Source organism: Epargyreus clarus, unplaced genomic scaffold, assembly GCF_041222505.1.
Source record: "Epargyreus clarus isolate Ecla_fem2 unplaced genomic scaffold, WU_Ecla_fem_2.2 ptg000002l, whole genome shotgun sequence".
NCBI lineage: Eukaryota > Metazoa > Arthropoda > Insecta > Lepidoptera > Hesperiidae > Epargyreus > Epargyreus clarus.
This window is the reverse complement of record NW_027332210.1, coordinates 2,433,217-2,494,164: the sequence shown is the minus strand read 5'-3', so window position 1 is coordinate 2,494,164 and position 60,948 is coordinate 2,433,217. Positions and strand designations below refer to the sequence as shown.

At 35.6% G+C, this 60,948-nt stretch overlaps 2 protein-coding genes and 1 pseudogene across 3 annotated transcripts; 1 reads left to right on the top strand and 2 right to left on the bottom strand.

Moving 5' to 3' along the window:
• Positions 1–9,959: 9,959 nt before the first annotated feature.
• On the bottom strand, positions 9,960–19,576 carry LOC140745916 (tetraspanin-33). Its single transcript, XM_073077879.1, has 7 exons — positions 19,301–19,576; positions 16,632–16,706; positions 15,141–15,269; positions 14,283–14,456; positions 13,603–13,782; positions 11,900–12,075; positions 9,960–10,092 (listed from the first exon to the last, which is right to left on the bottom strand). Exons 1-7 carry the CDS (start codon positions 19,385–19,387, stop codon positions 10,056–10,058), a joined length of 858 nt encoding a protein of 285 aa, XP_072933980.1. The 5' UTR covers positions 19,388–19,576; the 3' UTR covers positions 9,960–10,055.
• A 736-nt stretch (positions 19,577–20,312) lies between these two features.
• On the bottom strand, positions 20,313–31,922 carry LOC140744479 (lactase/phlorizin hydrolase-like; annotated as a pseudogene).
• Positions 31,923–34,441: 2,519 nt separating this feature from the next.
• Positions 34,442–44,290, top strand: LOC140745902 (myrosinase 1). Of its 2 annotated transcripts, none has more exons than XM_073077867.1 (10): positions 34,442–34,659; positions 35,724–35,836; positions 36,699–36,881; positions 38,779–39,168; positions 39,455–39,549; positions 39,906–40,053; positions 41,002–41,153; positions 41,598–41,697; positions 42,160–42,298; positions 43,176–44,290. In XM_073077867.1, the coding sequence occupies exons 3-10, from the start codon at positions 36,815–36,817 to the stop codon at positions 43,348–43,350; spliced, it is 1,266 nt and encodes a 421-aa protein (XP_072933968.1). In that variant the 5' UTR covers positions 34,442–34,659; positions 35,724–35,836; positions 36,699–36,814; the 3' UTR covers positions 43,351–44,290. The 2 variants fall into 2 exon arrangements, with proteins under 2 accessions (XP_072933968.1, XP_072933960.1); XM_073077859.1 differs by having other exon boundaries at positions 34,442–34,966.
• Positions 44,291–60,948: the final 16,658 nt, after the last annotated feature.

The following is a 60,948-nucleotide window of genomic DNA, read 5'->3' as shown; positions in this document are numbered from 1 at the left end:
CTTAAGTTCTGACAGCACCATAAGACAAAACAGAGATCATTACCAGCGCTTTAAATATGGCGTAATATTATAATTAAAATATATGAATTATATACAACTTATTCTAAATAATTAAACCAGATTGACTTTAGTGTTATTTGGTTAAAATTGAGTCCATGCATCATATATACAAAAAAGCTTGGGTATAAAATTAAAACGAAAAGTCTGAGGAAAATATATCCGAATGCGTTAAATATGAGTCGCTTAATAACTCTATCGTTGGTAGAATTAATTGTGTTGGTAGAAGTAATTGTAAGGTAGAATCAATAATCTATCTACCTAGCAAACATGTGGCGTTCTTTGGTAAGCAAAGAATGAATAGATTGATTCATAATAACGAACCTAAATACGTCATAATTTCAAAATCTTAGTAAAATTTATGACTGTAACCCCATTTCGATGCAATTAGTTTTTTTTTTTTTACAAAATTTCATTTTTGCACTTTTCCGTTATTTTTTGTATTATTTTAACAGATTAAATATAAATAACCTTATTAATATTTGGTCGAATTCTCCAGTAAATAACAACTGATCTACCATTGTAACACTTTTTCGTCGAGTTATTCGTCATCTCGCACGAAAAAATCTCGCCCGATCGGGCGACTTGGCACCTTTCGAATTTACCTAATATTTCTGTCGTCAACTCGCACGCTCGAACAAAGTACAGCCAGGTAAAAAAATTTAAACTAAATTTAAATAAAAAATGACTTCAAATAAAACGACATTATATTAAAGCTTAAAATAAAGCTACTGACTAACTATTGTTGTTTCATAGATATATATATATATATATATGTACACATAAAAATAAAATAAAAATATTTCGGCCGTCAAAAGAACAGCGCTCTTCTACACTGCAGAGCTAAACAATTTTATGCTCACAAAAGAATAGCGCTATCTCTTTCTTTTTATCTAAACCTTTATCTCCATCGAAATCGCGGCGCATCGTGACGTCAGTCAGTCTTCCCTTAAGCGTACTTTACTGCGCCCGCGCATGTTAAGCTGCGATAAGAATTATTTTTTTTATTAAAATGTGGGTGTTTTTAGTGTTTTTTATGTATGTTGGAGGTAAGTGTATTTAATTTATTTACAGAGTGTTATTATGTCTTAATGAAATCAAAAATGAGTGCCTAATTTTTCTCATCTGCCCATTTTTCATATTGATTAGTCAAAGTAAAGTAAATAATTATCATTTTATGAAGTACCTTTACATTTTATTACTACTAGTTTTATCTTAATACTGTCCTAACAGAGCATGGATAATATTTTTAAAAATATGGCTTTTGTGGCCACCATCTTGTTTTGTCATATATTGACTGGCATTGAAATAAACTATGAGACATAAATTAAATAATATATGTTATATATAACAATAAGTTATATGCGAAATTTATAAAAAAAAATGCTTTGCTTTGCCTACATTTATTCACGATTTGTTTCAAAAAACCGGTTTCAATAATAACAATTTTTTTAGGAGTTGAATCACAATCTGGTCCATCTAATTCTGAAACTGATGTGAAAACAATTATTTCACAAAGAGGAAAGCCAGTACTTCTTCGCGCGGGCCATAAATATAATTTACATAGGAAAAATAACGGATCCTGTGTTTGGAGATGCTCCAAACGAAGTATATGCAAAGCAAACCTTATTATAAATAATATAGATAACTCTATCAAGCGGGAGGATAGACACAACTGTGAGCCGGATTTTGCGTCAAATGAGTTGGAAGTAGAATTCAACGAGTGCATGGAAAAAGTGAAGACGGATTATACTGTACCCATACCAAGTGTTTTTCGACAGAGTGTTGCTGAGCTAAAAGACAAAGGAACCAACCTTATCCAAAAAATTCCTCAATTTAAAAATGTTAAAAATAAGTTTTACCGAAATAGAAATAAGTCACTGGGTGTAAAAAAACTATGTTCTAACACTTTAAAGCAAGTTGTCGTGCCCGAAAAATTCGAAAGTTTTTTATTAGCTGACTACTACAGCTCGAAGAATAGAATTTTGGTTTTCGCTAGTAATAATTGTAAAACAATATTAGCAAATTGTAATTTGACAGTTTTATGTGACGGAACGTTTAAATTTTGTCTGAAACCCTTCCAGCAATTGTACACCTTACATGTTGATTTAGGAAGCAGTGAAACACATTCTAACATCATACCTGTGATTTATGCATTATTGCCAAACAAAAGTAAAATAACTTACAAAGTGTTGTTTTCCCTGATCAAGAGCCAAATTCCTCAATTCTATCCAAAAAATATTATACTCGACTTCGAGCAGGCAGCAATGTCAGCGATCAAAGATTTATTCCCAGATACTTGCATTTGTGGGTGTTTCTTTCATTTTTGTAGAAGTTTGTGGCGAAAGGCTGATGAAGTAGGCATTACTAAATCTGCACTGGCTCGAAAACATGTAAAAAGATGTACTGTTTTGGCACATTTACCTAAAGAATTTATTGACAGCGGTTGGTTGTACATTATGTCTCAATGCCCCAACGATGAAACAATTGTCCAATTTAATAATTATTTTGTAGAAACATGGTTAAGTGAATCTTCATTTTTTGCTGACAAATGGTCGTGCAGTAACAATCATCACCGTACTACAAATATGGTTGAGAGCTGGCATGCTACTATAAACAAAAAAGTAAACAGTAAACCGAAAAGCATTGCTCATTTTTTGACTATCTTACAACGAGAAGATAATTATTATCAAACTTTAAACTTAAAAGGATCAAATATTACGACAAAACAGAAAGAAACTTGTGCTATTGATAAACATATTGCTACCACAATTACCGAACTCAGACTCGGAAACATAAATATTGAATTATGTATCGAAATTCTTATATTATAATTTTTCGAATATTTTGATTTGACAATTAATAAGAACAAAAATCGTGATCTGTGATGTGTACTGACAATTATTGTATGTAGTAAGAAGTAGTTATAACAAGCCAAATGCTCTTGTGATATTATTGATTTTTATACTTAGAATGCTTTAGTGATATTGTTGATTATATTTGATATTTTTTATTACATTTTTAAACTTAGATAATAACAAGCCAAATGCTTTTGTGATATTGTTGATTATATTTTATATTTTTGATTACATTTTTAAACTTAGATAATAACAAGCCAAATGCTTTTGTGATATTGTTGATTATATTTTATATTTTTGATTACATTTTTATACTTAGATAATAACAAGCCAAATGCTTTTGTGATATTGTTGATTATATTTTATATTTTTGATTACATTTTTATACTTAGATAATAACAAGCCAAATGCTTTTGTGATATTGTTGATTATATTTTATATTTTTGATTACATTTTTAAACTTAGATAATAACAAGCCAAATGCTTTTGTGATATTGTTGATTATATTTTATATTTTTGATTACATTTTTAAACTTAGATAATAACAAGCCAAATGCTTTTGTGATATTGTTGATTATATTTTATATTTTTGATTACATTTTTAAACTTAGATAATAACAAGCCAAATGGTTTTGTGATATTGTTGATTATATTTTATATTTTTGATTACATTTTTATACTTAGATAATAACAAGTCAAAATGCTTTTGTGATATTGTTGATTCTATTTTTTAATGTTGATCATATTTTTATACTTAGCTAATGAACAAGCCAAGTGCTTTTGAGAATATATATTGTTTTACTTTGATTATTATTTGGTGTAACATGTTTTTATATTTTTGAGATGTTGATTTGTGAAATATATCTAAATTATGATATAATAACATTTTGTTTAATTTTAAAGTCCAACCATAAAATATTAAACGTTTTTAAAAAGGATTTTTGTAGTTGACTGTACTAAGTTACCTCACATTTTTATGGTCGTGCGAGTTGACGACAGAAATATTAGGTAAATTCGAAAGGTGCCAAGTCGCCCGATCGGGCGAGATTTGTCGTGCGAGATGACGAATAACCCTTTTCGTCTTGTAGCACTTTTCATTCGGAGATCTTTGACAGAAGACCTAAACTTTATTAATTGCATAGATTAGTAAAGATTACTCACTCCTAACAAGAAAATGTACCCAGTTTTGAGAATTGAAATAGTTGTGTAAAAAAGTTTTGCCACGTCTCCGTGCTAAAATGTCCCTAAAATATTTGAAATAATTATTTATTTATTATGTAAATTACGCACGTATTACTTATTTATTCGTAAATTTTCTCTAAAAATGTTTTTATTTGTCACGAATTCAAAAAAAGAACTTACTAAAATAAGCCGTTTGTGGCTTCATTCAATTTCAAGGCGGCGAAGTATCTTTACTAATCTATGATTAATTGATACTTTAATGCTTTGTTTTAAACCGTCAAGTATATAAACTTAATAATCCGTTACAATTAATCTAAATAAAAGTTAATTGCGCAGTTTGAAGATACTTTTTTAAATTAATAAAAATAAAGAATTAAAAGAAATAAAATACTAAATCATATTATTTATTCACGATATAATATTACGGTTAAATATCAGCATTAATATAAATTCACCTTAATATTTAAATGAAATGTAAATGAAAATTAAAAATTAATGGAATGAATTACAATTGCAATTTAAATTAAAAATTGTTAGTTATATTTTCAGATTGATAGAATTATTTTTGAAGGTACTTAAAATACAAAATATTTGAGTAATTGTAAATAAATATTAATTGGTTAAAAATTGAGAAAATTTTGAGCAAAATTTAGTATCACAATAATTTTGAGAACGAATAGATGAATTTTGTTAATTAAAAAATTAAATCACATCATGTGTGTAATCAAAACAAAATACATTATTTTCAAGGACCTTTTTCTTCCTAATGAATAAGGGTTCCGATTTTTTTATTTTTCTTAAGGAACCCTAAAAACGACCGAGCTCACTTTATATTTGCATTCATGTCCCATCAAACTAATTAATAATTTTGACTACAAAAACATTAAAAAGTCGAAAAAAAATTGGTTAGATTTTGTAATGCCGAATTTATAACGAACTCCAAATATCAAGAACTGTTTATTTCTAGTAAAAAGGAGAAAGTGACTAGCTATTATAAATATTGTAATAATGAGATTTGTTTTTAAAAATAAATAAGTCTGGTTTAAGAATAAAATACCTTAGTTAATTACAAATAGGAGAATTATGCTTTGAAAGTTCCATTGTTGGCAGTGAAATATAGTTACTAAGTAATAAATAAAGTTAGTTATAACTAACAGAAATCTGCTAACGATATCCTTTCATATATACATATGGAGAGACACACGTTCATATGTACATACAGAGACACATATGTATGTTTATGTACATAATATAAGAGTATATGCGTGTAAGCTTTATTATATAATATAGGAGTAGCCGACGAGCATGCCGTTCACCTGATGGTAAGTGGCTACTGCCACCCATGAACATCTGTTTTCAACCCCAGATAGGATTAGGTATTCCTACCTGAGGTCAGCCACAGATGCACCGATACTCTTAAGGACTGAGTTGGAACGCCTCGGAAAAGTATGTCTCTTATCATATTCTTCAAACCAGAACTCAGCAGCGCTTAACACTGTTGTTATAAGCAGAAGCTAGAATTTAATAATACAACATTATTTTCCATGTCCAAATACCTATGAAAACTGATTTTCATATCAATCCTTTGAAAAAAGTTTTATTGGCTACAGCGCCATCTATGAGCAGGTTATAACAAAATAAGGTTATTTTCCATGAAAAACGACTCAGAAATGTCAAATTGGAGTTTAACAATCGAATATACTAACATTAATTTATATATAGATAAACACAAACAATTAATTTACAATAATTATTATAATCATGTTTAGTCTATTCAAATTATTTTTAAATCGCTATTAAAAATGGAATATTATAAAATAAATATGTACAAATTTATGTGAAGTCTTATAATATATTCTATTCGATACTAAATTGAAATGCATGAAATACTCAATATTTACATTAGTTAAGAATTATTTATTATGAGTAGCTGATTAAATACTTTTCATTTGAGAGTTTGCAGTCTATGGTACGGCCATAGACATATGTAATGTCATATGTACATATTTATATATATATGAGAATGTATGTATGTACATAATATAGGAGTAGCAGGCGAGCAGTCCACCTGATGGTAAGTGGCTACTGCCGCCCATGGACATCTATAATCAACCCCAGATAGGATTAGATATTCCTACCTGAGGTCGACCACAGACGCGCCGCTACCCCTGAGGACTAAGTTTAAATGCTTTGAGAAGCAAATGTGAATTTGCTTTTAGCCGGCTTTATTTGTTCTAGCAGGTTTTAATAAACTGAGTACACTTATGCATGTTATTATTAATAATAATTAATATATCCAATGTTTGCCGACCAAAGACCAAAAATTCACAATTTGTAATTGGCAGAAATTGTTTTTATCCGATTTTCGATAGGCACAAAATTGTATGTAAAATGGTAGATCCCTTTTTCGTTTCTTATATTTTGACAATAATTGTAAGAAAAATATTTGTAACTTAGGTTTTAATAGATGTTTAAAACAGGATGTTCAGTTTTATAAAAAAAAAAATCTATAAATAATTTTGGCATTTCTTCTACTGGCCAATGAGTCCGTAAGTATTATAAAATGTTCATGAGCAATTGGCAAAATTTGCTGAGTTATTATAAAATGTAAAGTTTTTATTTATTTTAGTATAAATAATTATTTCTATAGGCTGTAGTTTTTATTGGTCTACAATCAAATTTGGCACAAAATAACATATCGTAAATGGCTCAAATGTTTGATGATTTTGCAAAAGCAATTCTCTCAATTTCAACAATAATCCGATGAAAAACAATCTCCAATTATCATAATTTAAAAATATTTGAGATCCTGAATAATAAAACCAATCAATATGCATTTTATAATAAATTGAATATTTCTTTTATTAGCTGCAATTATCACATCTAAAGTAATCGTTTTATATATTATACATTTATTTTAAATTTTTCATTTTAAAATCATAAAATTTTGAACTTGAAAGTTAATTAGTCAGTCTTGAAAACAAATAGAAATGCGTTTTAAAATACAGTATAATTCGGTCCAATAAGAATTGTAGCCCACAATGATATTGTTTCTATTTACCTCTCCCTCCTTCAATATCATGTGTAAGCGAGAACGACATTAGATCTTTTTACATTACATATTGAACCAAGTTGAAAATAAGAGATAATGTAAAAATAAAATGAGAAATGGCACTTTATATAGGTAGAATATTAGACCAATAAGCCGTATTAAGTCAATCATTATTAATACATTAAATAAAAATTAAGAGAAACAAAGAAAATAAATAGAAATTCGTCAAAGAAAAATAACCAATAACCCATTAAAGTTTGTTGATCGTATTATTAAAATGTAGGACAAGATACCATACTATTATTTAAAATATTAAATTGTCATTAATAAAAACTAAAACATAATTTTACCAATTCGGACACTATTTTGATATTAAATACGTGGTTTCCGCAACGCGTCAACAGATGGCGCCACAAGTTTCTGAATCACGCTATCGAAGTTTTCTCAACATCTTGCATATATACAAGCTCCGAACTGAGACTGTTGGAGCACTATTCCTTATAGGGAGATCTCCCTTTACCAAAAATATTAATAATATGTTAATTCTTAACTTGATAATTTTAATATTAAAAATGGTATGAATGAATGAATGAATATGAAGTATGAATTTGGTATTTAAATATATTACATAATCGCATTTATTAAGCCAATTCTTTGTATACCCCTTCCCTAATTTAGTCAAATAGCGTTACTAATTAGTTATATTGTTACATAGCTGCGTTATATATACATAAATATATTATCAGTCATAATTATGTATTATTTGGTAAGCTACCATGAGTTTCATATTATATAACTTAATATTATGTATAAGTTATTATACTTATAATCGTATATCTCAAAAAACTGCTTAGCACAATAAATAGGGTTATAGACTTTCCTTTAAGCCCTATCAATGTTAAATAGGAGAAAATACAGGAATAAATTGCTAAAACAAATATCATTTTTCCAAATAGCAATTTTTGTTAAAATAATAATTATTTTATATTTTTATTACATTTTTATTGCTAAAATAATTGCTTTAATGAGAATAATTTTGGCAATTCTGCTAAAATAACAATTATTTTAGCAGAATAAGCCATTTTTACAATATAACAAAAAATACAATTATTCTTCGTCTAAGCTTGAAATAACTATAGCACTATTAATTGCGCGAAGCAGTTATCTTAGTATAGGATAAAATGCACAATCATAATATTATATACCTAAAACCAATTGATACATTCAACTTCAAAGTAAAGTGACAAAAAGAGCACATAGTTATTTCACCTTATACAATTATGCATAATCCAATACTACTTTGTAATTACAAAGCATAAAAGTCAAAAACAGATGCATTCACCTTAATCTATACATATAATGCCGCGTTCGCATACTTGACAAACCTTCACGATAGAACGCGTGTGGATAGAACATTTGACTTGGTTTGCCTATGTTTGTGAGTGCTTGTAGCATAGCTTTTGATCAAACCAAACATTTGAGATTTCCTTCTACCACCTTCAATTTACGGTAAACGCCAAGCGTGCAAACACGGTATATTAAACCCTTCTTTCAAATGCAGTAGTATTTTACTGGCAACCTTCAGTCTTTTTAATCAACCTATTTGGCTTCTGTCAATACATATTTCTTCAACATTCCCCATCCCATATTTAAATAGTGACCGTCCGAAACTAATTTTTCGACTCAAACCAAAATTCTAACAGAATGTCGGAAACCGGATTTCGGCCGAAACAATAATTTCGGTCGCTCACTATTTATAATACACTCAAAGTTCTGCATAGCTCTACAATATACTGTTTATAAGTCTTCCAGCAACTTTATATGCCTTATTCATAGCTATTAACGGATGTATTAAAATAGCTAATTGTCAACTCATATTTCATAATTGCATAACAATGCATGGCTCTGCAATATACATATTGCATGACTTTACAATAAGAACATTGCAGTGCCATGCAATGTATTATAAATTTGGCTGTCATTTTGTAGTTTAATGACACTAAAATATTTACACTTCAATACAGTACATTAAACGCTTTTTTAAACATCTTGGATAACTCTTTCAAGCTGTGATAATTCCAAAATATTATGTTTGGTTCTCATATGTCACAGTCCCATTGCTGCCTATGCATAAGTCATAACATTATTTACACTATTTCGTTCTAACGCTGCACAGAGAAAATCTACTACAATCCACATCACTTTCCTATCACAAATCCAATGCATGCATGGTTCATAGCTATGCATGGTTGCGCAATATCATTATCAATTTCCACTACACTTCACTGCACTTTAGTACTTTCCACATATTGTCAATTATGTCCATGTTGCCCCACCAGCTTCTCTAGACGATACCATGCTAGATTCTAGATAGTACCATTAGATAGTGTCATGTTAGTATAGCGTATCCTAGGTAGCGTTGTGCTAGATAGTGCTATGCTAGGTGTACCATGTTATGTAGCGCTACACTAGATGACGCTATTCTAGACAGCGCTATGCCAGACAGCGCTACCCTAGACGGCACCATGCTAGACAGCACCGTGCTAGACGGCACCATGCTAGACAGCACCATGCTAGACGACGCTATGCCAGATAGCGCTACCCTAGACGGCACCATGCTGGATAGCGCTACGCTAGACAGCACCATACTAGATAGCGCTATCCTAGACAGCACCGTGCTAGACAACGCCATGCTAGACGACGCTATACTAGACAGCGCCATGCTAGACGCTATGCTAGACACCTAGATGGCACCATACTAGACAGCGCCATGCTAGACGACGCTATGCTATAAAGCGCTATGCTAGACACCATGCTAGATATGCACATGTGCGCTGGGCGGGGCGGCGGCGGGCGGCTACAGCAGCGCGCGACGGCACTCGTCGCGGTAAGCGCCCGCCGACCCCCTATTTCATGTTTGCCATCTGGAAGAATATAAGCAATCTATATACGCAATGTGATAGTCTGGTCACGTACGAGGTCCTTATTTCTACCAGTGTACACAATGACGTAAGCACACATGCAGACAAACAAAAAATATAAACAAAAACGGGTTGAACGGAGTGCCGGCAGAAGTGAAAACTTGAATATTAATGTTGTGCATTTTTGATATTTATAATCGTCACATATCTTCTAAAAATGAATAATTTTTAAATTACACTTTATGTCCTTTCCTCCTATTTATTAAATCTTTAGACGATTTAGAAAAATATTAAATAAATATTCTGCTTACAAAATATTAAGTAATCTATAAAATACGAAGTGTTTTTTTCGTTATGTCGTAAAAATCGATTTCTTTTGGTTATCGATTTGTATGTCACATGCTTAGTGTCTAGCGATGGCATGTGTCAAAATGGGCCTATTAAATTGTGACGACTATAGTTAGGGAATAATTTTGCACGAATTAATTTAATTATCAATATAAAAGTACTATCACTTATGTGTATGTTACGGTAAAATACAATTCATTTATTGCGCTATCGTACACAAAAATTACAATCCCGCCCGTCTTACGAATTTTCGATCAGATCACGTGTCCTGACGCGAGTTTAACATATTGTACCCATCACAAAAGTGCACAACGCCGCTAAAGAAGTTTTCACTTCAAAAATATATTATTTAAAAGGAATATCAAATAGAACCACTTTATGCAACTGGTTGCAGATGTCCATAATCGGTGACAGTTTCCACTTATGCCCGCTCGACATTCACGCGAGAACGCGAGTAAAATACGATTCGAATCGGCTCCACATTCAGGTTTCTCGTATTTTTCTCGCGTGAATGTGGAGCGCGTATTGAACTCTAACGACGATGTATTGAAAATATGTTTTTGATAAGTTTGAAGTAACACACGAGCTTCCGTCCACCTGATAGTAAGTGGTCACTGCCGCCCGTAGACATGAATTAAATGAAATATATTTTATTTTGTATAGGCCAACGGCAGCACTTACAAATTGTCATTTACAATATTTTTCTTAAACTACTACCGAATCGGAACGCGACCTCTACTGAGAAGATCCGGTAAGAAACTCAGTGGGTTTGTCTTTTTTTAATAATAATAAAACATGTGTAACCAACTCCATATAGAACAAAAGTTAAACCTGAATTCAATCACACATTTATACACACAGTTTTTTTTATTATATAAAGAATAATAAAAATTATAAGTTGTAATAGAAAAAGTATAGATTGTATTTGTTACCAAGTATATATAAAACAGATTAAACTTGAAGCTACAACACATTGATACACACAGTTTTTTATACTATTAAAAAAGAAGAAGAAATTTAACTTGTCGTAGAAGTATAGCTTGTAGTAAAGTATGTGTGTACATAAGTACACACATGCTTTTTTCAAGTATTTTATACATACCTGACTTGTTGCAACTCTATCTGCCCCTCGAGGGTTTTAGTGAGTTATATGACGAAGAGCTGCGAGAGATCCACTCCGGGTGTGAGACACTACTTTTTTTTTTTTAATTACTTAGCACAAGGAAGTAAAATTTATTACATGTCGTGTACATAAGTACACACATGCATTTTTCAAGTATTTTGTACATACCTAGCTCTTTGCAACTCAATCTGCCCCTCGACGGTCTTAGCGAGGTAGATAACGAGGAGCTGTGAGAGATCCACTTCGAGTGTGAGACACTACTTCTTTTATTTTTTTTAATTACATTGCACAAGGAAGTAAAATTTATTACATGTGTACATAAGTACACACATGCTTTTTTCAAGTATTTTGTACATACCTGGCTCTTTGCAACTCAATCTGCCCCTCGAGGGTCTTAGCGAGGTAGATAACGAAGAGCTGCGAGAGAGCCACGCCGAGCGCGACCGAAGCTATCGTATACAGGTTGCGTTCGGCCCACGATCGCACTATCTCTATGCAACCGCTCGTCCAGATACGCTTGCTGGCTTCGGCTACCTGGAATTATATGAAATTTTGATTATTTTCTAGTCAAACCAAGTCTGGTATTTTTATTCTAAATTAAGAGCCTAAACACTCACAGGTGTAATGACGTTCGCTGGTGACGTCACGTCTCAACAGTGCTATAACTAGAGTTTGAAGGGTGTGGTAAGGGAGACATACTTTTCCGAGGCGTTCCAGCTTAGTCCTCAGGAGTAGCGGCGCATCTTTGGCCGACCTCAGGTAGGAATATCTAATCCTATTTGGGGTTGTTTACAGACTTACCAGGTGGACTGCATGCTCATCTGCTACTCCTAAATTTTAAATAAATAAATGCATAGAAAAGTACAAACGTAACGCTTACGTAACGCATATTAAAAGCATCTAGAAATTACCCTGAATATTATGTTAACGAAGTGTTGAAAGGATTTACAGACATTAGAGATATATAATGAGGACCGTTTTTCTCTTTAAACTCAAAAACAAAAACGATTAACAGAATAACATATAATATATAATTTATGATTCTTCAGTAATTCTAGGAAAGTCTGGGTCACTAAATTTGACTCATCGTGTCAATTTAGAAAACTGACATAAACATAAACAGGGAAAGCCTAGTGGTTAAGAAACTTCGCCTCTCGATCGAGGGGTCCGAGGTTCAAATCCCAGGCACGCACCTTTGATTTTTCAAAATTATGTGCGTATTAGAAACTAATTATCACTTGCTAAACGGTGAAGGAAAACATCGTGAGGAAACCTACATACCTGAGAGATTTATAAAAAAAAAATCTCAAAGGTATGTGAAGTCTACCAATACGCACTTGGCCAGCGAGGTGGACTATGGCCTAATCCTTCTCATTCTGAGAGGAGACCCGTGCCCAGCAGTGGGATAATAATGGGTTGTTGATGATGATGATGATGAACAGCAGTGTTAGGCGCTGTTGTGTTCCGGTTTAAAGGGTTAAGGGAGACAGACTTTTCGGAGGCGTTCCAGCTTAGTCCTCAGGGGTAGCGGCGCATCTGTGGCCGACCTCAGGTAGGAATATCTAATCCTATCTGGGGTTGATTACAGATGTCCATGGGCGGCAGTAGCCACTTACCATCAGGTGGACTGCATGCTCGTCTGCTACTCCTATATTATAAAAAAAAATACTCACGGGACAATGCTGTTGACCGTAGCTACACAAAATAACGCTGCAATCATAGTTCTAGCAATAAATAGAAGGTATTCGACACACACAGTGATAGGCTAGTGGTTAAGAAACTCGACCTCTTGATCGAGGGATCCGAAGATCAATTTCCAGGCACGCACCTCTGATATTTCAAAGTTATGTGCGTATTAGAAATTAATTATCTCTTGCTTAAATGAAAACATCGTGAGGAAACCTGCATACCTAATAAATTTAAAAAAAAAGGTATGTGAAGACTACCAATTGGCACTTGGCCAGCGCGGTGGACTATGGCCTAATCTTCATTCTGAGAGGAACCCATGGTCAGTGAGACAGTAATAGCTTGATGATGTTGTTGATGATGATGATGACTCACGGGGTAGTTCTGCACGCCGTAACCACACATGATGTTGACGAGCCCGGAGCTGATATCAGTGGCATTAATGCAGCAGGAGAACGGTACACCACATCGCTCCACTGATGGTGATGAGCAGTTGAAGTATTCGTTCTTAGACCAGTCCATGTAGCCGTCTGAGGTCAAGCCGCAGCAGTGGAACTGCAATCACGAGTTTATTTTCTGGCAACGATTCTTATATTTCGTAAGAATCAAAAAGTAAAGTTGTTTTTTTTATTGCACTTTTGGGTAATCTGTTATCCTATTTGCTAAGGTTGAAAGTTTTGAGATACAATTATTTTTAGTGAAATAGGTTCTTTTGTAAAAAATTAAGTTATTTCGTACAAATATTATTACAAATATTTTTAGGTTCTTGTGGAAGGCATAAGAAGCCTCATTTTCAACAGTACTTCGAGTTCTGGTCATATTTGTTACATAATATGTCAAGACAACACTTATTAGTCTAATATTTTAGACCCTATTACAATAATATAATGTTTTTAGACCTTATTTAGCTCATAAGCTCTTGATATTTAGACTACCTAAATTTAACAGTAAACAAAACTTTTGAAACAAGATATAAATGCTGCTACATTCCATTGCTAACTCTAAATATCCTTACATTTACAATCGCAAACCGAATTCCTTCTCCAGCTACTCACATCACTCTGAGCGAAGTCAATAAAGTTCTGCAGATCAGGATCATCCCTATACGCGTGGACAACCCGCTCCGTGAAGCTCTGCTCCAATAAGCCGTGTAGAGAACGTGGGAACACGAAGCCACAGACAGCACCACCCATTTCCACCAGGAAGAGTATTAGCAGGCAGAGAGAGTACTGGAATGAGCAGAAGTAAGAGGTGTTATGATAGTTCTACATTTAAAAAGTAGGAAAAGTTTACAAAGGCTACTAATCCACACTTGGCCACCCCAACGACTATGGCACAAATCTTTCATACTCTAAGATAGGCCCGTGCAAAAGTATTAATCAATCTATCCATTGTCTTGTTTACTAAAGGTCGATATTTGAAAACATACTAGACCTCGTCAAATTTCGATCTTTAGTAGGTGAAAATTATATAGATTGATTAATAATACGGCCGTTTGAAATATCTTAAAAGAATATATTCTCACAATTTCACAGACATTTAAGTTTATTCACATTTTTCAAAACCAAATAATTCAATAATCAACCATCATACAAAACGCATAATAAATTTAAATGTTTCAGATAAAACGCTAATCGCTTTCTACTCTCACAGTCCCACACTAGGATTCCCTGTATCGGTGCCATGGACACATGTAAAGAAGAATACACAAACACCCAGACCCAGAACAGACATTTAAATTCATCATTCAGATATCTGTCTGGCCGGGGATCGAACCCGGGACCCTCTGCGCGTCAGATCGGTATGGTAACCACTCCACCACGCAGGTCGTCAAACGTCGTCAGCAGATAGAACAGGAAACGCTTGATTTGATACCCCGTCGCAGCCAAATGACTGTAACACTCTTCACTCACAAATTTCAGTAGACAAGTGTTCTCTCTCAACGCGCCGACACAACCAGCGAAGCTGACGATGAAGACCACGCCTCCCAGCAAGGCGATCAGCAGACTGATGTTGAGCATCAGGTCGTAGACTGTGTCCAACTGGAAGTAACAACACTAACGCTACGATAACACTTTCTACACTCACAGCCCCACACTAGGATTCCCTGTATCGTGGGTGCCGTTAACACACACAGAGACAAATACACAAACACCCAGACCCAGAAACAGAAACCTAAATTCATCATTTAGATTTTTGTCTGTCGGATCGAACCCGGGATCCTCTGCGCGTCAGACCGGTATAGTGATGGCTCCGCCACGCGGGTCGAGGCGTATGAAGCATGTGTGTACTAATATACGTAAAGAAGTTACGCTTCGTTGGCGTATTTAATAAAAATAATAAAGAAGAGTGCGTGTACTAATGTGTACAAGAGTACACAAGGAAGAACAAACAACATTTTCAATTAATATATTATTATATACAAATTATCATAATTATATAATTTTCATCACTGAAGTAAAATTTCTTTAGGTGCACCATAAGGCAAAAAGTATTGGTATAACGATTTTTGTAACGGAGATGGTGTACATACTTTACATACTACATACTTTTTGTATGTACCACCTACTGTATTTTTAAAATTATTAATTTTCCATGTGTTTTTATTCTATTTATGGGTAAAATAAAATATAATTTTTAAAAGTCTCGACTGTATATTATTATTGTTATTACTTTTTTTTAATTCATGTGTGTGTGTGCACATGATACACAACCTTTTTATTATTATAAGAAATCTTAAATGCATTAACAATTAAGTTGGTAAGGTATTCATACAAATTTTACATGCTGATATACATTTTATTTCAACATTGTTTCATATTAAAACAATAAGTTTGTAAGCATAATAAAAATGTTATTGTTCTCGTTCAAACCATGAAACATGATAGTTTTTTGTTGAAGCTGAAATTTTTCACACTTATTGCTCAATTATAATTTTTGTTTTTACAAATAGGCCAAGATTATGTGAACATATAACCATGTATGCTGCATGTATGTCTATTTGCTGTAAAATATATACATGTCAAAATGGATGATGAGGCTTATGAGCAAAGCCTTCCAGAGGCTGATGAATGGATGATCTTTAAACAGAATTTTATGTTGTAGTCCACGCCAAACTGCTAGTCCGCTCTGAAGTTGTTGCCAGCAGGTGTAGTCATACAATTTGCTATGGCGACACGAATCATTTCTATATTCAGAACGGTCTATCAGTTGTACGTGGACTATACTAACACTACAAATTTTTCCTTTTTTTGTGGTTTTGTTGAAATAGAAACATAATTGAAAAGAAAAAGAATCTGGCCTTTAATATAATTAGTTAGCATTTATTTTATTATACTTATTTGCAGTAACTTTGTATATAACATAGTACTTATGATATTCAATATTTAATGCTAATATCTTACCTTTATAAGTCCTGTGGCCTGCCATTTATCTATGAATGCGTACAGACCCACACCGATGAGGAGACCACCCATCAACTGTAAATAGATATAAGAATAACATTAATATTTTGTAGTATTTGCGGCATGTGTGAATCAGCCGTCCGAGCAGCCCAGACGCAGGGGGCAAACTGAAAATCAGAGCCACGACGCAGTTTACCTGCACGTGGCACATGCTGAGTTTGTCCCTTTCGTGGTTGTTGCAACACATATTATTGTAATAATTGATTGTACGTTTTATTGTCCTTTTGTTGTTGTTTTATTTTTTTCTTTTGTTTTATGTTATTTTTATTTTTTTTTTGTCTTTCTACATTATTTCATTTACGTTGCAATTATCCGAATAAATGTTTCTTTCTTTCTTTCTTTCTATTTAGTCTAAGTATAGTAGTTATATGTCACTCTAAGTAGTTTTAAAGTTGGAACTCTCTGTGGTTCGACTCAGGTGGCACCACTGCCACACCTATTTCTGCCTAATAACAGCAGTGTTAAGCGCTCTGTGTTCTAGTTTAAAGGGTGTGATAAGGGAGACATACTCTTCCGAGGCGTTCCAACTTCGTTCTCAGGTAGAAATCTAACCTTACCTGGGGTTGATTGCAGATGTCCATGGGCGGCAGTAGTCACCTACCATCTGGTGGACTGCTTGCTCGTCTGCTACTCTTATAAACTGTACAGTACATAAAAGGTTTCGTGGTTTTTTCCCTGTATCCTGTTTCTCATCAAGAGATGGCGCCACACATATTCTGAATCATACTATCGAAGTTTTCTCAACATCTTGCATATATACAAGCTCCAAACTGAGTCTGTTGGAGCACGACTGCTACAGGCACCCCTGGCATGATCACCTAGCTACAGGGAGATCTCCCTTTGTCAAAACCTTATCAAAACTTCATTATTGTACCACCTAAAGAGATGAAATTTCATATGTAAATTCATAAAGAAAAAATACTAATAATCTCTAAGTGATAAATAATGTTATATTTTAAAATACCTACTGTGTATGCGTATGAAGTTATCTTTGTGAGCGGTTGTGGTAGATTGTTGTGGTTTGCTCCAGTTACTTACTGATAGCAACAAACTCACATATTTTTAACATTTTATTTCAAATGAACCATTCATTCAAGTATTATGAAGCAAAGGGGGTGGGGAGTAATTGATTCTTATTTTACCATGCTTTTATTAGCTTGAGCTGTATGTATGTATTTACCGGAATCTTTGAACTTTGTTTTTACCTACTTTAAACGGTCAGATTAATTCAAAATTTTGAACACTTATCAAGAATCAATGACAATACAAGATTTTAATAATTTTGTCCCATCCTCCTCATAAGGATACTAATGGGGGGTGGATGATAGTAATAAGGTCTGTGGGATCAAAAGCAGTAATTTATAAAAACTCCTTTTTTACATCAACTTCTACCTACAAAACCTCCATACATATGCATTGTTTACATTTTTAAGTAATAAAAATAAAAAAGAAATGCAAAAATACCATATGTAAAACTAAATAATTATTTGTGGATGTTATAATAAGATATATTATAGGGTCAATTTTGGTCTTAAAATACCTAAATAACTTATACAAAGATGTTCATATTTTGAAGGGTGGTAGAATCAGAGTAGTTTGACCAGAGAGATACCATCACCACACCAATTATAGCACTATGCAGCTCTTTCATTTTGGTGGAAGTGTGAATACCGGCTGAATTATATATGAAGTGACCACTTTAGTCATCAGGACTGGCAATGCTGTAATCACCATTGCTGCCTTTCCGCTCTTTCCGCCTAATAACAGCAGTGTTAAGAGCTGCTGTGTTCTGGTTTGACGCTTGTGGTAAAAGAGACATACTTTTCTCGGTATTCCAGCTTTTTCCTCAGGGGTAGCGATGCAGCTGTGACTGACCTCAGGTAGGAATATCTAATCCTATCTGGGGTTGATTACAGATGTACATGGACGGCAGTAGCTACTTAACATCAGGTGTACTGCATGCTCGTCTGCTACTCCTATATTATATAAAAAAAAGTCTTCCAGTAGAACACCTGTTTGATATGGAGTTAGTCAAAGTCCATTGATGGCAGTGACCACCTTCATTTGCACTGCATGACTCTCATAAAAAATAAAGTGCATAAAGTCTACCAAGAAAACACCCAATGTGCTGAATTATTGTATCAAGTCATTCTTATAGTGAAACCTATTACTCAGCATTGCTTTTAATAATTGTATTTAATAATTGTAGTACAAAGGTTTCTACCACTAAGCATTATAGACATATCCATTTTTTCCAAGGAATGCACTTAACTTTAAATTAGTGTTAGATATAAAAAAAAATCAAACATTTTAAAAATAGAACAAAATCGATATGGAACTTTTTCACACACGATATTTTCGGAACATTGACACGGACATTAGTTTTTTGCATAACAAGTGTCCTTTGTTTAATGATGATGTTCCGCGGACGGAAACTGCTAACAAGCGCGAAAGCCATATAAAAAGATACATATACATTCCCACAGAAACAATGATTCATCCGATGCTATCACAATGGTTCTTTTACCTCTACTAGGTTTCACTTTGAATTAAAAAACTAAACGCATTCCAAATTTAAATATAGAGTTCTTTTATAAATTACCACTTACCCAGAATATAAAATTCAAAACAAAAATCATGTATTTCACACAGCCACTAACGTACGTGAAGTTCGGTCCTCGCCGCGGCCTATGCATCGTGATTTATTTTCCGTAACGGAATAATGATGAAAAGGATATAAATATCCTATTATTAATACAATATGTTTAACTTAACTAATAAAAACACTAAACACAACATAATCCAGTGATGAGTAATTTCAAGATGCGCTCTCGCTCTCGACACGACCCGAGTTATCTCGGGTCTCAACGAGTCAGCGCTTTCAGCGCCATCCACAAAACTAATTTAGAACAGGGGTGTAGCTCAAAGCGCTTTATTTAATTACTATACTGCAAAACACGTTTAATTAAATAGTTTATGTAAAAGCGCTGTAATCGCTACATAGAACAAATAACTAACAGCTGTCAGGGCGATGACAGCTATATGACAGACCAATCAATTAAATTATGGCTGCGTTCAATTTTTATGCTAAAATAAAAAATAATACTATTAATTTAATATTTTGAATAGAAGAGGAAATAATTATGTCTAATTTATATATGTATAGTTTTCAATATAATAATGATTAAGTATTATTAAATAAAGATCACTTTAATCTTTTTAATAATGTGCAGCATTGCTTACTTTAGTTATATAAAAGTTATTTTTAAGGTGGTAGAACCCTTTGTGGTTCGACTCCGGCGGCACAACCGCCACACCTATTTCTACCTAATTACAGCAGTGTTAGGCGCTGCTGTGTTCCGGTTTGAAGGGTGTGGTAAGGGAGACAGACTCTTCCGAGGCGTTCCAGCTTAGTCCTCAGGGGTAGCAGCGCATCTGTGGTCGACCTCAGGTAGGAATGTCTAATCCTATCTGGGGTTGATTACAGATGTCCATGGGCGGCAGTAGCCACTTACCATCAGGTGGCCTGCATGCTCGTCTGCTACTCTTATATTATAAAAAAATAAATAAAAAATAAATATAAAACCAGTGTTAGGAAAATATACAAGTAAGAGATTAATATTACAATATTTTAATAAATATTTTATTTTAACTATTTCCGATAATAAATAACCAGTATAGTTACTTTTTTCTTGTTTCAGTGACCCTCATCAATCCACATAGTCATGGTTTCAGGTTCATAGTCGTGGTCAATCATTTTGTTTTTGATTATATGTTTGTAGACGAAAGCCGATTTCCTCGGCGTACGAGTTCTTGCAGGATCTTGAAAATTTACCTCATATAGACCAAAACGTTCTCTGTAAGAAAGATTACAAGATGCCATATTTTATTTATTATCATAGTAGAAAAAGATTAACCAAATTTAAAAGTTAAGCGTAGTAGTGAAGAGTACAGGGGCAAAACGCCCCAGGCGGCAAAATATAACGTGACGCCATTTTTTTTTAAATATACAATTCCAAAAATCTAAATTCAATATGAGCATATTATGATGATTTTATCAAAAAGAAATGGTGAAAATATTCTTCGTAGCGATTCGTAACCATGTTTAGATGTCTACCACAAACGTCAATTTTGCCTATATAGTAATTCTACGTTACTTACGTGTACCCTTCCATCCACTCAAAATTGTCCATCAGACTCCAAGCCATATACCCTTTCAGTTGGACCCCTGCATCAATAGCATCTAATGCACTCTCCAGCGCTGCCCGATGGTACCTGATCCTCGCGTCATCTACCAGTCCAGTTGAAGGCATCTGCGACCAACCGTTCTCTGTGATGTAGATGACCGGATTGTCATACTTCGCTGATATGTGGGTTAGAGCGTTGTAGATGCTGTTGGGCGCTTGCTGTCCATGGTTTAACAAAAGGATGCATGTAAATGTATGAATTTACAAAAACAAAACGTATGTTTAGCTTTTAAATTAAAGATAAAATGCAAAATGAAATAGAATAGAAAATAAATAGGTTATATTAAACATACGATAGGGAAATATAGTTTTGCAATGGATAGTAAAGTATGCTTGCAGCCAAAAATAACGCTGAAATACGCGAATCTTGATCTAAAGTATGGTTTGACTTTAGCAATATTATCTAATAAATTTATTTAAGAAGAGGTTGATAAGACAGTAGCTACATTTGTTCAGCAGTATTAGAAAGATAGTAAAAAGCTACTTAAGAGTGAACTTACTCTCAACCAAAAAGATGCAGATGGGGGCCATCCTTCCCCCAAATAGATCCCGAAGCCAACGTCATCAAACAACGATGGAACCGGGTACTGTCGTAAATGCTCTGTAGCTGATATCAAGTAAGAGGTGTAATGATTCACGCCGAAGAAATCTGAGGAACCTCTGATAAAAGATATTTCTTCTTCAGTGAACTCTGGTAGTCTAGACTTGGCGTATCCTTGCTCTGCGCTTTTCCGGGTGATGATGTCTGAGATCTCCTTAGGGAAACCTCCGTTTCTGGAGAATATTGGCTCAGCATAAAGACCCCACTGGAAGAACCAAAAAAATGTACATTTAGTTACAAAATATTTAAAAATATCTACACTAATATTATAATAAAGAGGAAAACTTTGTTTGTTTGTTTGGTTATACTGAATAGGCTCAAAAACTACTGGAGCGATTTTAAAAATTCTTTCACCATTCGAAAGCTACGTTATCCACGAGTAACAAAGGCCATATAATTTATATGAAATATATTTGATAAATAGATTTTCAGGTGGTGAAAAGTTTGCCGGGTCAGCTAGTAATTTTCAATTAAAGTTAGAACTTTAGCTTTTGTGGAACATTATCAACTAGTTCATTAGTTAGTACGTCAGAATTTTCAAAATAATACATCAGATCTGTTATTTATTTCAAGCAATTTCGAGTTTCGTCGTGACCATGACCCACATAACTGGCTGGAAACATCGGCAAAAAAGAAATATAAAAATACTATCATGAGTACCCGAATCAACCAAAGTTTCACTTGTATAGTGTGTGTTTTTACTAGTCTACCCAAGAAAGATGTAAGTTACCTCAGCCTGTCGTCTTATTTCTGCCGCATGATGATCTTCCTCAGAATCAGTTCCAGGTGCAACCCAGTTCACGCTGATCGTAATACCACAAACACCACCTTGGTCTTCCTTGAAATCGTGGAAATAAGCGTAGTATGCCCTAGCGTGGGCAAGAAGTAAGTGCCTGGCGCAGAGGTAGGTACCAATATCTGTGGCATTCATCATCGGAGCCTTTGTGGTCGATCCGTATCCTTGGAAACATATTTCATTTGGTTCATTAAAGGTTATCCAGTGCTTGACTCTGTCGCCAAAGTGCTCGAAAGCCATTCGAGCGTAATCTTCGAACCATTCAGGAAAGAGAGCGTTTTGGAAACCTCCTAAATCTTGGAGTTTCTGTGGTAAATCCCAGTGGTATAGCGTCACTACTGGCCTGATGCCGTGCTTCAGCAATTCGTTAATTAAGTTGTTATAGAATTTTAGACCAGCTTTGCTAACTTTATTCGTCAAGCCGTTGGGAAGAAGTCTAGCCCATGACAACGAGAAGCGGTAGAAGTCTAAGCCGAGTTCTCTGATCATTTCGACGTCACGTTTATAGTTGTGGAAGGAGTCGGCTGCGATGTCACCGTTGCTGTAATCCTTGATGTCGTGGGGTTTTGTGTGGGTCATGTGGTCCCAAATGCTTTCACCCTTGTCTGAAAAGCAAAATGTACATAGATTGATTGGGTAATCAAGGTCTTTGCGTAGCGAAGTTGAACACTACAAAACAGCAAGCTCTTCTATATAAAACGTATGAAAAAATTAAAAAGAGCTAAGTTTCTTATCAATGTTTTATACAGACAAGATTTCGGTTTCCCCTACAACTAACTATAGATTAATCTAACCACTGCTCATCTGCCATCTTGCTATCAACTTACCATCAGCGTTCCATCCACCTTCAACCTGGTATGCTGCAGTAGCGGCGCCGAAGAGGAAATCATCTGGAAATTTTCTAGCCTTTTCCGAAGCATTACAGCTCAAGATTGTAAGGCTGAAAATGTAAGGACTGTTGTTGTGTATTCCTGGCTGCAATTGTATAAGTTTATATTGGGTAACGTAACAAGGAAGCCAAAGAGGAGAGGAGCAGAGAAGGGGTAATATCCCACCCAAATACGAAAGTAAATAAGGTGTTTTCGAAAGAGCTTTGTCTTATTTAAAATAATCAAGCTGTAATCAAGACTACACCTGCTCGCAACAACTAGCTCAGAGCGGACTAGGAGTTTGGCGCGAACTATACCTAAATAAATAAATAAATAAAACTAGAGTTAGATTTGAGATGCTATTCTGAATTATGAATATTAATACGCTATCGACACTATGATATATATTATTTAAATATTTTATGTCTTTGGCTATCGATAAATAGCGGAAGAATCTTCCAACAAGTTTTACAACTCTGTTTATATAAATTACAATAAATAATAATAGGCAGAGGTCAAGTTTATCTTATAAATATCTTTGCTAATATGTAATCTTAACCATAATTATTGTTATTTTATATTTCGATCATTGTGGATTTTAAAAATACGTTATGCAAATAGGCTGTTATATTTTGACCTTGACCCCAAGCTTTGTATAGGCCGAAATGGTAACTGTACCCTTACCATGAGTCTTTACGTTTCGACAAATATGACTGTTTTGGTATTTGTTTACGTATTTGCCCATATCATTTTCAATCAGCGCCCCTAGCGGATTGTGTCAGAACTTGGAAATTGTATGGGCCAATACGTAAACAAATAACAAAACAGTCATATTTGTCGAAACGTAAAAACTTCTGGCAAGGGTACTGATGCTCATAATATTGAGTTCTTTCGCGTATAAAATCAAAGTGATTAAATATTTATATTATATAACAATGATTATAAAAAACATGTTTGTTTCATACAACGTGCATGCATTTTAATGAATTGTCTGAAATGATCACTAGTACGTCGATTAAAGTAAATGAAGATTTCTAAAGTAGGTATCATGTAGGTATAGTCCGCGTAAAACTGCTAGTCCGCTCTGAATATAGAAATGAAACGCGTCGCCATAGCAAATTGTATAACTACACCTGCTCGCAACTTCAGAGCGGACTAGCAGTTTGGCGCTGACTATATAGGTACATTACCTGACAAAAATGAAGGCTTTCATCTCTAGATCGTTTTTTAAATATAAGTATCACTTTTAAGCGACGGTTATCGAGTGTTATCAAATAAAAACGCGCTGTGACTGTCTTGTAAGCAATATTTAAAATATAATTATAGGTATAACTTATGTATGTATGCGAACAAGTTTTAAACCGGTTTGACTTTGGCCAAATTACATATGAATGATATTTGTTGATGCAACACGATTACAGACAGCTTGTAATATAATTTTATTGTTCTTTACAACAAGGGTTGCCCCGCGGTTTAACCCGTGTTGTATTTGAAACATTTGTGGGCTTTAATTTTTTTGCGCGGCACTCTATTTCTCTTCAATTAAAGTTATAAAAAAATAAATAAAGAAACGCTTTCTACGCTCACAGCCCCACACTACGATTCCCTGTGTCGTGGGTGCCATGGACACAAACATAGACAAATACAAAAACACCCAGACCCAGAAACAGAAATCTAAATTCATTATTTAGATATCGGTCTGGCCGGGGATCGAACGCGGGACCCTTTGCGCGTCAGACCGGTATGGTGGCCGCTCCGCCACGCGGGTCGTCAGTTACTCCTTATACTTCAGCTTCAGACTACCTTATAATATCAGCTAACTACCAGTGAAAGTTTGTGAAAATCGGGAATTGTTTTGGAAATTAGCCGGTACAAACGGACAGACATGATGTTTAATTTTTACAGGGAGACATCTTTATTTTTTTATAAGTCATCATCAACCCATTATTGTCCCACTGCTGGGCGCGGGCCTCCTCTCAGAATGAGAATGATAAGGCCATAGTCCACCGTGCTTGACATACCTTTGAAAACTTTTTTTAAGATCTTATAAGCATGCAACTTCATGCAAGTGATAATTAATTTCTAATACGCGCATAACTTTGAAAAATCAGAGGCTGGGATTTGAACCTCGTACCCCCCGATCGAGGCGGAGTTTCTTAACCACTAGGCTATCACTGCAAGCACATTAGTAGATATCTAGTTATAAATATTTCCAGGATAAGAATATACGTACAAACCCAACTATTTCTCCCTAATATTTGCAAGAAAGTTATAACAATATTAATTCAGCTGGTTTCCAGGTTAGATTATAACCTTTGGTATTGTCCTTATCAACTTACATTATATTGCATGCAAGTCTATATGAAATGGATTTAGGTATATGCGAATAAATATGATATGTTAAAACTAGGAACAATAATAATTTTATTATAGAGTTGCTATATACCATCCAGGATCATCATCAGTGTCAGTGTGTTCCAGGACCAGAATAGGGCTACGGTATCCCCTGCCTGTCGTAAGAGGCGACTAAAAGGGGCTTTCATGGGTTGCGGTCGGCAAGAGTGGGAGCTCAAACCGCCCGGCTAGCGACCCCGGGAAGGACGGCGGTATGTGTGGTCGCATTCCGTCGAATACACCAGACGGTGTGGTGATACAAACTCACCTGGGCGGAGCCCGACGGGGCTGTGCGCTGAGAGGACTCCGGTCGCGTTCCTTTGTTGATCCCGGAGTCCTCTACGCAGCGCCGAGGACGGCCACCGAGGTGGTTTTAGCGGGTAAAAGTCCCATATAACCCCGTGTCGCTCCCACGGCACCGGGTACCTTTTGAAGGTTCCCCCCGAGAAAGAAAAGGCACGCCTGATTTTTCAAAGTGCGTACTACAAATTATTTAATACTTTCTTTAAGGGCGAAGGAGCACATCTTGAGGAAACCTGCATACCTGATTTAAAAAAAAAAATCAAAGTTATGTGAAGTCTACCAACACGCACTTGGCCAGCGCGGTGGATATGGCCTAATCCTTCTCATTCTGTGAGTGCTCGTGCCCAGCAGTGGGACAGCAATGGGTTTTCGATGATGAGTTGGTAAATATTGGCTTATGATATTGGCTTATGATAGATATTTTATTACTATTATTAAGCGTGTAAGTAAATCAGAAAGGAAACAAAATCAGGAAGGAAAAAAAAGGAAACAAAGTTACAATTTTTCAAGTAATTTACTATATACAATAATAAATAAAGCCACGTCATTCAGAGCTCAGTGGCCCTCATCGATCCACATGGTCATGGTGTCAGGTTCGTAGTCATGGTCAATGACCCTGGTCTTGATTATCTGCTTGTAGACGAAGGCGCATTTCCTAGGAGTCCGGGTCCTTGCAGGGTCTTCGAAGTCCACTTCGTATAGCCCAAAACGCTCTCTGAAAAATTATTTTTGGATGTATTAAGAGTTATGTATGGTATATTGAAGTGTGTTAGTCATGTTTAAAAAATAGTTTTTAATGTAGACCCCAAAAAGTTTTTGTCAAATCATTTGTGATAAAATGGACAGTTATATTAAATCTAATTAAACATCTATTTTTTGAGATAACTAGAAAATGTTATGATAACATTTAGTTAGTATGATAGAGCACGTATGTATTACATACATACTGCACATACATACTGCTTACTGCAGAAGTATCCTTACAGAAATTCTCTTATGACACATGCGTAAAATAAAAAATAAGGTAAATATAAAAATTTTTTTTTGTACATTAAAGGTAAAAAAAACGTACTTCCTTTTTTCTGTCCATTTGATTAATTTACCAACAACTTAAGAATATACTATAAGGAAAAAATAAAAATTGTCATGAAAACTTTACGTCAACACGACAGGAGTGGCTGAATGGCTTTTGGCATTTGATTTACTTTTGCTTGAGACATTGCTTAGGACGGTTAGGCGCATCACATATATTCATGAAAAGTGGTATCGTACCTTGTTTTCTCTAGAACCAGAAATTAATAGAAGTTTTATTGTTAAAATCCTAATTTGATTACATTATTTTTAATAAAGTTTGTGTTTTGCTTATAATACCTAAAATAGCTTTACACTTTTCATAGTACAAGTCTAGGCCTACACGAATTGATTGTCATTGGTTAACAGACTGACATACTCCGTTAGGAGTATAGGTGTTCTGTGCTGACATATCACCAACAAACTTCAACATAATACCATAGATTAATAAAGATACTTCGCCGCCTTGAAATTGAATGAAGCCAACATAGATTAGTAAAGATTACTCACTCCTAACAAGAAAATGTACCCAGTTTTGAGAATTGAAATAGTTGCATAAAAAAGTTTTGCCACGTCTCCGTGCTAAAATGTCCCTAAAATATTTGAAATAATTATTTATTCATTACGTAAATTACGTAATTTTTACCTACATTTGTTATTTATTCGTAAATTATCTCTAAAAATGTTTTTATTTGTCAAGGATTCAAAAAAAGAACTTACTATAATAAGCCGTTTGTGGCTTCATTCAATTTCAAGGCGGCGAAGTATCTTTACTAATCTATGGAAGCCACAAACTATATTTGAATTCTTGACAAATAAAAACATTTTTAGAGAAAATTTACGAATAAATAACTAACACTGCGTAATTTACATACTAAATAAATCATTATTTCAAATATTTTAGGGACATTTTAGCACGGAGACGTGGCAAAACTTTTTTACGCAACTATTTCAATTCTCAAAACTGGGTACACTTTCTTGTTAGGAGTGAGTAATCTTTACTAATCTATGCATAATACAAAACATTTCAGACTTACGTGTAACCCTCCATCCACTCGAAGTTGTCCATCAGACTCCAGGCCATATACCCTTTGAGCTGCACACCAGCATCAATCGCATCCAGGGCACTCTCCAGCGCCGCGCGGTAGTACCTGATCCTGGCATCATCTATCAACCCGTCAGTCGGGGACTGGGACCACCCATTCTCAGTGATGTAGATGATTGGGTCATCATACTTCTCTTTCAGATGGGTTAAGGCGTTGAAGATGCTGTTTGGTGCGAGCTGTGAAGAAAAAAAACCAACTTGTTAACAACAAAGCAATATAACATTGCCTAAAAATAGGACAAAGTTTTTGAAACTCGGCCTCCTGATCGAGGGGTCTAAGTTTCAAACGCAGATGTGCACCTCTGATCTTTCAACGTTATGCGAGTATTAGAAATTATTCATCACTTCTTGCTATAATGCTAAAGAAAAACATTGCGAGGAAACCTGCGTACCTACGTCTTAAATGTGTGTGAAGTCTACCAATACGCACTTGGTCAGCTCGGTGTACTATGCCCTAATCTATCTTATACTGAGAGTAGACCCGTACCCAGCAGTGTCTGTAATTGGTTTATAACGACTACAGTACTTATTTTTTTTTTAATATAATATAAGAGTAGCAGACGAGCATGCAGTTCACCTGATGGTAAGTGGCTACTGCCGCCCATGGACATCTGTAATCAACCCCAGATAGGATTAGATATTCCTACCTGAGGTCGGCCACAGATGCGCCGCTACCCCTGAGGACTAAGCTGGAACGCCTTGGAAAAGTCTGTCTCCCTTACCACACCCTTCAAACCGGAACACAGCAGTGCTTAACACTGCTGTTATTAGGTAGAAATAGGTGTGGCGGTGGTGCCGCCGGAGTCGAACCACAAAGGGTTCTACCATCTACAAAATTGCTAATTCAGTATTGCTAAGGATTAAACTAAACAATTCTGCCTTACTTACTCGCAACCAACTCGATGCGGATTGAGGCCATTCTTCAGGCACAAACTGCCCGACTCCAGCATCATCATACAACGACGGCACAGCATACTGTGTCTTGTAGTCATTGGCTGATATCAACCAAGATGAGTAGTGGTTCACCCCAAAGAAGTCTGCAGAACCTCGCACGAAGGCAATCTCCTCCTCAGTGAACTCTGGAAGCCTGGATCGGGGATAACCCTGTTCTGCGCTCTTCTTGGCGACGATTTCAGAGAACTCCTTCGGGAAGCCACCGTCTTTGGAGAAGATTGGCTCAGCGTAGATGCCCCACTGGAAATTTTGTATTTTTAATATAATTATTAAACAGAAATTAATTAAGTTCTCCTTAAAACTATTTGAGTTTTATACGATGCTAAATATTCGAATATTCTTACAAACAGCTATTAGGTATAAGTAGAAAATCGTAGAAAGACCAGTAATTTTGCAAACATAATGTAAAATATTTTTGTTATCGTTTGCTATCAGCTAAGTCTGAATCTTCAATGAAGCTCTACTCAAGTCATACGATATCAGTAACCTGCCCAGATAACTTTTTAAAATATTTATATTAATATGAATACCTCGGCTTGACGCTTGATTTCAGCGGCAAAGTGATCTTCCTCCGAGTCGGTGAGAGGTCCAAACCAGTTGACACTGATGGTGATACCACAAACTCCACCCTGGCTTTCCTTGAAGTCGTTATTATAAGCGTGGTATGCTCTAGCGTGACCAAGAACCAAGTGCTTAGCACAGAGGTAGGTGCCCACGTCAGTGGCATTCAAAATCGGAGCTTTAGTATTTGATCCATAACCTTCGTAACAGATTTCTCTGGGCTCGTTGAAGGTAATCCAGTGCTTAACGCGATCACCAAAACTATCGAAAACAACACGCGCGTAATCTTCAAACCATTCAGGGAAGAGGGGGCTCTCAAAACCTCCCAAGTCCTGGAGTTTCTGCGGCAAGTCCCAGTGGTACAGCGTCACCATCGGCGTGATGCCGTACATCAGCATTTCATTGATGAAGTTGTTGTAGAACTGTACCCCGGCTTCGCTGACGTGGTTAGCGAGGCCGTTGGGTAGGATCCTAGACCAGGATAACGAGAAGCGGTACGCGTCTAAGCCAAGTTCCCTCATCATCTCCACGTCGCGTTTGTAGTTGTTGTACGTGTCGGCGGCGATGTCGCCATTTGAAAGGTCCTTGATGACATGTGGTTGAGTGTGGGTCATGCGATCCCAGATGCTTTCGCCTTTGTCTGGAATATAATGTATAGGTATAAAGAGATACAAAATTATTTAGATAAATATATCTACTTTTTCTAGACAAGTAAACAGTAAATAACCAAACAACCCTATATAAGTAGTATAAGTAATTAAAAATTATGTTGAATAAATCAATGTTTCGAAAGGACATCGACAATTTCTACCAAAAACGCATTAAAAATGATGTTAAACGTTAAAAATAAGTTGTGAACAACAGTGGCAAATACATTATTATGTAATCAGTTGTCGATTTTAATAAATAATAAACCTTGAAAAGTGGCGGGAACTTAGCTGCCCAACTATTGCAATCCCACGGGATGCCGAAATTACTTAAGTAATATTTAATGGACTGTTTGCAACTTCCAGCATTAAAGTCGTACCATCAGCGTTCCATCCGCCCTCAATCTGGTAAGAAGCAGTGGCGGTGCCAAAGAGGAAGTCATCAGGGAACCTCCTCTCCTGCTTCGGAGTCCCGGCACTACAGCCTAGGATAGCTAGGCTGAAAATAAAGAAGATTTTTATAATAACAATCAACAGACTAACACACAAACCACATCAATATATAAATAAATCGAGAAAAGGCCGAGGAAATCTATTTTTTGTATGGGGACTCCTTATGAGGGACTGCTTTATTTTTTTTATATTTTTAGGTATTTTGTGTTATAGAGCCCGTAGTAACACATTTTATAAAATATAATCATGTGTAGGTATAGAGATAGAGCCAAAAAGTATAGTAACCTATATTCGAGTAGGATAGAGGATGACAGACGGAGAGAGGAATCTCTATTTTACACTTTGGGTACGTAATCCAAATACATAGAGAAATAATCACGAGTTCATTGGGTTAGTTTCTAATTGGAATCGATTATTTTTACGCATAGGCAGTGTGGTTGGGTACGTGCTTTCAAATAACTATAATTTGTAGATTACGTGAGAAAACGCGGTTAAGTAAAATGAATCAGATTTTATTTGATTTACTTAAGAGTAAATAGAAGAGATTACAGGTACCTTTAAGCTGGACCAAACACATTTCAAAAATCAGATAAGGCGCTGAAGATTCGCGTAACTATTTATATGAACACAGAAATACGTGATTATCTGTAACTATATAAATATATCCAAATTTGGGGACGCACTTCTTACTTTTTGATTACGATTACTTAATACATTATTTATATAAAGTACTTTTTGCCTAACCATCAGGCCGCAGAAAGTTCACTATAAAAATTCCAAATTAAAGAAATATTGACGATTTTTATTGATAATAATAAAAATAATTGATACCATCTAAACAAAACAAAACCAATTGAAAAACGAAAGAGGAAAATACTCTTAAGTGTTTGATTTTCCTATTTACTTATATAATAATGATGATGATATAAATAATATTATATAAATCACCCATTCAAAATGCATACCTATTTACTACAAACAGCATAAAAATATAAAACTTTAAGGGCCATACAAATATGATCTATTTACTTTTATTCTCATTGCAATAGTAAAATTAATAGTTACAAAGTAGGTACATACCACACAACCGCAAAGATTTTCATATTTCTAAGTCTCCTATATTATTATCCGAGATATTGTTTATATACCATCTAAGTCGTTATCTCACTGATATCGGTGGCCAAGTGTGAGCCGTTTTAGCGGTTATAAACAGTTTAATGAAGTGGTCTATTAACGTAGGTGGGATGGTAATGGGTTGATGTTATGGAGGTATATTAGATAAGTGTACTTGTAAAATGACCTCTGTCTTGTCGTTTTGTAAGTATGTATGACCTTTTAGGGATCCGTAGAGAGAACGACTCTATAACAAAGCCTTCTATTTCGTTGGTATATCTGTCTGACAGGGCCTTTGAATAGTCGCATCTTTTAAATCGAAAACAAAAGAATCGGTTGTAATTTTTCGTCATGTTTTGTGTTACAGTGTAGAGCAATAGATACCATATCAAATAGACTGCACGTTCGTCTACTGTGTTTATTTCATATATAAATAAACTAATTTAATTATAGACATTTGGATAAGACGTGGTGGTCATTACTTCGGTTTCTTATGCTGGGAGTCCAGAAGTATGACTTTAGATTCCAATTTTCTAATCTTATATGACTAATTGACTTATTAGCTTGAACTCTGAGGAACACATCGTGAGGAAACATATATAACATATAAGAATTCAAGACCGTGTTTAGTCATAAACATCCCATTTATATAGCAGCAGTGATAGCCTAGTGGTTAAGAAACGCGGCCTCTCGATCGAGGGGTCCGTGGTTCAAATCCCAGGCACGCACCTCTGATTTTCAAATTTATGTGCGTATTAGAAATTAATTATCACTTGCTTAAACGGTGAAGGAAAACATCGTGAGGAAACCTGCATACCTGAGAGATTTATAAAAATCTTAAAGGTATGTGAAGTCTACCAATACGCAGTTGGCCAGCGCGGTGGACTATGGACTAATCCTTATCATTCTGACAGGAGACCTGTGCCCAGCAGTGGGACAGTAATGGGTTGATGATGATGATGATGATCCCATTTTGTTACAAGATTTGTGCTCATCAGTGGGACAATAATGATATTATGAAGATGTTTGTATTCACGTAACAACAAGTGTAAACAAGTATGTATTAAAGTACTTATTACATAAGGACATGTCACTGTTTTTGATTAACTTGAGTGTTTATTTATGGAAAACTTTTAATCTTATCTTCTCAGAGATACTACTATAGCGCATTGCTATGTGAAAGTATTTTTTCATTCTCCTCTTTATAAGGTTGAAGTAGCAAACGAGCATTCAGTCCACCTGATGGTAAGTGCTCACTGCCGCTCATGGATATCGGTAACCAATTGCATATACAATAGGGTTTCTATAAATTTCCCTGGAGTTTCGGGAGTAGAAGAGGACTACGGTATCTCCTGTCTGTCGTAAGAGGCAACTAAAAGGGGGCTTCCGGAGTTGCGGGTGGCAAGAGTGGGAGCTCGAACCATCCGTCAGCGACCCCGGGAAGGACGGCTGTATGTAGGTGTAGCGCTGACGGGATGTTTCAGCGCTACACCTACATACTTCTAGCGTCAAACAAGTCTTGCACTTCGGTAGAATTTTCTGGATGCCGGCTGATCCACATATCAGGAGACCATCCTAGACTTCTGATTGGCAACGCATCTGTGGTCGGCTGCTACAGGTCATTTATTCTATATGAAATTAGTTGTTAGGTTAGTTTTGGTTATAATAACTCCCCCCCCCCCCCCTCAAGTTGGAGTGCGCCTTGTCGTGGTGGGGCGGGGGGAGGGAGGGGGTGGCTCAGTAGCCCGTTGCAATCCAGCAGCGAGTGAAGCTAAAGCGCTCCAGTGGCGGTTGGGATACGCTGCGTCTGTCCCGTATCGGGCGGCAGCGCTATCTTTTTAGGTACTTGTGGTTCTTTCCATAATGGAGGCATTGGCGTAGGACACGGAGGTGTCCTACGTCAAAAACACCATTAAGCCTCGAGGTGGCGCGCGCGGTGCCGCTAGTGCCGCAAGTCCCGCAGCTGAGAGGAACCCATGAAGGGTTTCCCCACGAAAAAAATATATTTATTGTTTCCGATATTTTATGAAATTTTACATAGAAAATAAAATTATTTGGGTTATTATTTTATTTGCAAATTTATTTATCAATGTCATCCACTTATCCTCGATATTGTGGGGTCGAGATAAATGAGATAAAATGATAAAGTTCCAAGTTGCTAGTTAAGATATTAGACCTATTAGATATCTTATGCAACAGCTGATAATATTCTGTCACAATTTATCACGTTATCTGATAAGGTAATCCGAAGCACGTTGTTTAAACTTTGACCTCGAATACAATGTATTAATTCTTTTCTATCCTCTTCAACCCATTATTGTTCCACTGCTGGGCACAGATTTGCTCTCATAATGAAAGAGATAGGCCTTAGTTCGTTATATTGCCTTCTAAGCTAAGCTTGTCCTGTGTGTGTCTCAAGACTTTCACGTATCAATGTTTTCTTTTATAATTATTTTCCCTAATGCACGTTTTTAAAGATTGCAATCCTTGTTCGTAGATTCTATTACAGAGTTTACTTGTTTACAACGCCATCTATTAAAGCATTGATGATCTCTATATGTAGTCTGTAGTCAGACCTGTCAATATTTGTTACCTGTTATTGCCATTGTGACATTTCTGTGTCACTGTCAAAGTCATGTCAATCGTAATTTGTAAATAAAACAATATGAAACAGGTGTTTTTATCAGTAAAAGTAAATACCTACTCGATAAATGCTAAATATACGGCTGTTCAAAACTGGTTACCTGTGCCAGCGAAGTCGCGATATACCTGATAATTATGTACAGATAATAATGTCAATAAACGCATATTGAAAATAGCAGTTTGTTCATTTGTTTGTTTTCCTTATATTTTTGTAAGTACGTGAATAAACACGCAGTAAATTTGTGTAAATGTGATTTATGTTAAAAAATTGTATTTTACGGCGCGAAAAGTGGATTTTTTACGTCGAAATCTGTAGCTTTTTGTAGTTAAGTAAACTGATATATTTTTATTTTTCGCGACAGAATCCGCCGGCATGATATAGTTTTAAATATTAATTAATAGTGTCCTATCGTTAAATGTAACACGTAACCTTAGCTTAGCTTAGTAGTAAGATAACATTCGTGCCTCGAACTTCCTGTGATAATGGAGTTAATATTTTTATTTCCTCTTTTTATAAGGTAAATACTGTTATTATTTAATTTTGTTAACATAATATCGATTAATTAACTGATGCAGTAAACTTTGAATTTGGAATCGATATTTTTTGTGTTTATTTAAAAATAATTCTTATGCCGGTGCTAGATGGATTAGCTTATAAACACATGAGGCAAGTGCTTGGGAGTGAGTGGCAATGGAACCTGTTCTAAATGGACTTGGATACAGACGTGGTGTTAGTGCTCATATTAACATACACTGTAAAAAGTTCAATTGAATGATAATAATAAATAAACTTTTCTACACTCACAGCCCCACACTAGGATTTTCATGTATCGTGGGTGCCATGGACACACACTAAGATGGATACACAAACACCCAGACCCAGAGCAGATATCTAAATGAATCATTCAGATATCTGTCTGATCAGGGATTAAACCCGGAACCCTTTGCATATCAGATTGTATGGTAACTCAGCCATGCGGGTTGTAAAGTATCTACCTACATTGGTTCAAGAGAAAAGGGAGCCCTGTGAGAGACGGACAGACTGACGAACAGTGTGGGCTTAGTAATAGGGACCTGTTTTTATCCTTGGGAACCTTAAAAAAGACAAATTTGTAACTATATAAATAAAAGTATTGTTACTTTAATTAATTTACTCTTTGACTAAGTTCGAACTAAGATGTTAGTTTAAGTTATTTTTCTACACTTCATTGTTAAATAATCATTATTAATCAAAGATTCATAACAGATTTTAATTAATAATTTATATTTTTTTAGTTTAGCAGTGGTATCGGGCTGGTCTGACAACAAAGTACGGACATTTAAGAAGGATTTCCTGTTTGGTGCTGCGTCGTCTGCTTACCAGGTGGAAGGGGCTTGGGATGCTGATGGTAAGACATGATATGATTAGTTTCCTACTTGATGTTGACTATAAATACATCACTGAGGACTAAGCTGGCACACTTTGGTTATCCAAAAGGCACAAGGGTGTGATATAGTCCACGCGAAACTGCTAACACCTAAAGAAAACCTGCATACCTGAGATATCTTATAAAAAATAAGTTTTCAAAGATGTGGGAAGTCTATCAATAGCCACTTGAGAGACAGGAAAGATACATTACTTCCCATTTCAGGTAGTGATAGTTCCCCAAGGCAGTGATAGCCTAGTGGTTAAGAAACTCGGACTATCGATCGAGGGGTCCGAGGTTCAAATCCCAGGCACGCTCTGATTTTTCAAAGTTTTGTGCGTATTAGAAATTAATTATCACTTGCTAAACGGTGAAGGAAAACATCGTGAGGAAACCTGCATACCTGAGAGATTTATAAAAAATCTCAAAGGTATGTGAAGTCTACTTGGCCAGCGCGGTGGACTATGGCCTAATCCTTCTCATTATGAGAGGAGACCCGTGCCCAGCAGTGGGACATTAATGGGTTGATGATGATGATTCCCATTTCAGGTGATAATTTTAAAGCAGGTGTAATGTTTTTTAGTAATTACTGCTTTCATTTTAATTCTTTTTTACATTTTTAAATCCATTAAATAAATCTGGTATATTAAATAGTAGAATCTTTTCTGGTACAACTGTCACAACTATTTCTGTCTCCCAGTGTTAAGTGTTGCTAGCTCTGAATATAGAAATGAATCGCGTCGCCATAGCAAATTGTATGACTACACCAGCTCGCAACAACTTCAGAGTGGACTAGCAGTTTGGCGATAACTATAAGGTTAACATGTTTTTTTATTATTTACAGGTAAAGGCGAGAGCATATGGGACAGGTACTTCCATTCTAATCCAGAGTTGGTAGCAGACAACAGCGATGTGGATACAGCTGCGGACTCCTACCACAACTATGAAAGAGATGTGGAGATGCTCCGAGAGCTCGGTGTTGATTACTACAGGTTTTCTATCGCTTGGACCAGGATATTGCCCACTGGTGACTATATATGAGTTTGTTTTTTGGTGTATGTGCATTGCAGAAAAAAATTACTAAAAAAATAATTTTAAAATGATTAATTCATTGGAATAAAATTAGTTTAAACTAAAGTAAAGTATTTTGAAGGTGGTAGCACTTTTTGTGGTTTAACTTTTCTTTTGATATAGGAGTAGCAGACGATCATGCAGTCCCCCATGATGGTGAATGGCTACTGCCACCCGCGGATAGTCAAGCCTAGTTAGGATCAAATATTCCTACTAGAGGTCGGCCACAGATGCGCCTTGGAAAAGTATGTCTCCCTTACCACACCCTTCAAACCAGAACACAGCAGCGCTTAACACTGCTGTTATTAGGTAGAAAATAGGTGTGACGGTGGTGCCGTTGGAATCGAACCACAAAAGGTTCTTTTTCTAATCTTGAGTTGATTACAGATAATCATGGGTTATAGTGATCACTTACCATCAGGAGCTTTGCATGTTCATATGCTACTCCATTCCATAAAATATATATCCTTACTAATATTATAAATCCGAAAGTAACTCTGTCAGTCTGTCTGTTTCTCTTCTTCACGCTTAAACCACTGAACCGATTTTAATGAAATTTTGTACAAAGATAGTCTGAGACCCGAGAAAGGACATAGGATAGTTTATATCCCGGAACTCCCACGGGAACTAGGGATGGCGATCTAAGGTCGATTAATCGGATAATCGATCTTTTGGACCTAAAACATCGATTATTTTAATCAATATTAGTAAGGATTGAATCGTAAACTATGCATTTGATCAATTGATGATCTTTAGCAAAGTTGGGGGTACGAATTTACAGTTTTATGTATATTTACAGTTTTATTTACAGTAATTTGTTACATTATTTTCTTTTAAACGCGGGCGAAGCCGCGGGCAAAAACTAGTAAATTATAATAATATATACAGGGCGAATTTTTCAAACGGGCCTTCAGGGCCATATCCGAAACTATAAGGATTAGCTTTTATCAAAATGCAGTTTTAGTTTTTATCAAAATCTGCCTCGTAACTCCTTTCAGCATTTTTCGCTAATCCTTATAGTTTCGGATTTGGCCCTGAAGGCCCGTTTGAAAAATTCACCCTGTATATTATGGAATGTAATTTATGCATAACAATACTATTGAAAGGAATGTCATACCTATTACACAGCATATGTTCAAATATTATGCTTGACTCATCCAAATAAGTCATTTGGAATAATATTAATGAATAATACAATATTGTACTCACTTCACCTTATTTCATACTTATTTATAAAATACTAGCTGACCCGGCAAAAGTTGTGTTGCCATAGAAATAAAAATATGTTAAGGGTGAACAACCCTTATCACTTAGGGTTATGAAAAATAGATAGTAGGTGATTCTCAGACCTACTGAATATGCATATAAAATTTGGTGAAAATCGGTGAAGACGTTTCGGAGGAGTACGATAACTAACATTGTGACACGAGAATTTTATACATAAGATTTATGCAATGCTTTTGTGACCTTGTAACTTTTTTTTGAATACGCAGTGATAGCCTAATGGTTAAGAAAGTCGGCCTCTTGACCGAGGGGTCTGAGGTTCAAATCCCAGGCACGCACCTCTGATTTATTAAAGTTATGTGCGTATTAGAGATTAATTATTACTTGCTTAAACGGTAAAGGAAAACCTGCATACCTGGCAAAAGCATCGTGAGGAAACCTGCAAACCTGACAAATCTTAAAAAAAAGTTTTCAAAGATATGTGAAGTCTACCAATTCGCTCTTGGCCAGCGCGGTAGATTATGGTTTAAAACCTTGTCACTCTTCTAGGAGATTCGTGCCGAGCATGGGGGCAGTAATGACGACATAAATTTTACACGAGTCCTGAAGGCTTTTAATGTTTTTTTCAGGTCGTTCCCACAACATAAACGAAAAAGGCGTGCAATATTACAACAACCTCATAGATGAATTACTGAAGTACAACATACAACCTATGGTCACGTTATACCACTTCGATTTACCCCAAAAGCTACAGGATTTAGGGGGTTGGACCAACCCCCTAATCGTCGGCTGGTTCGAGGACTACGCAAGGGTGGTTTTTGAGAAATTTGCAGACAGGGTGAAGTACTGGGTGACGGTTAATCAACCCTCGAGTTGTGTTATGGCGTATGGAGAGGGTGTAATCGCTCCGGGGGTAGTTTTCAACGGAGTGGGGGAGTATTTGTGTATCAAGAACATGTTGTTAGCGCATGCCGCGGCATATAGATTGTATGAGAAGGAGTATAAGAAGAAATATAAGGGTGAGTTTTACTTTTTTTGGCGTGATTGAGAAAAATATGTGAATGTTTACAATACCGATATCTGAAATCGACGCTATAAATCTGTACTCAACGCCATCTGTTATGGAAGCGTTTAATTAATGAGTTATGTCACATGAGGGTCACGTGATGAACTTAGAAGTTTAATATTGCCAATGTAGATGGCGTTGCTAGTAGGAATTATTTATTTGCTTTTATAGTTTTTCTTGGATGATTTTTATGAAGAATTTTCATTGAAATTGAAATTACTATGGGTGTTTTCTTTTAGGGTCTGTTGGAATTGCCCTGGAATTAAACTGGTCGGACCCTATCAATAATAAAACAGCGAATGTTGAGGCCACGGATCGTTATAAGCAATTTACTGTGAGTATTATTATTATTTTTGAAGTTGGTAGAACCCTTTGTGGTTCGACTCGGGCGGCATCACCGCCACACCTATTTCTACCTCACAACAGCAGTGTTAGGCGCTGCTGTGTTCTGGTATGAAGGGTGTGGTAAGGGGGACAGACTTTTCCGAGACGTTCCAGCTTAGTCCTCAGGGGTAGCGGCGCATCTGTGGCCGACCTCAGGTAGGAATATCTAACCCTATCTGAGGTTGATTACAGATGTACATGGGTGGCAGTAGCCACTTACCATCAGGTGGACTGCATGCTCGTCTGCTACTACTATATTATAAAAAAATCTTGTTGAAATAATTATCATGTTTTGTTTGTTGGCAGTTAGATCTATACCTACACCCGATATGGTCGAAGCAGGGCGACTTTCCTAGTCTTGTGAAAGAAGTAATAGCAAAGAAAAGTAGAGAACAGGGCTTCAAAAGATCTAGGCTACCTGTTTTGAGTAGTGAAGAAAAACAAATGCTTAAAGGTAAGATATTTTTATTTTTTATTATCATCATTTATTTATTTATTTAATACATACATAGGCTTCAAATCTAATATTACAGGTATAATTATACATTAATGATTAAAAATACGAGCAGATAATGTTAATTAATTGAATTACAGTAATGCATTAATTTACTTTAAATGTCATCCACAAACGTCAGTAAGTTATATAATGCGTCGGGATGCAGCAGCCAGGATACAGAAAGACCGAATTACTTATATATACGTATGTAATCAAAACAAAATATTACATGTTTTGGATTAAATCTAACCTAAATTAAAACTAACTATCCTAAGTGACTTGCTGGGGCAATGTTAGCGCCCAGAGTGAATTCCCACGTTCGGGACTATACAGTGGAAACGGAGCGGTGGTGCGGAGTCAGCGTTCCCACGGCACGGCGGCGGTGCAGGGTCGGATGTCTTTCTAGTAATTTTGTTTAAGGCGAATATCTAACTATGGTGATTAAGGCCAATATATAACAAGTACAGCAATAATAATAATAATAATGTTATGCAAATATCATCAATGGATTATAAAATTATACAATTAATTCAATCATCAACCCATTATTGTCCCACTGCTGGGCACTGGTCTCCTCTCAGAATAAGAAGGATTAGGCCATAGTCCACCGCGCTGGCCAAGTGCGTATTGGTAGACTTCACATACCTTTGATATATATATTTTTTATTAATCCCCCAATTATGCAGGTTTAACGGAATCTTTGAACTCGATACCCACTTTGAACGGTCCAATTAATTTAAAATTTTGAACACTTATCAAGAACCGATAACAATACATATTTTAATAATTTTATCCCATTCACCTCATCAGGATCGTCCGGAATCAGGATTAAGGATTTTCCTTGTGCGATTTTAGCGTGGTTTTTAGTTTTTAACTATATTTTTTATTTTATTGTTTATATTACAGGTTCAGCAGATTTTATCGGCATCAACCACTATACCACGAATCTAGTGAAACCTTCGAAGGCCCAGTACATAGTACCTTCGTTCAATGATGACGTGGGTGTGGAACTGTCCTATAGGAAGGACTGGATGCAAGCTAAGTCGCCCTGGTTGAGGGTAAGCCCTTTATAGTTTTATGGCACCGCCGTCACATTTATATTTACTATTATTTTTAGATTTTTTTACAGTGTTTGAGCAAAAGAGCAGTCTATGATGGTAAGTGACTACCGCCGCCCATGGACATCTCTAATCAACCCCAGATAAGATTAGATTGCTATTTGAAGTCGGCCACAGATGCGTTCGTACCCCTGAGGACTAAGCTGGAACGCCTCGGAAAGTATGTCTCCCTTACCACACCCGTCAAACCAGAACACAGCAGCGCCTAACACTGCTGTTAGAAGTCAGAAATAGATGTAGCGGTGCCACCGGAGTCGAACCACAAAGAGTTTTACCATCTACAAAATTAGTGATAGATTAGTGAAACAAACTTCTGCCTCCATTCTGAGGGTATGGGGTTCGAATGTTAAGGTTAAGGTACTAATAACGTGATGTCTTCCACAGAGCGCTCCATACGGCCTCTACAAGTTGTGTTTGTACATCAACAAGCATTATGACTACCCCAAAGTGTTTATAACTGAACATGGATGGTCCACTTCACAAGGTAACTATGACTATAAAATTAAATTAATTATAATAAAAATCTGACTACTCAAAAATAGTTATAGGGGTATATATTATAAAGTAGACATTAAATATAGACATTTGAGTAGGCTTCATCATCAGGATTAACGATTTTCGAGACGTTGTACGAGCGCCTTAGAGAAAATTGATGGCAAATTTACTAGATTGCAACAATGATTGCTTTTTAGTTTGATTAACAATAAAAATGTAGGTTTTACATACTTGGACCATTTTTTTAAAATAATTATAGGTAGTAATATATACGTGGCGACTTTCCGCTGCTCGTCAAAAGATGGCGCCACGAGTATTCTGAATCACGCTATCGAAGTTTTCTCAACATCTTGACATATACAAGTTCCGAATTGAGACTATTGGAGCACGGCCACTCCCCGGGCATGATCGCCTAGCCTTAAAAATAACTGCATTTATTGTATTTTTTCAGCTCTATGGGACAACAGCAGAGTGGAAAACCTACGAGGGTACCTCAAAGCATTGTTGTTCGCTATAGAGGACGGTACTGAGGTTATCGGATATACTGCCTGGAGTCTCATGGACAATGTTGAGTGGAATGCTGGTGTTAGGTAAATATATGGAAATAGTCACCGTTCTTTGAAAATAGCGAAAATAGCGAAGTAAATGAGTCTGCGCTTAGTTAAAAAAGAACTAGTTTTAGTTTTTTTTACTTATCTAGTGGTTAGTTAAAAAAAACTAATATTAGTTTTATATAATTCTATGTGGTGGTTAGTTAAAAAATACTAAATTATTTTTTAGTACTAACTTAGTGGTAAGTTAAAAAAACTAAATTTAATTTTGTATACTTACATAGTACTTACATAAAACTTAGTTTAAAAATACTAAATTTAGTTTTTACTAACTCAGTAGTAAGTTAAAAAACTTTACCTGTTTTTTTTTTATATTATGTAAGAATAGCAAATGGGTATACAGTACACCTGATGGTAAGTATATTACAGTCGCCCATGAACATCCGTAATAAACCCCAGATAAGATTAGTGTCCTACTTGAGATCGGCCACAGATGCGCCGCTACTCCTGGGGACTAAGATGGAACGCCTCGGAAAGCCTGTCTCCCTTACCACACCTCTCAAACCGGAACAGAAATAAGTGTAGCGGTGCTGCCGCCGGAGTCGAACCACACAGGGTTCTACCACCTATATCTTATATATAACATTCTCGTGTCACAATGTTAGTTACCGTACTCCTCCGAAATGGCTTTACCGATTTTCACCAAATTTTATATGCATATTCAGTAGGTCTGAGAATCGGCTACTATCTATTTTTCATACCCCTAAATGATAAGGGTTGTTCACCCTTAACATTTTTATTTATATGGCAACACAACGTTTGCCGGGTCAGCTAGTGTTTTAATAAATACATCTATGCCTTTCTTTTCAAGAGTTACGCTACCTTCACCTTTATAAAATGCAGTTTTTTCTTTCAGTGAACGTTTTGGTTTATACGAAGTTGATTTTGATTCCAAAGAAAAGACAAGGACAGCAAGATTGTCAGCTCTCGTCTACAAAAGAATTATAGAAAAAAGAATAGTTGAAAGTGATTGGACGCCGACCAATCTTGATATTAATATATCTAATAAAGAGGGTAGAGTAGAATTGTGATAGTGATGTTCCGGATTAGTAGTGCGGGGGAAAATTGATATTTTTTATTTATTTTATTTTATGAAATAGAATTTATTTATTGCAACAATGTTACAAGAAAAGTTTGTGTATATAGTCCGCGCCAAACTACTAGTCCGCTCTAAATTTTTTGCGAGCAAGTGACAATCAGTTTTTTTTTTATATTATTTATTTTAATTCAAAATAGGTTCTTTACAGAACACTTTTTGAATATCAATAAACTACCACCACTTCACAAGGTGTTTCGTTATGGAGAAGAAGCGGCGAAAGAAACTCCATATAACACATCTTTAAAAAAACACTTTTACAATGTCAAATTTAACCTAATGGTACATGTGGAGCTGGAACTTCAGACCACACCGTTTTGTCAGTCAAATAATCACTTAGTTTATAGTACGCTTCTTTACATAGCGTTTGTTTAACGACATGTTTGAACTTTTTTTCTGTGAGATTAAAAATGTGGTCGGGTATTTTATTGTAGTAGCGAATACAGTTACCCATTAAAGATCTAGCCACCTTCATACAATTTGCATACATTTGTGTAGTCATACTATTTGCTATGGCGACTCGATTCATTTCTATATTCAGACCGGACTAGCAGTTTTACGCGGACTATACCTACCTTAACAATGTCAAATTGTAAAATGTAGAAATATCTAATAACATCAAAATGTAATATTTTATGATTACGTGTGATTCTTACCGAATTGTCCACAGAAAGAAAATATTAAATATTAAAATAAAGAATCGTAACCGTCCATATTTGAAAATTATACAGGGAACAATAATAATAGTCGTCGGGAAGTTGTTTTTTTTGTCAAAGTCAAATAAAAGCAAAGATAATATTATTATTCGAATACTATATTGTAAATATTCATTGATGCCATAAAATTTTAATACAGATTTTGTTTATAAATACCAATACGTTTGTTTTATTTAAATATGTAATCAATAAGTATTTGTGCAATAAAAAAAATAGATAAATTAAAATAGCAATTTTTTTTTCATATAAAAATTTTACTTTTATAACATAATAACGCCATCTATTCGTACCTTTACAAATTAATTTCTGTATCGTCTAAGTTCATTCTTTGTCCAATAGATGGTTTTCATATATCAGCGCCATCTATGGTGATTTTTGGATATATTAAGTTTCACTTTGGCAGCGCTAGATGTCGCTAACCATTTAGTTGTGTGGGGTGGCCAATAGATAGAGTTACTATACCGAAAATTATGCTGTCCGTTTTTTAAACGTTTCTTGGGTAGATGGAGAGTGAATATAATAAAAATGTAAGTGTTATAAATTATGGCTAAAAACAGTTTAACGTACACACATAAAGGTATTTTTTTTGTTTTTATTTACGTATAAATAATTTACAATTTTACATATTCCAAATTATATGACCATATTCGTCCTTATGCGTAGCAAAGTATAATAATGTGATCGGTTACCAGTAGAACCTGATCTATATGGAGTTGGTTACAGATGTCCATGGGCAGTGATCACTTACCATCAAGTGGACAGTCATGTAAATATTCAATCTTATAAAAAACGTTTTTTGATGGTGTAGGATGACATGAAGAAACTTATGTTCAAGAGTTCTTTATAAAGTTTTATAAGGTGTATTTTATCAATTCGCGGTGTCATTTTAACGGCCATTATTTTATCTAATCAGTTCAATATGACAAGTTATGCCTTGAGTGATTTTTTATATAATATAGGAATAGCAGACGAGCATGCAGTCCACCTGATGGCAAGTGGCTACTGCCGCCCATGGACATAGCACCTAGCACCGCTATTGTTAGGTAGAAATAGGTGTAGCGGTGGTGCCGCCGGAGTCGAACCACAAAGGGTTCTACCACCTTCAATTGAAGTCTATCAGTCCAGCTATTTCTAAGTGATCGTAGACAAGTAGATTAGGAGGTAGAACCGTCTGTGGTTCGATTCCGGCGGCACCACTGCACACCTATTTCTGCCTTATGACAGCAGTGTTAAGCGCTGCTGTGTTCTGGTTTGAAGGGTGTGGTAAGGGAGACATACATATCCGAGGCATTCCAGCTTAGTCCTCAGAGGTAGCGGCGCATTTGTGGGCGACTTCAGGTAGAAGTTTAATCTTATCTGAGGTTGATTACAGATAGGTACCTATGGGTGGCAGTAGCCACTTATCATCAGGTGGACTGCATGCTCGTCTGCTACTCCTATATTGTAAAAAAAAAATGCTCGACCCCGACAAAAAATTGTTATTTTTTCTTTTCGTAGATATTTTCTAACTACCGTGAACATTTAAAATTGAAATGATAATAGTTCACCAAATCTATTGTCTTTTTTAATTATATTGTAACTAAAATCTACTTACAGAGTTTATTTTGGGCTGATTTCGATTTGATTTTAGGCTAATTTCTTTTTGATTGACTTTTTAATTTCTAAATAACTTACTGCGTTTTTTCTTTTTCTTTACTCGGCTACTTTAGTTCCGTTTAAATAAAGACACATTTTAGTAAGATAAATTTGTCAAACACCCTTATTATGTACCCTTAAAGCCTTACACGTCTATTTGTTGATAGTCTACACACGATACAAGAGTACAAAGCTGAATGCAGCAGTCTAAAGCAACTAAAATCGTGTAGATCAGAATGTGAGAAGGCGATCCGTCTCCAGTGTGCGGTGTGCTTTATATTTGTCACACTGTCGACTATACGCGAGAAGCGAGTGTTATCAATTAGTAATTATTATTACGTTTTTTCCAGAAGCATAAAGAGGGATGTTAAAACAGCATCCTGAAGATGATAAGCAATAGAGTAGACTGTAGATTTATTTCTCATTGCAGTTTTCTACATATAAAATTGTAATGTAACTAAAAATTTTAATTGTAATTAAAAATAAGTCTTTGTTACTTAAAATAAACAATTAAATTATTATTATTATTATTAAAACAACTTTATACGTTAAATAACATGTTTATTGTGTTTGTCGGCGGCATTGTAGCTCATAAACGGACGAACCGATTTTGATTAGATCTTGGGTGAAATGACAAGCGAACCCCTAATTTTTTAAATAATATCCTCTAATTTTTAAATATTAGATATGAATTATCACTTGGTTTAACGGTGAAGGTATATGGGAGGAAGCCTACACGCCTAAGGGACGTTTGAGGACTTGTATATATCTAAACTATTTCTGGGATAAGTAACAATTTGCACTTGTCAAACTCTATACATTATAGGAGGGAACTTAGTCCAAGCATTGACATAGTAATGAATTGAAGTTTTTTTAAACATATTTAAATACTAGTTGTCACAATCAACCATAACCATTATTGATTTTTTTCGAAACAATTATATTTTCTTGTCGGGTACAATAAAAACAAAACAAAACAAAAAACAATTAAATAAAATCGCGATAAAAGCAATCTTGACGTTTTTGTGTAAACATTTTTTATAGGTGCCGATTTATATATAGGTACCGATTTTTATAGATATGCACCGACATTGTTTTTAACTCGCTATTCGTTCACCGCTGACACTAAAACACACGTCCAACCCGAGGTAGCTAACACGTCTCATTAAGTTTCAAAGCCTTTTGTTGTCGCTCCACTCTGAAACTAGACTTTACTACAATCAAATACGGTTTACTTTACAAAAACAGCTCGAGAATCAATGTTTACTTCATACTCCACCACCTACTGTTTGTTGTTGATACGTTTTGTTCATCTTTGTTGCAATGCCTATTGTAAATAACCTAAATACCGTAATGAGTAGAAAAATTGGATAATCTATTGTTACTATTCGAGGGTCAATGTGAATGGGGAGTGTAAAAATTGTAAAAAAGTGCAGTAGGTAAAAAAGGAGATTCGTGTGTGAATGTCTTCGCTAAATACGGAGTTCGTTTTGGGAAATTAATAAATTTAAATCTTAGGCAAATAACTGCCTTTTTTTTTCTTTCTTTTTTTTTATTTTTTTCTCGAGGGGAAACCTTCAAAAGGTACCCGACGACGTGGGAGCGACGCCGGGTTATGTGGGATTTTTACCGCACTAAAACCCCCCCGGTGGCCGTCCTCAACGCTTGTTGGAGAACTCCGGGATCTCCGACGGAACACAACCGGAGCCCTCCAAGCGCGATGCCCCGATCGGGCTCTACCCTGGGGGAGCAGTTTTCGCTCCTCCCACACCATGTAGTGTTTACGAAGGTATGCGACCACACATACCGCCGTCCTTCCCGGGGTCGCTAGCTGGACGGTTCGAGCTCCCACTGTTGCCGCCCGCAACCCCGGAAGCCCCCTTTTAGTCGCCTCCTACGACAGGCAGGGGATACCGTAGCCCTATTCTAGTCCCGGAACTACAGGGACGGCAAATAACTGCCTGCGACTAGCTTTCTATCTGTGTACCTTTAACGCCTGTTATTATTTATTCAAACTAAAATTTGTTCACCAAAGACTTACATTTGCCAATGTCTAACATGAAGAAATTTAAAAATGTGGAACTTTTGTATGTAAAACACATAGATTAGTAGTAAAACATGACTTACATAAATATTTATCTTAAACTGAATTGAATTGAATCATCATCATCAACAACAACCCATTACTGTTCCACTGCTGGGCACGGGTCTTCTCTCATAATGAGAAGGATTAGGCCATAGTCCACCGCGCTGGCCAACTGCGTATTGGTAGACTTACCTTTGAGATTTTTTTCATATAAATCTCTCAGATATGCTGGTTTCCTCACCATGTTTTCCTTCACCGTTTAGCAAGTGATAATTAATTTCTAATACGCACATAACTTTGACAAATCAGAGGTGCGTGCCTGGGATTTGGACCTCGGATCCCTCGATCGAGAGGCCGAGTTTCTTAACCACTGCTATCTTGAAAATTGAATTGAATAGAATCTTTTAATAGAATTTTAAACCAGTTAATTCCAACTTAATCTCAAATTTTGCAAACAGGTTTAGTTCGATGACAATGCCAGATCATATACCTTAGTGAAGTTATTAATCCAATAAGGCCGACAATCAAGATGTTGGAATAATTATTTTTAAGCACTAAGATATACCTATGTATTTGAAACCATTTTTTGTGTTTTCACATGAAAAAATATGTCATTACCTAATTACTAAAAATCTTGTTTTTGAAACCATTTTTAATTTTATTTTTGGTAGCTTTTCACGAGCTGGTTTTAGTTTTGTTATTAATAAAAACATAAAAAACATGTCGTCATCAACCCATTACTGTCCCACTGTTGGGGACGAGTGAGGGGTTTAGGCTATAATCCACTGATCGGCCAATTGCAAATTGTTACAAAAAACTATGAAAACTATGAAAAACTATGATTATGAATATACTTACTTAGACGTAATTACATGGCGTGTAATTAAAAATATCACCTACCTAAACAATTTTTGTATCACAGACAGACTGACATTTTGTTTATATGTATATAGTTATATACATGTATTCGGAATACCCACATACGTTATAAGAGGGAGAGTCTGAGTAGCTTTTATTATATTTACTGGTTTGTGTAAAATATGGATGGGATGATACGAAGGCGGCTCAAGGCACTGATAAGAAAGTATGGAGAGATTTTTATTATCTGTTAAAAGGTTTAACCCGACGACCCGTGTGGCGGAGCGGCACCATACCGAACTGACGCGCAGAGGCTCCCGGGTTCGATATCCGGCCAGACGGATATCTAAATAATGAATTTAGATTTCTGTTTCTGGGTCTGGGTGTTTGGTGTATTTGTCTATGTGTGTGTCCATGGCACCCACGACACACGGAATCCTAGTGTGGGGTTGTGAGTGTAGAAAGCGTTTAGGTTTAAAGGTGGTAGAATCTGTGGTTCACTTCGGCCGCACCACCGCCACACCTATTTCTGCCTAATAACAGCAGTGTTAAGCGCTGCTGGGTTGAAGGGTGTAAGAGAGACATACTTTTCCTGGACATTCCAGCTTAGTACTCAGGGGTAGCGTAGCGGCACGTGATCTACCTAAGTAGGAATCTAATATTATCTGGGGTTGATTACAGATATCCATGGGCTGTAATAGCCACATAACAGCTCGTCTGCTACTCCTATATTATAAAAAAAACTCCATGTTTCAGATTGTTTGTATAATTAAAAAGCCCTTTCCATACTTCTTCGCATTTCAACCCCCTCCCATCACCTCGTGACAGCACACCCCTCACCCCGAGATGCAACCCCTCACTCCTGTTATATGGCCCACGTGACCACTCGTCTGGTACAATTTTGGAGACCTTTGATTATAACTTTTTGGACCAATATTTGTTACCTTCATATTTTGGTCAGTTTAACGATCTGCTGGTTCCTGGTTTGATGTTCGGTAAAGTAATGTTTAAATGACGGATTTTGGTACTTATTTTGGGTCTGGGTAAGGATTTCTATTTATATAAGTTCTAATAAATACTTATACCTAACATGGGAAGTACTTATAATTTAATTTACGATGTTTTTAGATTTGTTTTTCGAAAAGAAAGAAAATAATTATCCACTCCAAATTCCTATTAACACTCAGAGTCAAAATATTGGAAGCTATTTCATCGGCCTTTTTTAATTCTAGCAATCTATTTTAAAGTAAATCGTTATATTACTAACGGTTTATAGATTCAATATATTTTACAAGATTTTTAAACTTTTACACGCATAATGGTAGAACTAGGATTCGATTTGTAAAGTATAGTCCGCAGCAAACAGCTAGTCCGCTCTGAAGTTGTTGTGAGCAAATATAGTCATACAATTTGCTATGGCGACGCGATTTATTTCTATATTCAGAGCGGACTATACCACACATCTATTTCTACTGTGCAGCAGTTATTGCGTTTCGGTGGAACGGTGTAGACTGGCTGATTTATATACGAGGCGACTATATTAGTCTGTGTATCACCTGTACTATATTTCATTTCAAATGTCCTTAAGCGGCAGTGACCAGTTACCATTAGGACTGAATGCTTGCTACTTCAATTAAACATACATAAAATCTACACTAATATTATAAAGAGGAAAACTTTGTTTGTTTGTTTGTAATGACTAGGCTCAAAAACGACTGGACCGATTTTAAATATTCTTTCACCATTCGAAATCTACCTTATCCACGGGTAACATACGCTATATTTTATATGATATAATATATATTTGATAAATAGTATTTGAGACGGTACAAAGTTTGCCGAGTCAGCTAGTACAAAATAAAAAGCGATTAAATAAACGAATAACGAATTAATCTTTCTACTCCGATTTAATGAGACTAAACAATCAACTATTTTTCATACTTTCTCGTCAACCCATTACTGTCCCACTGCTGGGCACAGGTGTCCTCTCAGAGTGAGGGGCTTAGGCCTTAGTCCAAAGCGCTGGCCAAATGCCTATTTGTAGACTTCACCTTTTAGTTTACTCCTACAAGGTAAGCAGCTTTTCTGACGATGTTTTCCCTCACCGTTTAAGCAATTTTTCATTATTTTTGCGATTTGGGTAGGTATTGCTCGAAACTATTGTAGAAGATAGAAAATTTAATTGTTTAATAAGGGTATTAAGAAAATATGGGCGTATAAAATGGCGCTGTAGATCACTTATTAGAGATCCAATTTTTAATTGATGTAAAGAACGTTACTCTTCCACTTTTGTTATTGAATTTATAATTAGTATTTACTTGTTATTTTGTCAATTTATTTATAAAAGTGTAGTGAAGCGAATGTTCTCGGTTTATAAAAGTTGTTCCTATTAGTATCTATAATATTCTTTTTTTATTATATAGGAGTAGCAGACGAGCATGCAGTCCACTACTGGCTACTGCCGCCTATGGACATTTGTAATCAACTGAGGACTAAGCTGGAATACCTTAAAAAAGTATGTCTCCCTTACCAAACCCTTCAAACCAGAACACAGCGCTTAACGCTGCTTTTATGAGGCAGAAAAAGAAATTATTCGGAGTTTCAGATATCTTTGAGCATACTCGGGTGAAACCAGCTAGTCGGTTACAACAAGCAAATCCAATTTGGCTTGTACCCCCTAACGTATGAAAATGTTCTCTTTGATCATCTGCCCCCGGATTTGGGGTAATACGGTAATTGATCGGGCCTTTTAACGCCTGTTGGAAAGAAAATGTAAGAAATACATTTTTTGTAACGTATTCCGAATAAGGAATACATTTTTTGTAATGTATTCCGTGGAAATGTGGATACGTTACTCAGTTGTGTGGTAAAATGACGGGTCTGGTAAAATTCTTTGTTAAGTAAAGGATTTTTATTTTTTGTTTTAGAGTTTAATGATAAAAGATTTTTTGATAAATGAATGTTAATTGACCTTTACTTAATAATAGATAGTATAGTACGCGCCAAACAGCTAGTCCACTCTGAAGTTGCGAGCAGGTGTAGTCATACAATTTGCTATGGCGACGCGATTTATTTCTATATTCAGAGCGGACTAGCAGTTTACGCGGACCATAACACTGTAACACCTAATATCATCATAAAACTGTTTTCAGGTTAGAGAAGGAGTATCTTTATTAGAAGCAGAAATGTCTGTAAGATTTTTCTTATTTAGCATGGCAATAAATTTTCACGTACGATACTGAGCATTTATTTTTTCGACTAAGCTAAATAAAAATACCATATAAGTAATTAATTAACAAATTATTTTTATAATGTAACGATAAAAATCCTCACAATATTTCATGGATAAACTTATTATAAACGCTTTGGTTTATGGTTCGACTCTATTTACACTTAATTCTGTTTATTACAGGATTATTATATGCTGCTGTATTCTAATCTGAAGGGTATTGTACGGGAGATATATGAGGCGTTCAATCTTAGTTCATACACGTAACAAATCTGTAGCTGATCTCAGGGTCCTCTTATGCTATCTGGGGTTGATTATAGACATCCATAGGCCGACAGTCGCCACTATCAGATGGACTGCATGCTCCTTGGGATTTCTAAAACGTAAACCAACTTTTGATACATTTTCAGAAAAAAAAAACAAATCTGTAGCTGATCTCAGGGTCCTCTTATGCTATCTGGGGTTGATTATAAACATCCATAGGCGACAGTCGCCACTATCAGATGCACTGCTAGTTTACTTCTTCAAAAATATAAAACAACTTGTGTTACATTTTCAGAAAAAAAAAATTAAACGAATCTGTAGCTGATCTCAGGGTCCTCTTATGCTATCTGGGGTTGATTATAGACATCCATAGGCGACAGTCGCCACTATCAGATGGACTGCATGCTTCTTGCGATTTCTAAATCATAAAACAACTTATGTTACATGCTCAGAAAAAAAAAATACTATTTTACTTCTCAATTCTCTTCAAACCCTTAGTTAAAAGGTAGTCACGCGTATCATCAATAAGTACTTACGTACTTCAAGTTTTTGTACGATTCCTTTGCTTCTGACCGCCACACATACAATAGTAGGGATTATGTTAAGATGTGTTGCTTACTGATTGTAAATTGTAAATCTTATCTTACTTTTATAGTATAATGCTTATACGATTAGTAGTAAGACTAGGTATCGCTTGTGTGCGCTCGCTGCTAAAGCAGCTCGCGAAACGGTTGTCTTCTTTAGTTTTGCGTGCAAAATTTTTTTACATTTTTTACCCGATATTGCAGTTTTATTAATTCTGTTTGGTGCTGTTTGGAAAAGATATGAGTTAATATTTGCAAATTACCAAGAATTTGGGTCGTGATTTTTTTGTCTATAAGCCATACATTTTAAAGACATAATAAGGAGACAAAGCTTGAAATATTATGTACAAAAATAACTATTTATAAAAATTGTTATTTCTTGTATGACAACACTAAAATATTTTTTTACCAAAATGTGTAGTCTATTAGTACATAAAAACGCGTCATACATTATTTCTATATATTATATTATCTATATTAATTCTATACTTATAATAAATCTGTAGAGAGGTCAATTCTGTACAAGAAATATATTTCCAAAATAACTATCAGGGGGTATTTAGGGATCGATACTGATGTCAAGAATGCAATCATTAAAATTTTTGTCTGTCTGTCTATATAACCGTTATAGAAAAAAAAACTACTCGACGGATTTTAACGAAACTTGATACAATTATTTTTCATACTCCTGAGCTGGTTATAATATACTTTTCATCACGCTACAATCAATAGGAGCAGAGCAGTGCAGAAAATATACCTCTTATATTATATCCTTCTTTTGTAAATCGTATATAATATTTATCCTGTCCATCCTTACAAATCCTTACAAAAATGCATATGTATGAAAATTATTATTTTTTGTATGGGAACACTGAAATATTATTTTACCCAAATGTTAATACTTCTAGTACCTACAAACGCCTCATACATTGAAATAACATCAAAAGGAAACAACAGCTTGAAATATGACACACAAAAATGCACTTGTATGAAAATTATTATTTTTTATATGGCAACACTGAAATATTTTTCCACCAATTTATACAGTCTATAAGTACCAGTAAACGCCTCATACAGAAAACTGACGTTAAGTGATGCTGGGAATGGTGGTGGGGGTCTTTAAAGGGAGACAACAGCCCGAAACACCACGTACAAAAATACAAATGTATGAAAATTATTATTTTTTGTATGGCAACACTAAAATATTTTTTTAACAAAATGTGCACAATATTAGTACGTCCAAACGCCTCATACATTCTAATGTTACCAATACAAGACAACAGCTTGAAATATTACATACAAAAATACATATGTATGAAAATTATTATTTTTTGTATGGCAACACTAAAATTTTTTTTTACCAAAATGTGCAGTCTATTAGTACATATAAACACGTCATACATTATAACGTTGTTAAAAATTTGCAACAGCTTGAAATGTGACATACAAAAATGCACATGTATGAAAATTATTATTTTTTGTATGGCAACACTGAAATATTTTTTTACACATTGGTACAGTCTATAGGTGCCATTAAGCGCCTCATACAAAAAAATGACGTCAAATGGTGGCAACAGCTTGAAATCTTCGATAATCCTGTAGAAAATGCATTTGTATGAAAACATTTTTTTTGTATATGGCAACATTGGATTTTCGATTTTTTACATAGGGTCCATTTGAAATAAAAAATATGTCCCATACATTACTTATATGCTCTGTCTACGGTTTCCGCCCAAGTACTCAAAAAGTGAAAATCGTGAAAAAAAATTCTGTATCCCAGTGTTGCCAGTCGATTAAGACGAAAATGGTCAAATGTCATTACGGCACCCATAAAAAATAGTCCTGTGAAAAAATTTAATTAAAAATATTTCTCCTTCTACTTTTCACATTTTTGAATGAAAAGTTCCAAAAAATGTATGAAAGGTGAAAAAAAAAACTTTACCTGGCAACACTTCGAGCCGAGCTCCATAACCGCTCAATACAAAGCGACTCGCTCAAATGTTGCCAACCTCAAAATATTTCACTTTGAAAAATGCATTTTTTCGTACATTTTACAAAATGGCTGATACAAGGTCCGCCATCTGGTTAAAAAAATATGACACTGCCATATGATAAAATTGAGGATACACTCCGGCCAATAAAATAAAAATGTCGAAAAAATATTATTAAAACCATCGCGCTACGGCCCCACAAACACACCTCGAAAAATGAAAGATTTCAAACTCAAATATCTCGGCGGCCATCTTGTTTTTCCAATTTTTTATAATTTTATCGTAACAGCCGTCCCACAATTATCCGAAAATGACACCAATATCAGGTAGGCGCGCAGAATAAAAAAAAAGTTGAAAATCGCAGGAGGGCCGCCATCTTGAATTTTGTATGTTTGCCATTTTTCCTATAACCACCATTATTTACCGAAAAAATATCTCATACATTATTACTACCCCCCACCAATAGTTTAGGCTGGGCTACTCGAAATGTCAAAAAAGTGAAAAAAAAAAATCTAGCTCCCAGTGTTGCCAGTTAATTTGGATGAAAATGGTCAAATGTCATTACGACCCCCCCGACAAATACCCATGTAAAATATTTTCATTAAAAATGTTTCTCCTTCTACTTTTTACATTTTTGAATGGAAAGTTCCAAAAAAAGTATGAACGAAGAAAAAAAATCCTAAACCTGGCAACACTTCAAGTCACGCTCCACAACCGCCCCATACAAGGCGATTCGCTGAAATGTTGCCAACCTCAAAATATTTCACTTCAAAAAATGCGATTTTTCATACATTTTACAAATTGCCTGACGAACGATCCGCCATCTGGTTAAAAAATTAAATAAATCCGATTCGGTAAAATTGAGCATATATCCGAGAAAAAAAACGAAAAAAATAAAAAAAATATTTAAAAAAACACATCAGTGCCACCCCGCGAATACACCTCGAAAAATGAAAAATTTCAAACTCAAATATCTCGGCGGCCATCTTGTTTTTTCAACTTTTTCCAATTTCATCGTATCAGTCGCCCTCAAATTAGCCAGAAACGATACCGATCTTGGATAGGTGCAAAATAAAAAAAAAAGTTGCCCAATCCAGCTCGGCCGCCATCTTGAATTTTGAAAGTTTCAGATTTTTCCCATAGACACGGAGGCAAATAAAAAATTCCACTCATACATCAAACCCACCCCCCACCACTCCTTCGGGTCGATGAAGTCGATTTTTCGTAAAACTGAAAAAAAATTCCTGCGGCCAGTGTTGCCAGTCGAAATCGACGAAAATGGTCAAATGTCATTACGACAGCCAAAAAAAATATTCCTGTGAAAAATGTTCATCAAAAATATTTCTCCTTCTACTTTTCATATTTTTGAATGAAAAGTTTGAAAAATTGTAAGAGTGGGGAGAAAAAAACTCAAACCTGGCAACACCTCGGACCGAGCCCCACGACCGCCCCGAACAAAGCAAATCGCTCAAACGTTGCCAACCTCCGAATATTTCACTTCAAAAAATCTGTTTTTTCATACATTTTACAAATCGCCTAACAGACGACCCGCCATCTTGTTGAAAAAAAAAATAAATCCGATTTGGCAAAATTGAGGATATATCCGAGAAAATTTAAAAAAATGGCAACAAAATATTAAAAATCCCAAGAGATACGACCTCCGAAAAACACCTCGAAAATTGAAAAAATTCAAACTCAAATTTCATCGTAACGCCCACCCGAATTTTATTCGAAAAAGAAACAAACATCAGCATAAAGTCAATAAATAAAAAAGTTAAAAATTTTAAATCGGCCGCCATCTTGAATCTATGGCATCTCATATTTTTCCCTTTGCCTCGGGGGGGAGAGGAGAAAACCCGCCATAGACAACAAAGTCGCTCCTCGCCGGCATCATGGAGAACGGCATGTCAGTCAGTCAGTGGTAAGTTCAGGATTATATATATATAATATAATGTAAGATTTTTCGACTTAAATTTAATTGAGTTTTTAGCTATTGCATAGCTTCTATCGCGGGCCTTGAGCGTGGAGACCGAATCCAGAAATTCCGTAACGAAAAAACCTAACACCCCCCACTCCGACCGACACAGCGGTGATACTTTTTAGTAGCGATCTGTGCGCCCCGGGGCGCACACGCCAGTTGACGGGTTAATGATTTTTTGCATACTGCATAAATAAAATAAATATATAATTGTAATTGCAAAAGTTGATAAAAAATGCTATGCAATAGCTTTACCGCGGCAGTCTCCGAGTGCCACACGTACTTTTTTTTAATATAGAAATAGCAAACGGTCAGTCACGAAAGCAGTGATAGCCTAATGGTTAAGAAACTCGGCCTCCCGATCGAGGGGTCCGAGGTTCAAATCCCAGGCACCTCTGATTTTTCGAAGTTATGTGCGTATTAGAAATTAATTATCACTTGCTAAACGGTGAAGGAAAACATCGTGAGGAAACCTGCATACCTGAGAGATTTATAAAAAAAAATCTCAAAGGTGTGTGAAGTCTACCAATACGCACTTGGCCAGCGCGGTGGACTATGGCCTAATCCTTCTCATTCTGAGAGGAGACCCGTGCCCAGCAGTGGGACAGTAATGAGTTCATGATGAAGAAACGGTCAGTCGAAAAAAGTCTAAGTCTATGGTGACAACTATCGTCCATGGACATCTATAATCAACCCCAGCTAGAAATAGAGTTTAGCCATAGATGCGTTGGTACTTCTGAAGACTAAGGCTGAACGGCTTGGATAAGTATGTCTCCCTTAACTAGAACACATGGGCGTTACACTACTGTTATTTGGCAGGCATAGGCGGGGTGGTGATGCCTTCGGAGATGAAACAGAAAGTGTTCTACTACTATTAAGGGTCTTACCATCATTCCTTTTCGCATTGACGAACATAGATTATGGTCGTTCAATAATGCTACTCGTATATGCTGATGTGTTCTGATTTGTAGATTGTAGTAAGGAACACATATAAGTGGCCTTCCAACTTCGTCAAGGGACAGCAATGCATCTGTGGCTGCAAGTAGGAATTGAATCCTATCTGGGGTTAATTATAGACGTCCATGAACAGCAGTGGTTACCATCAGGCGGACTGCATTTTCGTTTGATCTCAATATATAAAAAAAATCTCGGCCAATATACGCTATTATTAGCTATCAAAAATATTTAAGACAATTTTATTATCCCCGTAACCCACATTTTAAAATCCGTTGCGGTCAAATTGATATAAGAACTTTAAGCCCTTAAGCTATCCTGAATGGCCCTTAAGCACTTCTATCGCATTAAAATCACACTTGGATGGTTTCTTCTCATATTTGGTTCAATTTTGAAAATGTCATACAATTTGAACCTTTTATTACCAAAAATAAGCATCAATATCCTTTAGCCATTTCCCTTCGTGGACACAAAAGAAGTCGATACAATGGTCTTAAGTTGCGTAATTCAGGGAATCTTAGGGTGTTTTGTGATCATTTGTGATGAGATAAAGGTATGAAAGTTACTTTAGTTTTTTTACTAGCTTCGCCGCGTGGTTCTGTTTGCGTGTACCAGATCTTTGCTAAATATGTAATTAAATGTCTACTTTTCGCGGGGTTGATTTTCAAAATGAAGCGCGTTAAAAAAAATCAATCAAGTATCACTTGCTTAAAAGACGAAGGAAAACATCACGAGGAAACCTGTAGGTATGTCTGAAAGTTCTTAAAGAATATTAAAAAATTAAAAGGTATGCTATGTCTACTGATCCGCATTTGGCCAGCGTGGCGGATTACGACCTAAATACCTCTTACTCAAACGGGATAGTTATGCCCAACGGTGGGACACTAATTAATTGACGAGTAATTAATTGACGAGTAGGGCTGCATGCTCCTTTTTTATCTAAATTGAATAAAAATAACATAGATTAGTAAAGATACTTCGCCGCCTTGATATTGAATGAAGCCACAAACGGCTTATTAGTAAGTTCTTTTTTTGAATTCTGACAAATAAAAACATTTTAAGAGAAAATTTACGAATAAATAACTAATACTGCGTAATTTACATAATAAATAAATAATTATTTCAAATATTTTAGGGACATTTTAGCACGGAGACGTGGCAAAACTTTTTTTTTTTACGCAACTATTTCAATTCTCAAAACTGGGTACATTTTCTTGTTAGGAGTGAGTAATCTTTATTAATCTATGGCTGCATGCTCCTTTTTTTATCTAAATTGAATAAAAATAAAAACAAGATTGTCATTGAATATGAACAATAAAGATTCACCTAATGAAAGACAGATTAAAAAATGAACGCTCTGTTTTCATTGTAAAAAATATTATCCACTCTTTTAAATTATCATAAAATTGATCGATTGTTAATTATATTTCGTAAATATTACAAATCACAACAGAATATAACAGAATGTCACGTGATATAATATTTGTTTCAAAATTGCGTAATTATTACAATTTTAGGGATTAAGTACTTAGTATTTTTTATTCGTTATAGATAATCAGCTAAAACCCGTCGAAGAACTCGACCGTGACTAATGAAAGGACTTATCACTTCCACTTTCGAATTGAGACGGATAATCCCAAAAAAAGAAAACATTCTCAACATCTTAGAATTCCTCTAATTCTAACAATAATAGCTACTTACCAAACATTCGTATAATGTTTCATGTTTGTCAAATAATGGCGCCAAACGTGTTTCTCGTCACACTGATCGGGTGACAGATAAAATCAGGCAAAGATAACACACAACATTCAGCCGTTGACAAAAAATTAGAAAAAAAAACTGTTGCGTTGCCGCGCTTTCGAGTGCATCAAAGCATTGCCAGTGTTTTGCAAATTGAGATTAGAAAAAATAGTGTCATTGTGTGTGATGTTAGCTAAGTGCGTTTAGAGTAGTCAAGAAGGCTACTACGCCTTGGAGGGTTATTAAATTACAAATAGTGGCATGTTTGAGGCGAAATTTTAAATTTTTTGTAATTTTTTATGAGAAAAAAAAATAAAGTAAACGTTTGGGCACTGTTATCTATAGATATTGAACGTATCAGACATAGCCCATGGCATACAAATACATATATTTCTATACAATACGGGAGATATAAAATGTTTAATACATTAACACACATAACCATTTTGTCTGTTACAACACGTGTCTGAAACGCTCTATGTCTGTACATGTAAATGAACCCTAAGTTGCTGCGTCTTTACAGACAGAATAATCCAAAATATTTTTAAATACAAAAACCCTGGCCGTAAATAAACCTTGTTTACAGGTACATCCCTATACCAGGTACATCCCTATCCATGGTTTCAAAATTGCGGGCGCAAAGTGATAACATAACAAGGAGGTCACACGTCCTCTCACTCTCGCAAAAGGGGTTGCAATTACGAAAATTAATCCACCCGTTTACGACAACCCTCGTATGCTTCGTTTATGGCAACCCTAACGTATCGTTTTTCAAAACTAACGAGTCCGCAATTATGTTGGACTTAGTTATTTTTGAAATTTTAAACAATTATTGTGTTTTGTTTCATTTTACACTTTTAATCTGTTTCATGAATAAGCTATTCGATTGAGGTTAAAATCTAAATACTTATTTTTTTTATAATATAAGAGTAGCAGACGAGCATGCAGTCCACCTGATGGTAAGTGGCTACTGTTGCCCATGGACAACTGTAATCAACCCAGATAGATATTCCTACCTGAGGTCGGCTACAAATACGTCGTTACCCCTGAGAACTAACCTGGAACGCCTCGAAAAAGTATGTCTCCCTTACCACACCCTTCAAACCGGAACACAGCAGCGCCTAACACTGCTGTTATTAGGCAGAAATAGGTGTGGTGGTGGCGCCGCCCGAGTCGAACGTCAAAGGGTTCTACCACCTTCTCTACCACCATACTTAAAAATCTTATGTCGTCGTATAAATTCAAAGTCTGGCTTTATCTTTTTTATGTGTTACAACTAGGTAGGTACTAGATACTGTCTTTATTCGAACTGGGATAGGTATTGAGTGAACTACAATTCTCCAATAGGTTGGTAGAGATGTACACACTAGTTACAAAGTGTGTTGAATGTTTTCAACGATGAGGTTTACCAATTGCTATACAACTGGGACGCTTCATGTGCCATTCGAGGCACGGAGGCATGTTTATTAACTAGCCTATAGTTATACAGCCTTATACC

Bases quoted from the DNA above. Each gene is read 5' to 3' on its own strand.
- LOC140745916 (XM_073077879.1), bottom strand. From the start codon at position 19,387: ATGCATAGGCCGCGGCGAGGACCGAACTTCACGTACGTTAGTGGCTGT. The intron at 13,783-14,282 runs GTGAGTAGCTGG...TCGTGATTGCAG, and splicing joins TTGACTTCGCTCAGAGTGAT to TTCCACTGCTGCGGCTTGAC. The intron at 12,076-13,602 runs GTGAGTCATCAT...ATATAATTCCAG, and splicing joins ACGGCGTGCAGAACTACCCC to GTAGCCGAAGCCAGCAAGCG.
- LOC140745902 (XM_073077859.1), top strand. From the start codon at position 34,932: ATGGAGTTAATATTTTTATTTCCTCTTTTTATAAG. The intron at 35,837-36,698 runs GTAAGACATGAT...TATTATTTACAG, and splicing joins AGGGGCTTGGGATGCTGATG to GTAAAGGCGAGAGCATATGG. The intron at 40,054-41,001 runs GTAAGATATTTT...TTTATATTACAG, and splicing joins AGAAAAACAAATGCTTAAAG to GTTCAGCAGATTTTATCGGC.